Raw genomic sequence first — 69,455 nt, 5'->3', positions numbered from 1 at the left:
CTAATTTCCCAGAGCTCCCTACCATCAAGTCCTATAGTGTAGTTCCTCCTGGTTAGTATACTTGTGCTCTCAACCTTTGCTGATAACTAATTCCTTCTTCCTGCCAAAATCCAACAGTCCATTTTCCCAGAAACTTGCTAGATGGCTAGAGCCGACCTGAAAAATAAATTCAAGTTAAAGTGTCTCTGGCTGATGCATTTACCTCCTCAGGTAAATGTGTGTGTCCGTGCCAACATATATAAGTATACGCAATTTTTTAAGGGGAATTCTTTTTCTTTTTCTTTTCTTTTTTCTTTTTCTTTTTCTTTTTTTTCTTTTTTTGAGACAGAGTTTTACTCTGTCGCCGAGGCTGGAGTGCAGTGGTGCCATCTCAGCTCACTGCAACCTCCACCTCCCGAGTTCAAGCGATTCTCCTGCCTCAGTCTCCCGAGTAGCTGGGACTACAGGCGCATGCCACCGTGCTCGGCTAATTTTTTGTATTTTTAGTAGAGACGGGGTTTCACCGTGTTAGCCAGGATGGTCTTGATCTCCTGACTTCATTATCCACCTGCCTCAGCCTCCCAAAGTGCTGGGATTACAGGCTTGAGCCACTGCACCAGGCCAGAATTCTTTTTTTAGAACACAAACCAAGACAGACAACGATAATAAATATTTACATATTAAAGGTAATCTTCATAGTCAAGCTTCATGACAGGGCCAGTGGAAAAGATATTGGTGCCTTAGGAACTTTATATCACCCCATAAATCACATCACAAAAGTCTAAGGATGGCCGGGCCTGGCTCCGTCTCCTCTCTGGGGGACACACAAGGGCTTCATACTGAGGTATTTGGGGCACCTTTTCAGGAATCCCCAGAAAGCCCTAGGCAGAGTCATGAGCCACATTGTTGAAGGGGCTTAGAACTTTGCAATGCGCCCCTTGGAGATGCCAGTGGAAGGAGAGAAATTTGGAGAGCCCTCTGGGATTAGACTTGCTGGATGAAAATACAGAATGCCCACTTAAATTTGAGTCTCAGATAGAAAAGGAATACTCTTTAGCATAAATATGTCCCAGAGGGCCGCCACAGTGGCTCACGCCTGTAATCCCAGCACTTTGGGAGGCCAAGGCGGGCGGATCACCTAAGGTCAGGAGTTCAAAACCAGCCTTGCCAACATGGTGAAACCCCATCTCTACTAAAAATACAAAAAAATTACTGGGGTGTGGTGGTGCACACCTATAATCCCAGCTACTTGAGCGGCTGAGGCAGGACAATCGCTTGAACCCAGGAAGTGGAGGTTGCAGTGAGCCGAGCTTGCGGCCACTGCACTCCAGCCTGGGTGACAGATCGAGATTCTGTCTCAAAAAAAAAAAAAAAAAAAATCCCAGATATTGTACTGTATTGTACTGGACATATTTATACTAAAAAGCATTCATTGTTTGTCTGAAATTCTAACTTACCTGGGCATACTGCATTTTCATTTGCTAATCTAGGACCACCTGGGACTCCCAGGGAAAGAACAAGAGAGACTGTGACGACGGCTTGCACTCACCAATCTCTGTCCATGGTGAAGTGGCCGAGTGCACTGCCCTGACTTTCCTCCCCACCAGCTTCAAGGTGTCCATTGAGCCAGAGCCATGACTGATCGGACAGAAGAGGGGTCATCCTGTGTCATCCTATGGGGTCACACACATGCTGGGCTGTGCCTTGGACCCAGTAACTTACTTTTTTCAGAAGAAAACTGGTTTCTTGGGGACCTCCTGAGAGGACTGGGAGGGAATCCTCCAAAATGATTTCCAGTTCCCCGAATTTCATTCCTCCATTATTCTTGATGACTTTTTTCTTTTTCTTTGAGACAGTCTCACTCTGTCGTCCAGGCTGGAGTGCAGTGGTGCAATCTTGGCTCACTCACTGCAACCTCCACCTTCTGGATTCAAGCAATTCTTGTGCCTCAGCCTCCCGAGTAGCTGAGACTACAGGCTCGCACCACCATGCCCAGCTAATTTTTGTATTTTTAGTAGCAACAGGGTTTCACCATGTTGGCAAGGCTGGTCTCGAACTCCTGGCCTCAAGCAGTCTGCCCGCCTCAACCTCCCAAAGTGCTGAGATTACAGGCATGAGCCACCATACCCAGCGGATGACTTTTTCTCTAATCACAAAAGAAACATTCAGGGTGAAAACGCAAACATCACAGAAATATAAAACTTAGAAAGTCTCTCCAGAGATAACTGCTATTAACAGTCTGATGTGTTTTCTTCCAGATTTTCCTCTATGAATATGATCATGTATTATTATCTTCATAAATAGAACTGTATTACACAGGCTGTTCTGAAAGTTGCTTCCATTTATCGTGATGTCGGGGACTTCTTTCCATATCTGTGTGCATTCCTGCTTCACTGGTCTTACTCGCCTCGTTCTTTATGCCAGTGGTGCTGGGTCTTTGGAGTTCTAAGCGCCTTTGGGTGTTCCATGAATGACAAATGCACACAGGCAGATCCCACAAATATATGACTCTGAGTGTCATAGACTTCCCAAGGCTGATCTACTACTGACCCCTTCACCCTGTGCATGGTGTGAGGATAGGGGTGTGGGGGGAAGATGGGGATCACAGAAATGGGTCCAGGAGAGTGGGAAGGACAGTGTGGGTGACTTTCCTATTGATAGGGAGACCCATGCCTGGGGAGCCTCAGTCAAAGGGGTCCTGGGTCACTGCCTCCACTGTGAGACCCTCTGACTCTCCTGAGCACCCACCCCTGGGCTCCTCCTCAGGCTGGGGGTTCCTCTCCTGGCATCCTCAGCAAGATCACCTGACTCCAGCAGCTGCCAACCCCCTGGGCAACGCCAAAGCCTCCTGGCCTCAAACGGGTTGGGTGACATTCACTTCCTCGCGCTGTCCTCCCGACCTGCTCTGTCATTAGGAATTGCCTCGGCGGTGGCGGTCACACTAACAGCAACAGGAGGAGATCGTGCTGCTGCTCAGCACCTCGGGGTGGCTCAGATCTGCTGGAGGCTCCAGGAGGGAAGGTGGATGCTGCTCTCTCCGGTCCCAGCCAACGTGAGTCTAGGGGCCTGGATGGGCGTGGGGAAGGAGCTTGGCAATGTTGGAAGGTTGCCAACATTGGAAGGATGCAGGAGAATGAGGGAGAGGGAAATTGAGAGAGAGAGAGAAAGAGATACCTGTGGGTGAGCAACTAGTCACAGCTAAAGCTATAGGACCTTGCACTGGGGCTCCAGGAGGGAATCCCAGGTGCCTGGAAGTATCATTCTGTCCCACTGGCTCCTGTGCTGAGGTGGGGATGGGGGGTGTTTTCTCTGGGGTGGGGACACCTGCCCCCCTCACTCTGTTCTGGAGATGGGCTACTGCTGTGGGGGAGGCTCAGTACTGGGGCTTCCCAAGGTCAGCTCCCTTGGGCCAGCCATTGCCTTCCCCCTGCCTCCCAGGTGGCCAGAGGGGCATCCTTGTTTAGGGTCACTCTAAACCTAAAGAGGAAGGAACTTTGGGTAGTCACTTTTCTAACAGTGCTATTTCTTCTATTCCTTTGACCAAAGTCTGAAGACAAAGTCTTAAACTCTGAGCCTCAGTTCCCTTATCTGTAAAATGAAGATAATCCCTACCCCCCAGCCTTGTTGTCAGGATCAGATGAGGAAGGGATGCAAAATGCCAAGCACATAATTAGGATTCAATAAATGGTCGCTGTTGTAATTATTTATTATTAGCTCAATACTGGTCCCACTTCACCTAGGAATACTTTCCAGCCCTCCTCTCCCCTCAGTTTCCTAAGGCACCAACAGGGATGCTTTGGCACTTACTGCATTCTTCTTCAACTTGTTTGTGCTCAAACTAGAGTATGTTCCTTGCATTTCTTCTGTTGCCCTCTCCCTCACCCCAGCATCCAAACAGAATCATACCATAAGAGGAACTCAAGGATGGGGAATGGAATGGGATTCAGAAAGGGAGAGAGGCAAAGAGGGAGGGGTCAGGGAAAGACTGAGAAAGGGAGGCAAGAAGGTGGGGAAGGAGGTAGCATTGTCCAGGTGTTGACTGCGTGGCTCTCCGGAAGCACGGGACGGGGGAAGGATTGCCCAGAGAGGCCATCGTTGGAAGAGGGAAGGACTGTCCAGAGAGGCCATCATTGGAAGGGGGAAGGATTGTCCGGAGAGGCCATCGTTGTAAGAGGGAAGGATTGCCCAGAGAGGCCATCGTTGGAAGGGAGAAGGATTGCCCAGAGAGGCCATCACTGGGGCCTCAGATATCTTCTGCACTCCCTGGGTCCTTTTTACTTTTCCTCTAACTCGGATGAAAAGTAGAGGCTCTCCTTCTCCTTCCCTGCTCGTCTCAAGGAGGACGGTGCTTTCTAACTTGGCTAATACCTACTCACCCAATCTATCAGCTGATTCTAACAATGTTCTACCATCTACGGAATCTTCTCTGTCTCTGTTAACTCCCTCTCCGTCACCTTTACCGGTCACCTCAGGTGACTCACTTCCCTCTCTCTAGACATGGATCTGCTCATCTCTGAAACTAGGAGCTTCAACTAAGTGATCTCTAAAGTCCTTTTTCCCTCTAGTATTCCTTATTTACTCTTCTTGTCAGCCTTGGTCTCTACTTCTCAGTTATCCAAACAACTTAAACCATTGATCATCAATCCTCCTTTCAAAAAAATATCTTTTTCAAGAAAACTTATAAACGTCCACTAGGCTCTAAAGTTTTATAAGAACTTCCTCGGCCACTACTTATCCCCAATATGTAAGTCAGTACCTAGCACATAGCAGGTGCTCAATAAATATGTGTTGAATAATTAGACAGATGGATGGATGAAGGATGGAACTCTTGCCATCATACACTCTGGGGAGTTATGAAATGCAGGGAAACATATTAATAGTTGATTGGCTTAAGAAAATCATGCCCATCCTGATTATAATGGCTGTTTGGTATAAACATTTGCAAATGTGTTATGAAATAACTACCAAGAAAGATTGGAATAACCATTTAAATTATTATCCATCGCCCATCACTTATCTTATCCATTGTCATCTTGTTCAGTTATTCTAATTTGAGGTGAGCTGCCCTCTGTCAAGTGGGTGTGATTTTTTAATCATCCACTACTAAGGAACATTTGGGGATGAGAGGGAAGGAAAGGAAGGCAAATGCTGTGGCTGCCTCAAGAGCTGTGACAGGGGTCTCCAAGTCCCCTTTGGGAGAAGAGGGGACAGGACATGGTCTGTCTTAATAATGACAACTGCCATTTACTGAGCACTTACTCTGAGCCAGAGTCTTCACTCACATTAGCTCACTTAATTCCCCCAACAACTCTCCGAGGAAGATGGTACCATTATTATCAATTTCGTCTTATGGACAGGAAACTGAGACTCAGAGAGGTTAAACAACTTGGCTAAGCTTATACAGACAGTAATGGGTAGATCAAAGATTTGAACCGCCATCCCCCATCCTGGGGGCCACATTGACCATCTCAAAGACCAAAGCTAGAAACTCCTGAAGAGGTTTGGGGGCCTCCTCCAGGATCCCAAATTCCTTATCCCACCTCCAAATATTTTTGCTCTTTGATTATGGGACATTTTCAACTTGGCAAAATAGATTTGGAGCCAAGCCAAGAGAGGGAGGGATTCTGAAAGATTTGTGATCTTAACAGTTGTCCTTCCTACACATTGATTTTGTTCCCACTATGTCATCTCTCAGGTCTGGGGGCTGCCATGCAACTCTATTTTATCAGTGTGTCCAGGGGTCTTTTGTCTCTGTCATGGATGGAAGAAAGCAGCAATAACAAGGAATCATGGTTCTTTTTAAAGAAGCTGTTCCAGATAAGCTTAGGCTACACAGTTGTGACACTGGGAACTTTTCAGTGAGGACACTTGGACCTCACCACACACCCCAGTGGATGTTTCCCTTCAAAGCCATCGACTTGGGAAGCCATGTAGTTAATCAAACAAATCTGCTCTCAGATTCTGTTTAAAACCCATCTTGTGGCCAGCGCCTTGGCTCACATCTGTAATCCCAGCACTTTGGGAGGCCGGCCGAGGCGGGTGGATCACTGGAGGTCAGGAGTTCAAGACCAGCCTGGCCAACTTGGTGAAACTCTGTCTCTACTAAAATTACAAAAATTAGCCATGGGTGGTGGTATGCGCCTGTAATGCCAGCTATTTGGGAGGCTGAGACAGGAGAATCTCTTGAACCCAGGAGGTGGAGGTTGCAGTGAGCTGAGGTCGCGCCACTGCACTCCTGACTGGGCGACAGAGCAAAACTCCCTCTCAAAAAAAAAAAAAAAAACCATCTTGTTACTTTATAGTGACTCCATAGCTTTGATTTCAAACAATATCATGCCACTTGATCACTCATTTACTTTCCTATCAGACTTGGCTCCCAGTGACTTCTGGGCATTTCCAAAGTATCAGACATATTCTCAAAGGATGAAATTCTGTCTCCATCACAGTTAATCAGATGCTTCTCTCACTGCCTCAGGCAGCCCCATAAGAAGAATTTGGAGAATGACTGAGCTGTGGCAGGTGAGGGAATGAACCTAAAGCTCCCTGACGTGACTATGTGGAGGGCCAGCAGGCATTTGAATGTGTAAGTTCTAAGCTTTGTTTTTTTAAACAGTCATTGCTTTATAGCCACACTTAGCATGGAGGAATGCAATCCAATGGCTGGAGGAAATCCAATGGACCCGCCAACCCCAGGTGAGGGCAGAGGTTGAGACTAGCACCGGCTTTTCTGGAAAATGGCCACTCTGGGTGCAGGTCCAAATTGGAGACTGGACTGGGGCTGTGCATGCATCTTCTTAGCCACCTGCTTCCTCTGGTAACAGGGACTTCCTTTCTTCACTTCCGTCACTGAAGCAGGAAGAGGTGAGGCAGTGACCTCACCATGTGTGTACATGATGATTGAGGTGAGACATCAGGAACTCCACACACCTCCTCCTGGGGTCCAGTGTGACTGGGTTCTCTGGTTCTCTGTCTCCCGATTCTCCCTTCCAGAAGCATCTGCTCCTCTCCTCCTAAGGGTCTTGGGCTCTAGGTTTGAGTCAGGTGGGCCATAGAGGAGGAGCAGCAGAAGAGCCAAGAGTAGGAGGAAGAGAGAGGAGGCAGAAGACAGGGAGAGGGGATAAGAGGCAGTGAAGGCAGAGGTGTAGGTGGGAGTTAGGATGGGGGAGGGAAAGAGGAAATGCCCCAATATTCACAACCCTTCCCGTCCACAGCTGAGCGTGCCATCTCCCAGTGGCCATGTCAGAAGGGGAGAGCAAGGACAGCTCGGGCAGTGAGTGCCCCGTGTGCTATGAGAAGTTCCGGGACCTGGAGGGCGCCAGCCGGACGCTGAGCTGTGGCCATGTGTTCTGCCATGACTGCCTGGTCAAGTACCTGCTGTCCACCCGCGTGGATGGGCAGGTCCAGAGGACCCTGGTCTGCCCCATCTGCCGCTACGTCACATTCCTCAGCAAGAAGAGCTCCCGCTGGCCCTCCATGCTGGACAAGAGCTCCCAGACGCTGGCTGTGCCCGTGGGCCTGCCCTCCGTGCCCCCACTGGACAGCCTGGGCCACACAAACCCCCTGGCCGCCTCCTCGTCTGCCTGGAGGCCACCTCTGGGCCAGGCCAGGCCGCCAGGCAGCCCGGGCCAGAGCGCCCAGCTCCCCCTGGACCTGCTGCCCAGCCTGCCCCGGGAGCCACAGATCTTTGTCATCAGCCGCCACGGGATGCCCCTGGGGGAGCAGGACAGCGTGCTGCCCCGCCGCAGCCTGGCAGAGCTCTCGGAGGCCTCCCTGGCGCCCCGCTCCGCCCGCGCCTTCTGCTGCCGATCGCGGGCCCTGCTGCTCATCACGCTCATCGCTGTGGTGGCCGTGGTGGCCGCCATCTTGCCCTGGGTGCTGCTGGTGAGGAAGCAGGCGTGAGCCGCACCTCAGGGAGGCCGCCGGGCTAGCCGTGGCCTGGGGTGGGACAGGAGGCCCACGGCAGCCCTGGTGCCACCAAGCTCCGAGGGGCACGCAGGCAGGCAGAGGGGAGGACCTGGGCACAAAGAGGGCCTTGGGCTTCCCCGACCCCCGCAGGGGCTTCCGCTCGACAGAGAGGCTGGAGCTGACTCCATGCGCGCGGCGCGTGTTCCCCACGTGAATCCTCAGCAGATGCGTTCCCCTTCCTCTAGGCTGGGAAGATGGGTGGTCACTGCCCTCCTGCAGGCTCACCAGCCCTGAGCGGCAGACCTTACCTGCCAGGTGACCTGCCCAAAGCCAGGTGGGCCCCTCCAGGGACAAGGAAGTCCTGCCGGCAGACGTCCTGCTGGGCTGGCCGATGGCAGGATCCTCCAGGCCAGAATTCCCACCCGGGATTTGCGGCTTGCCCTCGGGAACAGACAGAAGGGGAGCCCAGAATCTCAGCACTCACCCCCGACCTCCACCACAGCACCCCATCCCCTAACCCTCCCTGTCCCCAACCTGCCAGCTTAGAAGGTCTTCCCTGAAGGAGAAGCTGATCTCAGAGGCTGCCCCAGAATTTCTGGGAGAATGAACAGAAACTGTTCTTCCTGGAGAGCTGAGGCCAGATCCAGAGACAGGGGTTGGTTGATAGAGGCCACCCCAGCACAGTGCCCCACGAACGGAGCCAGAGGTCTCCCTGAGCCCTCCAGGCCCAAGGAGGGATCCAAACTTTGAGTCCTGGGGTTCTCAAGGGTGGCAGGGAGTGGAGGGAAAGCCTGACAGGCGAGCCTTGAGTCAGCTGAGAACTATGTGGGCAAACGAACCCCTGGGGGCTCCCGCCTCCCTCCCAGCTAGTCCTCCTCCTCATGACCCAGCCACTCATTTAGAGGCCACACCAGCTGGGCCAGTTTCCTAGGTGGATTGCCAGGCTGGGCTGGGTGAGGAAGGGTGGGGAGGAAAACAGCTGTGCTTGTCAGGGACGCCACCATCTCAACCGAGAAATGCTGAGGCCCAGGTGCCCTCAGCTGCTCCTCGAGGTCTCTTTGCCTGGGGCCCCCACGTTGGACTGTGAAGAGCCTCAGGTTGGGTCTAGCCTGAGTCATTCGGGGATAGCTATTGGCTGTTTATTGAGGTCCGTAAGTCAACCAACACCTTTCAACGGAAAACAACAAAAACCTCCAGCAATTATCTCAAATAAGTGGTGGTCTGCACCCAGCTGTGCCCACAGCTGAGCCCCAACCTCCCTCAACCTATACCCCTCTGGGCAATTTGCTGTCTTGCAGGGGAGGGAAGAAATAGCAGTCTACGTTTTATCTAGTTCCTAAATGCCTGCGGTGGTGGTCATTTGGGGACCACTGGGGAATTGGGCCCCACTACAGGGGATATTTGGGACATAGAGAGGGCTGCTTTAAAAGCACTTGTGGGCTTCTCTGTGCTCATTTCAAGATTACAGAAGTGGCCAGGCACGGTGGCTCATGTCTGTAATCCCAGCACTTTGGGAGGCCGAGGTGGGTGGATCACAAGGTCAGGAGTTCGAGACCAGCCTGGCCAATATGGTGAAACCGCGTCTCTACTAAAAATACAAAAATTAGCCAGGAGTGGTGACACACGCCTGTAGTCCCAGCTACTTGGGAGAGACAGAAGATTTGCTTGAACCCGGGAGGCGGAGGTTGCAGTGAGCCGAGATCGCGCCACTGCACTCCAGCCTGGGTGACAGAGCGAGACTCCGTCTAAAAAAAAAAAAAGAAATTACAGAAGAGCACAGGTGCTATTGGAGGGGAGGGATACAGATGGATTCTGTGGGGAAAATATTTATTATAGGAATAAAAATAATGTTAAATTTGCAAAGACTCCAATGAGTCTCTTTTAACCTCAGCCAGGCTGTTTTAAACAGTGTCATGAATTTCTGGGAACCTGGTTCTAGTCTTTTCAGATTCTGTCGTATTTGCCAAAAGTTTCTTTCAAAATACTCTCAGTGTTTTCGTATGTTCAATGGTGACCTGTAGCTGCAACTCCTTTTATTGTCAGAGAATGCCAAAAGCTATTTTTAAAATAAAGGTATATATTTTCTCAAAGATTCCAGAGACTCTGCAATTTATGTGGGAAGCTCCGAGCCTGGACTTGAAGGACAATTCACTTTAGGTGAAAAAGTTTGATGCGGTGTCTTACTCCTGTAATCCCGGCACTTTGGGAGGCCGAGGCAGGTGGATCACGAGGTCAGGAGTTCGAGACCAGCCTGGCCAGTATGGTGAAACCCCATCTCTACTAAAAATACAAAAAACTAGCCGGGCATGGTGGCGCATGCCTGTAATCCCAGCTACTCGGGAGGCTGAGGCAGGAGAATCGCTTGAACCTGGGAGGTGGATGTTGCAGTGAGCCGAGATCATGCCACTGCACTCCAGCTGGGCGACACAGCAAGACTCTGTCTCAAAAAAAAAGAAAGAAAGAAAGAAAAGAAAGAAAGGAAAAGAAAAAGTTTGAAATGCAAACACAAATGGCTCTTACACATCTATTCAACCACAGTTGCAAAAGAAATTAAAATTAAAATTCGGCTGGCATGCCATTTTTCACCTGTGAGCTTGTCGAAACCTGGAAGCCTCATAACCCACTCCGCTACTGAAGCTGAGGGAGGCAGGGGAATGGTTAGTGGGAATGTGTATTATTAAAATCCCTATCAAGGGCAATGTGACATTATCTACCAAAATTTCTGCTTTGCTCCACCAATTCCTGTTCTAGAAACATCCTACAGATATACTTGCATGTATGGGCAGCAGCATACATATGATGCTATATAATTGCAGCATTGTTTATAAAAATAAAGGATTGGAAAAACCCTAAATGCTAATCAATAGGGTACTGGTTATCTATCTTAAGGTCCAGGGAATATCATGCAGCTGTAAAAGAAAAAAAAAAAAAGAACAAGAAAGGACTCAATAAACTTATATGGAATGTCTCCAAGGTACAATGGAAAATGAGGAAAAGCAAGGTGCGGAACACTGGATACTGGATACTACAGTTTGTATAGAAAGAGCAGGAAATAGGCCAGGCACAGTGTCTCACGCCTGTAATCCCAGCACTTTGGGAGGCCGAGGCAGGCGGATCACCTGAGGTCAGGAGTTCAAGACCAGCCTGGCCAACATGGTGAAACCCTGTCTCTACTAAAAATACAAAAATTAGTCGGGCGTGGTGGTACGTGCCTGTAATCCCAGCTAATAGGGAGGCTGAGGCAGGAGAATTGCTTGAACCCAGGAGGCGGAAGTTGCAGTGAGCTGAGATCGCACCATTGCACTCCAGCCTGGGCGACAGAGCAAGACTCTGTCTCAAAAAAAAAGAAAAAGAAAGAAAGGGGGAGAATAAGAATTTACATTCCTATTTGCTTACTTATGCATCAAAAAAGTGGGAATGCAGGGCACGGTGGTTCATGCCCAGCACTTTGGGAGGCCAAGGTGGGAGGATCACTTGAGGCCAGGAGTTCAAGACCAGCCTGGGCAACATAGTGAGACCCTATCTCTATTTAAAAAAAAAAAAAATTGTAATTACCTTGTGGTGGCACACCTCTGTAGCCCCAGCTACTCAGGGGTTGAGGTGGGAGGGTCCCTTGAGCCCAGGAGGCTGCAGTGAGCTATGATTGCACCAATGTACTCCAGCCTGAGCAACAGAGTAAGACCTTGATGACAGAAAGAAAAGAAAGACAAGAAGGGCAGAAGGGAGGGAAGGAGGGAGGGAGGGAGGGAGGAAGGAAGGAAGGAAGGAAGGAAGGAAGGAAGTTGGGAAGATGTACAAAACACTAATAATTCTGACTAGCCATGGAAAGGAATGAGAAAATGATGGACTGGGAAGGGGAGTTTTCACTTTACCTTTTTTTTTTTTGAGACGGAGTCTTGCTCTGTCGCCCAGGCTGGAGTGCAGTGGCGCTATCTCGGCTCACTGCGAACTCCGCCTTCAGGGTTCACGCCATTCTCCTGCCTCAGCCTCCCGAGTGGCCAGGACTACAGGCACCCGCCACCAGGCCCAGCTAATTTTTTTGTATTTTTAGTAGAGACAGGATTTCACCGTGTTAGCCAGGATGGTCTTGATCTCCTGACCTTTTGATCCACCCGCCTTGACCTCCCAAAGTGCTGGGATTACAGGCGTGAGCCACCGCGCCCGGCCTCACTTTACCTTAAATTTATCCCTTTTGATGTTTGAACCAAGTAAATGTATCATTCAAAAACTGAATTGAAAAATTATTAGAAGCTAAAGATATCTTCAGTGTACACGCCTGTTGCCAAGTAAGATTGCCCCAAGAACAGTCAAGAGCTGCCAAACCACCTGTCCTGTGGTTCGAGAGTGTCAACTACTGGCTTAGTGGGGCTGGTTTGTCTGGTTGGAGGTGTGACATCTTATGCTAACAGGCGCCCAAGGAGTAAGGTTTAAAAGTTTAATCTTCTCAGCGTTCCTGAGTTCCTGAGCATTTCTCTGGGCCCCGTCATTGAATGTGCTTATTATGATTCCCCCTTCTCTTCTTTTCCTCTTTGTTTTCAAATAAAATCTTTTGTTTTAAGCAACCATCATGCGGTGAGGGCACTACAGGACAATACCATTACACAGACAGAGATAGACAGACAGACAGACAGACAGATAGATAGATAGATAGATAGATAGATAGATAGATAGATACATAGATACATAGATAGATACATAGATAGATATATAGATAGATACATAGATAGTAGATAGATAGATAGATAGATAGATAGATAGATAGATAGATAGAGGGACGGATGCCTAGGGTTAAACTTAGTTGCTCTTCTCTTCCTCCCCTTGTCCAGAGGCACCCCAACCCCTGCAACACACACACACACACACACACACACGCACACACACAGCCACTTCCCATCATCATAATAACCTTTAACTGTAATACACACTTACACAGTCTGAGCCTACCAGTCAAGCTTAAGGATCCATAGCATTGCCAGCAGGGCCCTGACGAGGGTTGCCAGGATCCTGGGCAGGCATATTAGAGACCTCTGTGCCCCTCAGAAACAGTTCCATAACCTCTCCCCTCACTGAACCCTGTGTGACTCACAAGACCACTCAGCTGCTATCTCCTTTTGACCTCCTTGTCAGTATAAATGTCCTTTTTGGGTCCAGGTGCAGTGGCTCATGCCTGTAATCCCAGCACTTTGGGAGGCCGAGGCAAGTGGATCATGAGGTCAGGAGTTCGAGACTAGCCTGGCCAACATGGTGAAACCCTGTCTCTACTAAAAATACAAAAATTAGCCAGGCATGATGGCGTGCACCTATAATCCCAGCTACTCGGGAGACAGAGGCAGGAGGATCGCTTGAACCCGGGAGGTGGAGGTTACAATGAGCCGAGATTGTGCCACTACACTTCAACCTGGGCAACACAGCGAGACTCCATCTCAAAAAAAAAAAAAAAAAAAGTCCTTTTTCAGGGACACACAATAAACAACTTTGCCTCACCCTTACAACTCCTCCTCCTACCGGGATAAATTAACTCCACAGCTCATTCTCAGCACAAACCACTTGCAGTTCCCAATATGCAGTGGGGTGCAGGCCTGGGCCTTTGCTTATGAGCCTCACTCTGCCAGAAACACACTCCCCCAACCCCCAACCCCCACTCCACCCCATCTACCTGGAAGACTCCTACCTAGCTTTTCAGAAACAGTATAGTTCCAGGGTTACCTCTGAAGACGTGCCCACTTCCTTGCTCAAGGGAACTGCCAGCTCCTACGCTGCCCCCCCATCCCCCACAAAGCATCCATCGGTGACACTTGATTATGCTTATCTGGTCACATCTGTCTCCTCCTTAACAAAGTGCTCCTTCCGGGGAGGCTAGATCTTATAGATCTTGGTATCTCCAGTGTCTGACACAGAATTTAGTAAACAGTAAGAGCTGAAGAAATATTTGGAGAATGAGTGAATGAATGAATAAACCTGACAGCTTGGTGTTTAGAAAAAAGTTAAGTCTAATCAACTCTGGGTGTGGAATCTAGCTATAATCCCTGCTTTGCTATGTCTGAAGGCTTCAAAATGATCCTAAAGGGACCTTTTTCAAATCCAGGAAGAGGAATGTGGGCAGCGAGGGAGAGAGAGTGCAGTCAGACTAGGCTGCAGGGTGAAGGCAAGGCACCCAACAGACACATGTTAAGAGAAAGGGGGCTGGGCACCGTGGCTCACACCTGTAAAGAAATTAGCCGGGCATGGTGGCGGGAGCCTGTAGTCCCAGCTACTCGGGAGGCTGAGGCAGGAGAATGGCGTGAACCCAGGAGGCAGAGCTTGCAGTGAGCCGAGATAGCGCCACTGCACTCCAGCCTGGGTGACAGAGCCAGACTCCGTCTCAAAAAAAAAAAAAAAAAAAGAGAGAGAGAAAGGAACGGCCAGGCGTGGTAGCTCACACCTGTAATCCCGGCACTTTGGGAGGCCGAGGCAGGCAGATCACTTGAGGTCTGGAGTTCGAGACCATCCTGGCCAATGTGGTGAAACCCCATCTCTACCAAAAATAAAAAAATTAGCCAGCCGGGAGTAGTGGCTCATGCCTGTAATCTCAGCTACTCAGAAGGCTGAGGCAGGAGAATTGCTTGAACCCAGGAGGCAGAGGTTGCAGTGAGCCGATATTGCGCCACTGTACTCCAGCCTGGGTGACAGAGCGAGACTCCGCCTCAAAAAAAAAAAAAACAGATACGGATGTTCTAACTAGGCTACTGGCCATTTGCATCCGTATGGACAATTTGTACCCTGCAAATTTTCACATTGTATCAAGTGTCATGCTGTATGGATGGTGGGCTGAAGGTTTAATTTTTTTCTTTTTTTTTTTTTTTTTTTTTTTGAGACAGAGTCTCCCTCTGTCTCCCAGGCTGAAGTGCAGTGGCATGATCTCCACTCACTGCAAGCTCCGCCTCCCAGTTTCATGCGATTCCCCTGCCTCAGCCTCCCGAGTACCTGGGATTACAGGTGCACACCGCCACGCCCAGCTAATTTTTGTTTTTTTAGTAGAGAAGGGGTTTCGCCATGCTGGCCAGGCTGGTCTTAAACTTCTGGCCTTAACTTCTGACCTCAAGTCTGCCTGCCTCGGCCTCCCAAAGTGCTAGGATTACAGGCGTGAGCCACCATGCCCGGCCTGAAGGTTTCATTTTGAGACTCGGTATTGAACAGTGGGAGAAAGAAAGGAAGGCCTGGGAGGGTAAGGTGTCAGCAGAGGATGCGAGGGCTGAGGAAACAGAGTGGGCCTTGGTGGGAAGACAGGAAGACGATGGGGACACCCGAACAGGAAGGGAGTTGGGAAACTAGTAAGGACAGTAGGAAGAAAGACAAGGAGTGACAATGTGAAGGCCAGAAAGGCAAGGCAAGGAAGGAAGGCAGGCACCTTCGGCAGCTCCCTAGGACTTCCAGACCCAAATCACACTCAGCTCAGCCCTAGAGCCCCTGGGCTCCCGTCTAAATGCCTCTCTTCAGCGGCAAGGACTTGGTTCCTGGAAAACGCGAGTCACGCTGCTTCACACCTCCAAGCCTTCCTTCAAGCAATTCCTACTGCCTTGTGGAGCGAATGCTAACATTCTTCCAATTCCAGTCAATGCTGACCTCACCCCAGAAGTCTTCCCTGACCCCAGAGCTCCCTTCTGCTCCTGAATCACAGAGACAGCAAGGGCAGCTGGCTCAGCGAGCACTTTTCCTGTGGTCTCGTGGCTGTTGATTCCCTTGTCTATCTCTCCTTGCAGACAGTAAACTTCCTGCAGGCACAAACTTTGACATATTTTGCATCGCCAGTGTCTAGTTTCAGGGCTGGCCCAGGAAAGAAGCCTCATAAATATTTGTTGAAAAGAGTCGCAGCAGAGGAATTCTTGCTGAATTTTTCAGTTATGAATAAAATCTAGGGCTACTTCCTTCACAGCATATTTAAGAACACAACTATTTTTATATCATGAAAACGCATGTTCGTTGCTGACCATCCTCTGGGCAGTCCTGACTATGAGGTTCCCACAAATTGGGGCCATATACAGTTCCCAGAAGAGGCCGGGGAGCCAGCCTGCACGGGTTCTGCTGTGACTTATGGGTCCTGTATAACCTTGCACCAAGTTCCTCTCATTTCTCTGTGGCTGAGTTGCCCAATCTGTAAAATGGGGACAATAATACCAGCAACAACAGGGCCATTTTGTGGATTAAAAGAATTCATGATGTAAAGTGTAGAGAAGAGCGTCCCCACACTCAGAAGGCTCACTACGTCTTCGGTATTCTCGTGAAACGCGTGTCCTCTGTCACTGTGACACCCGTGTCATTCATTCAGCAGAAGCCGTTCAGCGCCGGTGCCTGCTGCACTGCCGCTGCCTCAGAAACCATTTGCAGAGGCCGGGCGCGGTGGCTCACGCCTGTAATCCCAGCACTTTGGGAGGCTGAGGCGGGCGGATTGCCTGAGGTCGGGAGTTCGAGACCAGCCTGGCCAACATGGTGAACCCTCGTCTCTACTAAAACTACAAAAATTAGCCGGGCGTGGTGGCGGGCGCCTGTAATCCCAGCTACTCAGGAGGCTGAGGCAGGAGAACCCGGGAGGCGGAGGTTGCAGTGAGTGGAGATCGTGCCAGTGCGCTCCAGCCTGAGCAACAAGAGCGAAACTGTCTCAAAAAGAAGAAAAAGACACACACACACACACACACACACGAGCGAAACTGTCTCAAAAAGAAGAAAAAGACACACACACACACACACACACACACACGAAGAAGAAGAAGAAAAGAAACCATTTGCAGGGAGCGCACGGCTTCCGTCTGGTCCTGAACTGGACGCAAACAGGCCGAGCATTTAGAAACCCGCGCAGCTCCCCGCACGGAGAGGCTTCCTCTCGCCTGGCTCCTTCGAAGCGTGGTCTGGACCAGCACCTCCCACAGCACTGGGGGCGCCTTGGAAACGCGGCCTTGGACCTATTTCCGCGGGGGCAGGCGGCGATCGGTGGCCCTGGTCCTCGCAAGGCCCCTCACCACCCAGAACTGAATCTCTGGCGGGCCCTGCTGTGCGGTCAGCAGACGCCCAGGTGCAGGGGCGGTGGCCGGCGTCGCGGTGGAGCTCGTTAAAGTACCGGCACGCTGGCCGCGCCCACGCCACGGGCGGGAGGGGACGGTGAGTGCAGGGACCCAGGCGACCGGCCGGCCGGCGTCCCCGCGCCTCCTGGCGGCCAGAAGCAGGGCCTGCGCTTCCCCGGCTAAGGGGTGCCGGCCCCCGCCCCGGCACCTGGGAGTGAAGGTACCAGCGGGTCTCTTGGGCGGTCTCCTGGGGCCGCTCGTTCCTTCATCACCCCCAAGGGCAGTTGGACCCTGAGCAGCCTTAGCCAATAGCCCCGGGACTACCCTTCCCAGAGGATTCAGCGGCAGCACCCGGGTCTCGGAAAGGAAACACTAGGACCTGGAGGAGGGGAGTTTTGCAATCCCTCGCAGTTCCCCTCCTAGCCAGTAGGTGACACTAGCCATAAATTTATTTCCCAGTTTACTCCTCTCGCTCAAACTCCGCGCCCCTCTCGCTCCGAGAGACATAGGTCTCGCGAGATCTTTGGTAAACTTACGGAACCGGAAGCAGCGTGTAGTTCTCTTCCCTTTTGCGGCCATCACCGAAGCGGGAGCGGGTAAGGATTTGGCGGGCAAGCGGGTGTAATCAGCAGCCATCCGTTCTTGGGCATGGTGGCTTCCGACCGCGGGGACCCCGAGAGTCTCTCGTCGGCCGAGTAGCAGCCAGGAAGGAGAGACTGGGATGGTTTTTTACCTGTTGCTTTCTTAAATCAAGGGCCGCCGGGCCGGAGATGGATGGAGGGACCGGGGATTTGGGGACTCGAAAACGAGCTGAGGGAAGGGAGCCTGTGGAAATAGACTGGAGTCTGGGTAGTGTCGTTTCCTAGAGAATGGTGTCGAAGTAACTTCTCGCTAAAGTCTTCACGGAACTTCCAGACCACACTTGCCCACTGGGACGCTTTTAGGACCCGAGACGTGTGCAGGCTTTTCCAGGTTCGGGTTGGTGGGCCTTATTCATTTTGGCGGGGCTATATGTATTCACTCTTAAGCCTGTAGAAGATGAACGTTGATTGTACCTTCTAAAACGTGAGGTTATAGTTAAGAGAATTGCGTTGTCGGTCTGCTCAGCAGAGATGTAAGTCCAGTCTTGATTTCCTTAGGCACTACTTGAGGAGTTGGGAGAGTGTAACTAAAAGGTCTTATAACTAGGACAAGTGTTTTTGATGCAAAAGTCTTTAGTCCGTAAACATATACGGAAAACACCCGAATAAAACAAAAAATAAAAAGTTTCGAGCTTCGGTTGATAGGCCCTTCCGATCAAACAGTTTTTGTTGAAGTTGCACAACATGACAGTGCCTATGATCATTCTAGACTATCAAGATAAAATCATTGCGGTTATTTGTTTGGAAGCTGGAGAGATTTTGGTCATTTAAGAGTCTTTTTTTTATTTAGCCAAAATGAAGTTTAATCCCTTTGTGACTTCCGACCGAAGCAAGAATCGCAAAAGGCATTTCAATGCACCTTCCCACATTCGAAGGAAGATTATGTCTTCCCCTCTTTCCAAAGAGCTGAGACAGAAGTACAACGTGCGGTCCATGCCCATCCGAAAGGATGATGAAGTTCAGGTGTGTATCCCTACTTGTTCTCGTTGTCTTGATGGATATTTTACGCACTTAGCTTAGAAGAGGGATTGCATTCCTGAGAAAGATGCTTCTGAGACTCTTGCTCCCAAAGAGTGGCAAGATGAGTTGAGCCAGGGACGAAAAAACAGTAAGTAAGCTGCTTTTCAGTTTTTAATTGTATTATTTGGTGAAAATCAATTTTTTTTTTTTTTGAGACGATGTCTCGCTCTTGTCCCCCAGGCTGGAGTGCAGTGGTGTGATCTCAGCTCACTGCAACCTTCGCCTCCCGGGTTCAGGCGATTCTCCTGCCTCAGCCGAGTAGCTGGGATTACAAGCGCCCGCCACCACGGCTCGGCTAATTTTTGTGTTTTTAGTAGAGGCGGGGTTTCACCATGTTGGGCAGGCTGGTCTCGAACTTCTGACGTCAGGTGATCCGCCCGCCTCAGCCTCCCAAAGTGCTGGGATTACAGGCGTGAGCCACCGCGCCTGGCTGAGATGGAGTCTCACTCTTACCCAGACTGGAGTGCAGTTGCGTGGTCATGGCTCTTCTGGGCTCAAGTGATGCTCCCATGTAGGACCTTTTTTTTGTTTCTGTAGAGAGGGGTCTCACTTTATTGCCCAGATTGGTCTCCAACTCCTGGGGATCCTGCCCGAAAATCAGTTTCCTCAAACGTCAGATGATGTGACCATAATTAGGTGACATAATCAGAACATTGCTTTGGGATTATCCTTTTATCAGTATATTGTGACTACCCAACAGGCTCATTTTGCCTGCTGTCCAGATAGAGCCGATTTATCTAGACAGGAATTGCAATAGAGAAAGAGTTTAATTCATGCAGAGCCAGAACAAGAGACCAGAGATAATTACTCAAATCATTCTCCCGGAAAATTTAGGGATGGGAGTTTTTTTTTTTTTTTTTTTTTTTTTTTTTGAGACGGAGTCTGACTCTGTCACCCAGGCTGGAGTGCAGTGGCGCAATCTCGGCTCACTGCAAGCTCCGCCTCCCGGATTCACGCCATTCTCCTGCCTCAGCCTCCCGAGTAGCTGGGACTACAGGCGCCCGCCACCACGCCCGGCTAATTTTTTGTATTTTTAGTAGAGACGGGGTTTCACCATGTTAGCCAGGATGGTCTCGATCTCCTGACCTCGTGATCCGCCCGCCTCGGCCTCCCAAAGTGCTGGGATTACAGGCGTGAGCCACCGCACCCGGCCGGGATGGGAGTTTTTTTAAGGATAATTTGGCAGGTAGGCGGCCAGGGAGTGGGGCGTGTTGATAGGTCGTATCAGAGATGAAGGCATAGGGAGTTGAAGCTGTCTTCTCGCTCTGAGTTGGTTCCTGGATGGGGGCCACAAGATCAGATGAGCCAGTTTATTGATCTGGGTGGCACCAGCGGATCCATCAGTGCAGGGTCTGAAAAAAAAAAATCACGCAAATCTTAGGCTTTACAGTGTGTTATCCCTAGGAGCAATTGGGGAAGCCTCTAGCTGCCTAAACTGTAATTTCTAGTCTTGCAGCTAATTTGTTAGCCTACAAAGGCAGTCTGGTACCCAGGCAAGAAGGGGGTTTGTTTCAGGAAAGGACTGTTAGCGTCTTTGTTTCAAAGTTAAACTGTAGACTAAGTTCCTCCGAAAGTTAGTTTGGTCTATGCCCAGGAATGAACAAGGACATCTTGGAGGTTAGAAGCAAGATGGGAGTTAAGTCAGTTCTCTTTAACTGCTGTAATTTTCTCACTGTTGCAATTTTTGCAAAGGAGGTTTCAATGTTTGGTCATTGAAGAGGCAGTTGAGGACCAGTAAACAGAATTGCTCCCAATCTAGATTCAGGAGCTGTAACTGAAGCACAGTCACGTTATCGTTTGCGCTTACAGGTAAATAATTTGTTGCATCTATTTAGGTGAAGGTTTCTATAAATGACCCTTAGGTGTAATCTGTAGTGCAGCTAGTGATTAAAGAATTCAGGCAGTCTCTAAAGCCATTTACATACACACCATCAATATTTTTTCATGCCTATTTCAAAAAGATGAAATGGGTTCCCAAATAAGCAGTGTGGGTTGAGAACAGCCGTTGGTCCCTGCTGCAGTAGTGCTAAACTTGCCAGTAGACCTTGAAAACAGTCATCTCTGTTTTCAATACATACGAATGCAAGAAAGTCACAAACTGGGAAGAAGAATCTGTTCAGAAACACTTGTCCTCACAAACTGAGGACCACTGGGATTCCTGTCCGCTAACCTTTGGGAAAGAATTGGTTTGTTCCGTTAAGCATTTGTTGCTGCCCTCTGACTAGCACTAGGTTGCACACATTAATGGGTTCAGATTTAAATACTCTTGGTCTGTTGCTGCTTTTGAGATGGAGTAACAGATTCCTTGTTGTCAACTTCTTACAGGTTGCCGAAGTGGTCTCTTTTTTTTAACCTTTTAATACAATGATAGGGTGAATGGTGTATGCATGAGTTTGTTTACTTGATTTACAAGGTTAATCTTTTATTCAAATATTTGTTACTTTTGAATTTGCTCTTAGGTGGTACGTGGACACTATAAAGGTCAGCAAATTGGCAAAGTAGTCCAGGTTTACAGGAAGAAATATGTTATCTACATTGAACGGGTGCAGCGGGAAAAGGCTAATGGCACAACTGTCCACGTAGGCATTCACCCCAGCAAGGTAGGTGTTTTTGAGAATGCTTGAGAGAAGGAAATTATGGCAATTATTGTTGACGTGATTGTTTACAGAGCAAGCCCATAGAAATAGTCCTTGATTTTACATGTGCTGGAAAAAAAACATATTTTAAAGTAAATACTACTGCACTTGTATTGAAAATTCTAATACCATTTAAAATGTTTCTGACATCAAAGTGTTAACGGTCATTATGTTTCTCTTAGTTTGTTTTTGAGACAGTCTTGCTCTGTCACCCAGGCCGGAGTGCAGTGGCACAATCTCGGCTCACTGCAGCCTCCGCCTCCCAAGTGCAAGCAATTCTCCCGCCTCAGCCTCCTGAGTGTAGTTGTGACTACATGCGTGCACCACTACACCCGGCTAATTTTTGTACTTCTTAGTACAAAGTTTCACCATGTTGGCCAGGCTGGTCTTGAACTCCTGACCTCAGGTGATTTGCCTGCCTCAGCCTCCTAAAGTACTGGGATTACAGGCATGAGCCACCATGCCCGTCCCATTATGTATATTAAATGTGCTTTTTCTTCAAAAGCTATTAGTAAGCTGATTAACAATCAATAATTCATAGATCTTAAAATTTGGGAAGTAGGTTTTTGTAAGATGAAATGGCACTTTGGCCCTGGTTTTTCTTTTTTCTTTTTTTTTTTTTTTTGAGACGGAGTCTTGCTCTGTTGCCCAGGCTGGAGTGCAGTGGTGCAATCTCGGCTCACTGCAAGCTCCGCCTCCTGGGTACATGCCACTCTCCTGCCTCAGCCTCCCCAGTAGCTGGGACTACAGGCACCCGCCACCACGCCCAGCTAATTTTTTGTGTTTGTTAGTAGAGATGGGGTTTCACCGTGTTGGCCAGGATGGTCTCAATCTCCTGACCTCGTGATCTGCCCGCCTCTGCCTCCCAAAGTGCTGGGATTACAGGCGTGAGCCACTGCACCCAGCCAATAAATGTAATTTTTAAACCTCAGAGAAGTCAAAAGGCTGGTATAGTAAAACACCTGTATATCTCTGACCTAGAATTCTCTATTAAAATTTCGTCATGTGTTCTTTTTCCATTTTCTCCACCCCCAGTGAATTTACTAAAAAAAGATCATGACACTTCACCTGTAATTACTTCAGTGTGTATCTCTTAAGAGTAAGGACTTTCCTATTCCTTAACCTACTCCAGTCATTTTTCCTACTCCAGTCATCTCATCACCAGATAAGTTGTTTCAAAAGGTCACCAGTTTGGTAGCAGATTCTTAGTCTTTTTGTACTGTAGATGTTAGTGCAGCATGTGACGGTCGATCTTTGAGTAACTCAGTAATCATCTTCATGTCTCATTCCAGTCTTAGGACTCTCCTCTTCCCCTAAACTCTATACTCAATATCCAACTGGCAATTGCGCAGTTCAACTTAGATATCTAATTAGTATCCCAAACTTGGCATGTTCAAACCATCATAGTGCATGGCAGCTCTCTATCTTCCTAATTGCTCAGGCCAAAATATCATTTAAAAATTTTTTTAATACGGGCTCTTGCAAGTGTTACCCAGGTGCTGGTCTCGAACTCCTAGCCAGAAGCTATCTTCCCACCTAGGCCTCCCAGAGTGTTGGGATTATAGTCGTAAGCTGCCTTGTCCAACCAAAAATGTCATTTTGACTGATTTATTATATACCCCGCATCAGTTTATAAGATCTGTGGACTGCTGTCTCATTATAATACCTAGAATTCTGTCTGCTCTTTGCCATCACATTGGCCTGTAAGACCTTAACTGGCCTGGCCGGGCACAGTGGCTGCGCCTGTAATCCCAACACTTCGGGAGGCCAAGGCGAGCAGATCACCTGAGGTCAGGAGTTCAAGACCAGCCTGGCCAACTGGTGAACCCCATCTCTACTAAAAATACAAAAAAAAATAGCCAGGCGTGGTGGCACGCGCCTGGAATCCCAGCTACTTGGGAGGCTGAGGCAGGAGAATCGCTTGCACCCGGGAGGCGGAGGTTGCAGTGAGCCGAGATCGCACCATTGCACTCCAGCCTAGGCAATGAGTGAAAACGCCATCTCAAAAAAAAAAGAAAAAAAATAAAGACCTTAACTGATCTTCCCTTATTTCTGACATCTTTTTACATTCTATATGTTCTAGTCTGCTCGCCTCCTAGCAACTTGGTAGAATTATAAATTCTAAGAGCCCAGGCCTACTGAGGCAAAGTTAGGGCTTATGACCCAGGTGTATGTTTTAATAAGCCCTCCAGTTGATTCTTATTCAAGTTTGAGAAACACACCTATGAAACTTGATAATCTCCTGCCTTTGAACCTTTCAACTTGCTGTTCTCTTCCAGATACCTGTGCATAGATAGATTGCTCACCACTTTAGGTCTCTGTTCAAATGTAGGGCTTTGCTTGATCACTCTAGAAAGCCCCTCGGCCTCCTCACACTTGCCTTCTTTCTCTATCAAAGTGATGTAGATTCACTTGTAAATGTTTTCGGGCTCCCTATACTAGAATATGAGTTCAGTGACTGTGGAGATTTTTGTTTGGTCTGCATGCTGTATTTCCAGCACCTCTTTTCACCCTTTCCTCGCATTCATAAGACTAAAATTTATCATAATTTGGATGTCTTTTAGGATTGGAACTGTTGGAGTAAGATCTGTATTGTCATCTTCTCACTAAAGATTTTGCAGGTGGAATTATGTGTGGATGCTACCTTTAATTTCTAGCATTAAAATTCTGAAGTTACTTTATTATTTTTCTGTTTGGGGGTGGGGGTTTTTTTGTTTGTTTTGTTTTGGACAGTTTTGCTCTTGTCGCCCAGCCTGGAAGTGCAATGGTGCGATCTCAGCTCACTGCAACCAACCTCTGCTTCCTGGGTTCAAGCGATTCTCCCACAGTAGCCTCCTGAGTAGGCATTCACCACCACACCCTGCTGTTTTGTTACTTGTTTGTTTTTTGAGATGGAGTCTCGATTGATCGCCCAGGCTGGAGTGCAATAGCACCATCTCAGCTCACTGCAGCCCCCCCCCCCCCCCCCAGGGTTCCAGAGATTCTCCTGCCTCAGCCTCCCAGGTAGCTGGGATTACAGGCATGTGCCACCATACCCAGCTAATTTTTGTATTTTTAGTAGAGAAGGGGTTTCACCGTGTTGGCCAGACTGGTCTCAAACTCCTGACCTCAGGTGATCCGCCTGCCTCTGCCTCCCAAAGTGCTGGGATTGGGGGCATGAACCACCGCACCCAGCCTGAAGTTACTTTGGAAACAAATATATTTGTATATGACAGCTTGTAAAACTGTAGTGAGAAGAGCAGAATCATATATTTCTCAGTGAAAAAGAAACAAATCTTATAATGAAGCACAGAAGAGGCTTTAAGAATTACTGATACCATCTTGCCTTTTTTCCTTTGTTGGTAGGAAATTAGTAAATAAGCCAGGTTTGATGGCTAAAGAGTGATTTCTGGAGTTTTTTAAAAGTTAAATAATCTTTTCTTATTAGGCATCCACCTACCCCAGGTTTGGGAAATGGTATTGAATGTTGGGCTTTCCCTTGTGTTTTAGTGATTATTTAAAGCTTGGGAGTGTTTTTTTCTTATTTTTCTGCAGGTGGTTATCACTAGGCTAAAACTGGACAAAGACCGCAAAAAGATCCTTGAACGGAAAGCCAAATCTCGCCAAGTAGGAAAGGAAAAGGGCAAATACAAGGAAGAAACCATTGAGAAGATGCAGGAATAAAGTAATCTTATATACAAGCTTTGATTAAAACTTGAAACAAAGAGCCTGTGTTTTGTGCGTGGTGATTTAGGACACTCCCTAGTTTTCAGTGGATCAGTCTCTTACCTCTGATTTGTTGGTCTAAAATTTTTCTGAAATCAGGACTGATGCGATTTTTTTTATAGTGGGCAGCAGCATTTGAGGATATATCAGAAGCTGGAGGGGTGTCATTGAGAAGAAGAAGGCCTATAAGAAAAGCTAGTTGGAAACACTTCCTCTTGAACCTGTCTTTTAACTTGCTTACAATGGATAGGTTGCTATATGGACAGGCTATATTTTTTACCTTACTGTGTAAAAGTTTGGATTGCCATTGGATAGGAAGTCTTGCTTTCAATAGGATAAGAAGCTTCTCTGACTTTATAGCTTCTAGATCACTTCTTCAAGCTGTTCCTCCAGATTGAGAGGTGTCGGGTTCAGGTTATCTGATAGACCCATGGGCCCCCTTTACCTTGTTTTCTGCACAAGTGCTGGATGAGTGCCATCAAACCAAAACCTAACACGTCTTTGAGTTAAAATATGAACTAAACTGCGGCTTCGTCAGGATGAAGTGAAAAGGTGTGAGGTGGCAGCAGTGTGTGTGCTCCTGCCGTTCCTCATTTTAAGGATCTAAACAGGATACCTGAAGCCCGTTTACTTTCCAGGCTGGAGACTTGGCAACAACGTGGGAATGGGGAACGGGCCCGAGTTAAGTCACTGGCTTAGCCAAGGTCACAGCTGGCATCTGGGTGAACAGCGCTGCACGGTGTCCGCAGTGCGGTCTGCTGAGCGAAGAGCGGGAGCTCCTCCTATCCGCGGTGCCTCTAGGGGGCGGGGCTTCCGGCTGGCGCTGACCGGCTTCCGGCGGAGCGGGCGGGAGGTGGGGCGGAGGCGCTGCTCGGGGGCGTCTGGGTGGAGGGGGATTCAGACGCCGCGTCTGGTGTGTCCCTTTCTCCTTCCCGACCTTCCTCAGTCTGCGGCTCTTTTCTCCACCGCGCGCCCGCCTCAGCCGTTCAGCCCTGAGCTGGCGGGTGGACGGGCATGGATCCAGGCGGTGGGAGCAGTCTGCGAAGTCAGGGTAGGAAGGCTACACAAAGGAGGCGACATCCCAGCCCGGTCCTCAGGAATAAGCGGGCGTGCCCGTGTGGTGTGGACGGTGAGGGGACACTGTATTAAGTGCCTTATCTGCATTATCATTGAATCTTCATAGCAATCGATTGTGATGGGTACTGGTCATCTCCCCGGGTTGTAGATGAGGAAACTGAGGCCTCAGTAACTTTGCTTTAGTCAGTAAATGATAAGAGTCAGCAAATGAATTCCCAAGCGTAGACTCGGCCGTACCACTGCTCTACCTTGCTAATAACGACCTACCTGTAAGCGACAATTTTGACAAAATGTCCTTTAAACATCTTTTGTGCTCAGCTCTGTATTCGTGGGCCCTCCAAAGGGGGTACAGGCAGGTAGAAGCCTCCGTCCCTACCTTATAGGTTGTATACATCTGAACTGGTCGACTAAAGATGCAAAGCCAAGTGCTCCAGTGAGTGTGGTACAGGTTGTTGAGATGAAGGAGAGATAGCAATCAGCTGAAGTTACTGAATACGTCAGGAAGGAGGCTGGTTTCAGCTGGCTGTGATTGGGAGGATCAACGCGAGGACATTCCGAGTCGGAAACAGCCAAGGCAAAGACTCACAGGTGGGTGAAGGGAGTAAACATGGCTTTGGAAATATTTCCAGTTTTCTCTGACCAACTCGTTTATCACCTAGCCGTCACATAGATCACACCAAGAAGCTGATTGATTTACGGTCACATTTCTTTCATGTTGCTTTGGAAAAGATACTGAAGCCTCGGGCAACATAATGAGACCCCGTCTCTACAAAAAAAAAAGAAAAGAAAAAATTAGCTGGGCCTGGTGACGCATGCCTGTAGTCTCAGCTACTTGGGAGGCTGCGGTAGGAGGATGCCTTGACCCTGGGAGCCGTGATCATGCCACTGTACTCCAGCCTGGGTGACAAAGTGAGACCCTACCCTCTCAAAAAAAAAAAAAATGAAAGAAAAAAGATATTGAAAGCTTAGAAATCTGCAGGAGTGGGCAAGTAAGATGAATAGGTTAGTAGGTCCTGACGTCCTGGGCTGCATGCGGCCCACAGGCCACAGGTTGGACAAGCTTGATCCAAAGATGCCGCCTCTCCATCACAGCCAGCTATTGCCAGGCAGCAATGCCGCCAGTGCAGCCAGAATGTTGCCTTTTCAAGAAAGCCAGAAATCGAGGCTGGGCGCAGTGGCTCAAGCCTGTAATCCCAGCACTTTGGGAGGCAGAGGCGGGTGGATCACGAGGTCAGGAGATCGAGACCATCCTGGCTAACACGGTGAAACCCCGTCTCTAGTAAAAATACAAAAAATTAACCAGGTGCGATGGCGGGCGCCTGTTGTCCCAGCTACTTGGGAGGCTGAGGCAGGAGAATGGCGTGAACCCGGGAGGCGGAGCTTGCAGTGAGCTGGGATCGCGCCACTGCACTCCAGCCTGGATGACAAAGCAAAACTCTGTCTCAAAAAAGAAAGAAAGAAATCAAGATTTTTATGTGAAATCTCCCAATCCGTAAATATAGGTGAAACATTGAATTTTTTTTTTTTTTTTTTTTTGTGACAGAGTCTGGCTCTGTCGCCCAGGCTGGAGTGCGGTGGCATGATCTCGGCTCACTGCAAGCTCCACCTCCCGGGTTCATGTCATGCTCCTGCCTCAGCCTCCTGGGACTACAGGCGCTCGCCACCATGCCCAGCTAATTTTTTGTATTTTTGGTAGAGACGGGATTTCACCGTGTTAGCCAGGATGGTCTCGATTTCCTGACCTTGTAATCCGCCCACCTCCGCCTCCTAAAGTGCTGGGGTTACAGGTGTGAGCCCCCCACGCCCGGCCGAATAATTCAATTTTTTTTTTTTTTTTTTTTTTTAGTATTTATTGATCATTCTTGGGTGTTTCTCAGAGAGGGGGATTTGGCAGGGTCATAGGACAATAGTGGAGGGAAGGTCAGCAGATAAACTTGTGAACAAGGGTCTCTGGTTTTCCTAGGCAGAGGACCCTGCGGCCTTCCGCAGTGTTTGTGTCCCTGGGTACTTGAGATTAGGGAGTGGTGATGACTCTTAACGAGCATGCTGCCTTCAAGCATCTGTTTAACAAAGCACATCTTGCACCGCCCTTAATCCATTTAACCCTGAGTGGACACAGCACATGTTTCAGAGAGCACGGGGTTGGGGGTAAGGTTATAGATTAATAGCATCCCAAGGCAGAAGAATTTTTCTTAGTACAGAACAAAATGGAGTCTCCTATGTGTACTTCTTTCTACACAGACACAGTAACAATCTGATTTCTCTTTCTTTTCCCCACATTTCCCCCTTTTCTATTCGACACAACCGCCATCGTTACCATGGCCCGTTCTCAATGAGCTGTTGGGTACACCTCCCAGACGGGGTGGCGGCCCGGCAGAGGGGCTCCTCACTTCCCAGACGGGGCAGCCTGCCGGCCGGTGGCTGCCCCCCACCTCCCTCCCGGATGGGGCGTCTGGCCGGGCGGGGACTGCCCCCCACCTCCCTCCCGGATGGGGCAGCTGGCCGGGCGGGGGCTGCCCCCCACCTCCTGGACGGGGCGGCTGCCGGGCGGAGGGGCTCCTCACTTCTCAGACGGGGCGGCCGGGCAGAGACACTCCTCACCTCCCAGACGGGGTGGCAGTCGGCCAGAGACACTCCTCAGTTCCCAGACGGGGTCGCGGCGGGGCAGAGGCGCTCCCCACATCTCAGACGATGGGCGGCTGGGCAGAGACGCTCCTCACTTCCCAGACGGGATGGCGGCCAGGAAGAGGCTCCTCGCTTCCCAGACTGGGCGGCCGGGCAGAGGGGCTCCTCACATCCCAGACGATGGGCGGCCAGGCAGAGACGCTCCTCACTTCCCAGACGGGGTGGCGGCCGGGCAGAGGCTGCAATCTCGGCACTTTGGGAGGCCAAGGCAGGCAGCTGGGAGGTGGAGGTTGTAGCGAGCCGAGATCACGCCACTGCACTCCAGCCTGGGCAACGTGGAGCACTGAGTGAGCGAGACTCTGTCTGCAATCCCAGCACCTCGGGAGGCCGAGGCAGGCAGATCACTCGCGGTCAGGAGCTGGAGACCAGCCCGGCCAACACGGCGAAACCCAGTCTCCACCAAAAAATACAAAAACCAGTCAGGCGTGGCGGTGCGTGCGGGCAATCCCAGGCACTCGGCAGGCTGAGGCGGGAGAATCAGGCAGGGAGGTTGCAGTGAGCCGAGATGGCGGCAGCACAGTCCAGCCTCGGCTCAGCATCAGAGGGAGACTGTGGAGAGAGAGGGAGAGGGAGACTGTGGAGAGAGAGGGAGAGGGAGACTGTGGAGACGGAGACGGAGAGAGGGAGAGGGAGACAAATTTTTTAAAATCACTAGATGGACCAACCAAAATAGGTCTATTAGACAATTGTAGACCCTGGACTCTACTGTAGAATTTCATGGTATAGTAAGGACTGTACCTCTACTGAAGACTGAGATTCTACATCTTTTGATTATAAATTGTTTCTAGCCTGTTGCCTTCATTCTTTTTTCTCTCTTTTTTTTTATTTTTAGAGACAGGGTCTCACTATGTTGAATAGGTTGGTCTTGAACTCCTGGCCTCAAGCAATCCTCTCACCTTGGCCTACCAAAATGTTAGGATTGCAGGCATGAGCCACCATGCCCAGTTGCCTTCATTATTTTATAGAATGAAGATGAGGCTTTTCCTTCCTTTGCGGTCCCCTAAAGGGACTCAAATAACAACCAACACAGCACTCAGGTTCTGAGAGATGCTGGTTTCAGAAAGGAATATGGAAGGTACTTTTTCTGGATTCCATTGAATACCTCGTGGTTTCAAGTCTGTTAGAACTAGTAGGACCGGCTGGGTGTGCTGGCTCACACCTGTAATTCCAACACTTTGGGAGGCCAAAACGAGCAGATCACTTGAGGCTAGAAGTTCGAGGACCAGCCTGGCCAGCATGGCAAAACCTCACTTTGGGAGGCTGAGGCAGGTGGATCACTAGAGCCCAGGAGTTCGAGACCGGCCTGGGTTTTTTGCAACATGGCAAAACCCCATCTCTATAAAAAAAATACAAAAAAAGAAAAAGAATGAAAATGCATCTTTTTCACATTTTAAATTTTGGATGTGTCTTATCAATACATTCATTTAATACACACTGTTTTTCCTCTCAAAAGAAAGTTGTTATTAAGTTAGTGATCTACAATCAGTGATGTCTTAGAATCAGGAATATTCATGATTAACTAGCAATGCTGAGGAAGGGAGTTTGAAGCCCTTTTAGTGAAGGACCTTCAGGACCTGGAAGCAGGCCCCACTTAACTGAGACTCTTGCTCAGAGCCTTTAAAAGTTTCCATCTTTCTCTGCTTCTCAGGATTCTGCCCTGCCCCTCCGCTCTGCATCTGACAGCTGGGATCTCGGGATCCAGTTTTCCTAAGCTTGCTGGAATTCCTGCAGTCCTCATGTGAACTCCCCTGGCCTCACCACCATCCTGTCTTACGGCTGTTCTGACGAAGGAATCCCAGTTTAGACAACTGAGTATCAAGTTCTCTCCCTAAGGAATTATCTGATCATAGTGGCAGGTAGACTCTATTTGGGGTATCTCTTTTCTGCAGGATAATCTCCTGACATATCTTTATGTACACAGACATAATATTTCCATTGGAAACAGATCCTGCCACCCCTGTTAGGAGTCATCAAGCCTGCGCCCAAGTTCACTTGGACTCTGCTTTATTCTGGAAAGATTAATACATGGGCTACAGCTCTGGCAGCGTCAAAACTGGCCAGACCAACAGACCTCCTAGGAAAGCAAAACTCCTTTCCCTCATCCATGAAGCTGTACTCATCTTGTTGGATGTGAGACCTATTTCTTATTTCTTCCATTTATTCACCTGACTCGCTTTCAGAGTCCTTTATGCTGCACGCCTTCATTCCTGGTGCCCTCTCTTGTCTCTTCCCCAGTCCTGCTGAAGCTTCTCTTTAGCCCAGGCCCCAAGACTGTATGGTCCCTGTGGCAGCAGCCAGTGTTGTTTCAGGAAGCAACAGCATTTGAAAATATGACCAAAGATTGGAATTATTTAGAAGGCTCTCAAAAGGATTGCTACAGAGACACAATGCTGGACAGTTATGAGAACACGGTCCCACAGGGTAAGGGCTCAGAATCTTCCTTTATTAATCTTGTGGACAATTGTCAAGGGGAAACCATCATTTAAAAATATCCCCACAGCTTTCTTCTAGATTCCCCAAGATAAGGACAGACTCTTCAGCCATAAGAAAAAAAAATTTTTTTTTAAACAGTCTCGCTTTGTCGCCCAGGCTGGAGTGCAGTGGTGTAATCTCGGCTCACTGCAACCTCCACCTTCCAGGTTCAGGCAGTTCTCCCTGCCTCAGTCTCCCGAGTAGCTGGGATTACAGGCTCCTGCCAGTACACCTGGCTAAATTTTGTATTCTTAGTAGAGATGGGGTTTCACCCTGTTGGCCAGGCTGGTCTTGAACTCCTGACCTCAAGTGATCCGCCCACCTCGCCCTCCCAAAGTGCTGGGATTACAGGCGTGAGCCACTGTGCTTGGCCAAGAAATTGTTTCTGTTGATCATGGGAAGGCTCAGAAGCAATCCCTGGTACAAATTTCAGTTTAAGAGTTTGCTGTTATTATGTGGTACCTTTTAGCAACGTTCTCCCATTTATATTATTTTAAAGGGTACTGAGGGTAAGATTTTAGCCTACTGCCTTAGGAGTTTCTGTTTATCCTCTCTCCTATTCAATTAATAAAAACCAGTTGATTAGGTTTCTTGCTATAAGCTAATGACTTCATTGTTTTTGCTGTTTGCCTAAAGTCTAAAACCTCTACATATTTGTGATCTTTACTGATGTCAAATTCTGTTGCTATGCTCTGGTTTTTGGATGGTGCTAGTTGGCTTTCTAGTTGCTTTTTAACTATTATTCTATTATCATTCTTCCATATAATCATCTTCAAAAATTAGATGAAAGAATTGATGAGGAACTTTAGAGGGAAAGTCTTCCAGGTGGGAGTGTCAGTGAATTTAACTTTGTTCTCTTTTCTTCCTTTCTTAGGATCCTTCCTACAGTTCTCCATGATGCCTCAGAGAGCTGGAAATGATCCACCTGGGGTTTCAAATGCAAGTGAAATGGAAATGGAGATAAGCAACATGAGAGAAAAGTTTCTTATGAGTGTAACAAAGTTAGTAGAAAGCAAAAGTTACAACAGCAAGGTATTTTCCAAAGAAAAGTACTTTCAAACAATAAAGGAAGTTAAAGAAGCTAAAGAAAAAGGGAAGAAGTCATCACGTGATTATCGCCGTGCAGCAAAATATGATGTGATCTCTGTACAGGGCACAGAGAAACTGATAGAGGCTACTCATGGAGAACGTGATCGAATACGGTATTATGTACATAAGGAAGAGTTGTTTGATATTCTTCATGATACACATCTCAGTATTGGACATGGTGGGCGGACACGCATGCTCAAGGAGCTGCAAGGAAAATATGGGAATGTCACCAAAGAAGTTATTGTCTTATATCTGACTCTGTGTAAACAGTGCCACCAGAAGAACCCAGTACCCAAGAGAGGCCTTGCACCAAAGCCCATGACTTTTAAGGACATAGACTCCACATGCCAAGTTGAAATACTTGACATGCAGTCAAGTGCCGATGGTGAGTTCAAGTTCATTTTATACTACCAGGATCACTCAACCAAGTTTATTATTTTACGGCCATTAAGAACCAAACAGGCCCATGAGGTGGTCAATGTCTTGTTAGATATTTTCACAATTCTTGGTACACCCAGTGTGTTAGACTCTGACAGTGGTGTTGAGTTCACAAACCAGGTTGTTCATGAGCTCAATGAGTTGTGGCCAGACCTAAAGATTGTATCTGGTAAGTACCACCCTGGCCAAAGCCAGGGCTCCCTGGAAGGAGCAAGCCGTGATGTAAAGAACATGATAAGTACCTGGATGCAGAGTAACCACTCATGTCACTGGGCCAAAGGCCTCCGATTCATGCAGATGGTGAGGAATCAGGCTTTCGACGTTTCCTTGCAGCAAAGTCCATTTGAGGCAATGTTTGGTTGTAAAGCCAAATTTGGGCTATATTCCTCAAACTTGCCCCGGGAAACTGTGGCTACTTTACAAACGGAAGAAGAGCTAGAAATTGCTGAAGAACAGCTAGAAAATAGCCTTTGGATCAGGCAGGAAGAAAGGGCTGAGATTGGAGCAGACAGATCTGATATGGACGATGACATGGATCCCACTCCTGAAGCTTCAGAACCCAGCACCTCACAAGGGACTTCCGGTCTCCTCTGCTGGTGAACAGATGGCTGCTGGGTGGACAGTCACAGGTGTCTCTCTGAGCATAGTCATCTGAGAACTGTTGCCAGAGGCCCCAGAGGAAAAGATTGAAGGCTGCACTCTCAGGTCAAGTTGTACATGGCAGTCCTTGCTCAAAAAGACAAAAGTTCGGGTCTGTGTATTTATTCTTAGGGCTGCCATAAAAAATTACCACAACCTGGCCGGGCGCAGGGCTCATGCCGGTAATCCCAGCACTTTGGGAGGCTGAGGTGGGCGGGTCACTTGAGATCAGGAGTTCAAGACTAGCCTGGCCAACACGATGAAACCCTGTCTCTACTGAAAATATAGAAATTAGCCAGGCTTGGAGCTGTGTGCCTGTAATCCCAGCTAACCAGGAGGCTGAGGCAGGAGAATCACTTGAACCCAGGAGGCAGAGGTTGCAGTGAGCCGAGACCATGCCACTGCACTCCAGCCTGGTGACAAAGCAAGACTCTGTCTCAAAAAAAAAAAAATTACCACCATGTAGGTGACTTAACAGAAATTGAGTCTCACAGTTCTGGAGGCCCAAAGTCTGAAATTGAAGTGTTAGTAAGGTAGGTTCTTTCTGGAGGCTCTGGGGGAGAATCCATTCCATGCCTTTCTCCTTTCTCTAGTGGCCATCGGCAATCCTTGGCATTCCTTGGCTTGTGACAGTGTAAGCCCAGTCTCTGCTTCTATCTTCATGTGGCCTTCTCCCCTGAGAAGGCCATAATTTTTTATGGCAGCCCTAAGAATAAATACACAGACCCGAACTTTTCCCTTATTAAGCAAGGACTACCATGTACAACTTGACTTGAGATACACAGGAATACCTTGTGTGTATTCTTTCCTGTCTCTTGTAAAGACATCACTAGACACCAAATCCATGTCACTGGATTTAGGGCTCACTCTAATGAGGACGATCTCATCTCGAGATCCTTACCTTAATTAGATCAGCAAATACTCTTTCCAAGTAAGGTGACATTCACAGGTACTGGGGACCTGAACTTGAACCTTTTTTTTTTTTATTTTATTTCATTTTTTTACAGACAGGGTCTCCTTATATTGCCCAGGCTGGTCTCAAACTCCTGGGCCCAAGGGATTGGCCTCCCAAAGTGCTAGGATTACAGGCACACGCCACCACACCCAACCAGGACTTTTTTTTTTTTTTTTGAGACAGGGTCTCGCTCTGTCACTGAGGCTGGAGTGCAGTGGCACAATCTGGGCTCACTGCAGCCTCCGCCTCCCCAGTTCAAGCAATTCTGCCTCAGCCTCCCCAGTAGCTGGGACTACAGGCGTGCACTGCCACACCTGGCTAATTTTTTTTTTTTGGAGACAGAGTCTCACTCTGTCGCCCAGGTTGGAGTGCAGTGGCATGATCTGGGCTCACTGCAGCCTCCGCCTCCCAGGTTCAAGCGATTCTCCTGCCTCAGCCTCCTGAGTAGCTGGGACTACAGGCACACACCCCCACAAACCCAGCTAATTTTTGTATTTTTAGTAGAGACGGGGTTTCACCGTGTTAGCCAGGATGGTCTCGATCTCCTGACCTCGTGATCCACCTGCCTCTGCCTCCCAAAGTGCTGGGATTACAGGCGTGAGCCACCACGCGCGGCCAGACTTACATTTTTAAGAGACACACTTCTCATTATAGTCAATAGAAGTATATGTCTGCAAAACAAGAACTGATGGATGAGGTCTCAAGAATGTAAAGCTGGTGGGACTGCCCTAGATATAGCTAATACATATTCCTGCCCCTCAGACACATACTCTAAAACATGGAGGCATCACAGGAAAATAAGTAGATGAAGGAAGGCTGGGCACGGTGGCTCATGCCTGTAATCCCAGCACTTTGGAGGCTTAAGCGGCCGATCACTTGAGGTCAGGGGTTCGAGACCCGCCTGGCCAACATGGTGAAACCCCGTCTCTACAAAAATGCAAAGTATTAGCCGGGCACGGTGGCATGCATCTGTAATCCTGGCTACTCAGGAGCCTGAGGTAGGAAGATCCCTTGAACCTAGGAGGCAGAGGTTGCAGTGAGCCGAGATCATGCCACTACCCTCCAGCCTGGGCGACAGAGCAAGGCTCTATCTCAGAAAAAAAAAAAAGTAGATGAAGGAAAAGTAATAGGAAGAAACAAGATTCATCTAAGATGCCCTAGAGACTGGCCACCTTACCAACTGGGCTCTGTTTCCCGCTTCAGGAGAAACTGTATGTGCCATCCCTTTTCTCAGAGCATTATGCACAGATAATTGTGTAACTGCATGAAACATATATTAAAATTAGGTCAGAAGTAAAGTATGGTTGGAATTTGGGTATGCGTCTGCCACTTGTCTGTGTCTCAAGCACTTAAAAACATATCCTATTCCTGGCACAGTTCAGTGCATTTCGGGAAGTGACCAATAGTCAGGGAAATAATCAAGGTTTCTGGAACAAAATGCAAGAGTTGGCCTGAGATCACTGCTCTACCTAGAGAGGAGTAGGGCAAGGCCAGTCTGGGCCACAATTCAGAGTAAGGATGACTGACCCAGCCACAAGGGAGGACAGTGCCCAGGACCTGTGTACTCCTATGTTCCCAATGCCTAAGAGTGCCCAGCCCATGGAAGGTGTTCAGTGAATTTAATGAATAAATGATTCTACAGAAATGGGCATGGGGAAGGAGAAAGGGCCTGCAGTCTTTTATTTTTATTTTATTATTTTTTTTTTTTGAGATGGAGTCTCGCACTGTCACCCGGGCTGGAGTGCAGTGGCACAATCTTGGCTCACTGCAACCTCCACCTTCCAGGTTAAAGCGATTCTCCTGCCTCAGCCTCCCAAGTAGCTGGGATTACAGGCGCCCGCCAACCACGCCCGGCTAATTTTTTGTATTTTTAGTAGAGACGGGGTTTCACTATGTTGTCCAGGCTGGTCTCGAATGCCTGACCTCATGATCCGCCTGTCTTGGCCTCCCAAAAGTGCTGGGATTACAGGCATGAGCCACTGCGCCCGGCCAGTCTTTTAGTCTTTATACAAGTGTCCTTCCTGCACATCCCAGAGCCATCTAAGACCCATTCTGATCATCTCTAATGCCAGTTCCCTCTTCTGTAAGGGGCAGTAACACCCCTGGTGCTGCCTACCTCACAGGATTGTCCTGAGAGACCAGCGAGATTCTGCATGTGAAGGGGCTTTCTCTGAATAGTGAAGTTCTACAATGTGACTCATCTTTGCGGACCCTGTCCTCCACGTGAGGGTGGGAGACCCCTGCTCATTGCCATTTCTTTTCAGATTCTGCAGTGTTAAGTTGGAAGGTTTCCACGGAAGCCGCATTATTATTACATAGGAAGTGACATCACTTTCCAGCTTGTTTTGGGGGGCCAAAATCTTGCTATGTTCTTGGCCAGCACCTCAGTTTCCATCCTCCTTCCAACCCATTGTCTTTCTTTGTAACTCTGCCTAACAGGTCTGGGAGGTCCAACTTTGACTGAGGACATTACCTTCCCCTCCCCAGTGCTGACCTCCTCCCTCCTAGTTACTTGGCATACCGGGAACCACATCATCAACTCCTGTGGGTAAAAGGTGACACATGAGCCATAACACCGCTTGCTTTCCCAGAGATGCCTGGGTTTCCAGGAGCTGCCACATCACTCTTCCTCTTTTGCATCTTAATGTTGGCAGTGGGAAAGAGTTAGAGGTGGATTCCTGGACCCAGTCTGGCCTGCATTATTTCAGCATGTGGAATAGAGGTCACTAACCGGTGTGCCACAGGCTAGTCTCAGCTTGCAAATGTATTTTGTCCACATAATGTTTTTAATTTTTTTTTTTCTAAACAGAGTTTCGTTCTTGTTGCCTAGGCTGAAGTGCAATGGCGTGATCTCGGCCCACTACAACCTCCACGTCCCGGGTTCAGGTGATTCTTCTGCCTCAGCCTCCTGAGTAGCTGGGATTACAGGTGCCCACCACCACGCCTGGCTCATTTTTGTATTTTTAGTAGAGACGGGGTTTTGTCATTTTGGCCAGGTTGGTTTCAAACTCCTGACCTCAGGTGATCCACCCACCGTGGCCTCCCAAAGTGCTGAGATTACAGACGTGAGCCATGGTGCCCGGCATTTTAAATTTTTTTTTTTTTAATTAATTGCCAACACTTTAAACACTGGAGAGTTCATATAAAAATCTGGATGTCTAGCACCTCTTGAGAACTCGGCATATGTGGCCACAGTGGGTCCACAATTTCTGCACAGCAGCAAATGAGGAGACGCAGTGCATGTGGCACTCTCCAGGTGGCCACCCTCAGCCACTCACATGTATATTCGTTTCTGTGGCCCACTGCTGAAGAAAGGCCACTGCGGGGCGTGGTGCCATGTACCTGTAATCCCAGCTACTTGGGAGGCTGAAGTGGGAGGATCACTTGAACCTGGGAGGCCAAAGTTAAAGTGAGCCATGATCGTATCACCGCACTGCAGCCCGGGTGACAGAGACCCTGTTTCCAAAAAAAAAAAAAAAGAAAAAGAAAAATGGCCAGCAACAGACCTGTGTATCTCTAGGAACTTATGATAGAAGTGGCATTTCAATCAGTGGGAAGGGTTGTATTATTCAGTTAATGGGGCTGGATCAATTGGCTGTCCATTTGACAAAAATGAAGTCTGACCCCTAAACATTAAACATTTAAAAATAATGATAAAAATATTGGGGGGCTGGGTGCGGTGGCTCACGCCTGTAATCCAAGCACTTTGGGAGGCCAAGGTGGGTGGATCACCTGAGGTCAGGAGTTCGAGACCAGCCTGGCCAACCTGGCAAAACCCCGTCTCTACTAAAAATACAAAAATTAGCTGGGTGTAGTGGCAGGCGCCTGTAATCCCAGCTACTCAGGAGGCTGAGGCAGGAGAATCACTTGAACTCGGGAGGCAGAGGTTGCAGTGAACCAAGATCGCACCACTGCACTCCAGCCTGGGCAACAGAGCAAGAATCTGTCTAAAAAAATAAATAAATATATGTATATATATATGTATGAAAAAAGACGTTTGTGATCTTGGAGAAAAATATTAATACATCTGGCTACATAAAAATAAATACTGATATGGAAAAATAATGCCATTTAAAAAGCAGAAAGTAGGCTAGGTGCAGTGGCTCATGCCTGTAATCCCAGCACTTTGGAAGCCAAGATGGACGGATCACCTGAAGTCAGGAGTTTGAGACCAACCTGGCCAAAATGGCGAAACCGCATCTCTACTAAAAATACAAAAATTAGGCATGGTGGCAGGTGCCTGTAATCCTAGCTACTCAAGAGGCTGAGGCACAAGAATTGCTTGAATCTAGGAGGTGGAGGTTGCAGTGAGCTGAGATCGTGCCACTGCACTCTAGCCTCGGTAACAGAGTGAGACTCCCTCTCAAAAAAAAATTGTTTTCTAAAAATCTGTTATGATTTTCTTTCTCATCCTTGGCCATTTCTTCTAGTCTTAGTTTTAGCTGTGACTTTTCTGTGTAAGACTCACTTATGCCTCTTCCAGGCTCCTGCCTTCTGACTACTATGGGCTTCTCAGAGTCAATAATCTCCCCTAACATATTCTTCCTTCTGTATTCCACTAGTTCTATTAATGGCACCATGGGTCACCCAACCCAGAGTCATCAGTGTATCATTCTCCCTCACTGCCCCTAGCCAATTTGCTAAATCATGTCATCCCTACCAGTGGCAGATTATATTTTCCAAATGTCAATGCCACAGTATATCTGTAACACATGTTCTTCAAGAACTTTGCACTTTCCTATCAAGAGATGGAGTTTTTATCACCCCTCCTTGAACTTAGGCAGAAATTTGTTCTTGCCTTGACCAGTCTAGTACAAAACAGTAATAATATGTGGCTTCTGAGGCTGTTATAAAAATGCCACCTCACTCTCTTGGAATGGTTACTCTTGAAACACAGTCACCATGTTGTGAAGAAGCCCAGGCAGCCTGTGGAGAGGCCCACATTGAGAGGAGCCAAAGCCCTGGGCCCTCGGCCCTGGCTGAGCTCTTAGCCAACAGACAGAACCAACCTGCCAACCATGTGAGTCAGCCATCTTAAAAGGAGGCTCCCCAGCCCCCAGTTCATCGTCCATTCAATACTGTATAGAACAGAGACAAGCCCTGGCCAAATTGCAGAGTCATGTGCAAAATAAATGAATGTTGTTCTTTCAAGCCACCGAGTTTAGAGGTGGTTTGTTATGCAACAGTACATAACTGATAGGCTAACTCTGAAATGTCTTAAATCTGTTACCATCTCTCCATTCCCCCAGGACAGGCCCTTGTTACCTTTGTTGATTGGAGACAACCCACCTAGTGAATCTTCCAGAAGTAAAGCTCTGCTTGGAATAATAGTTAACACTACTGAATACTAATTTACCTACAGTATTAGTATTGAGCTTTAAATTCATTTTCTTTTTTTTTTTTTTTTTGAGACGGAATCTTGCTCTGTTGCCCAGGCTGGAGTGCAGTGGCACAATCTTGGCTCACTACAAGCTCCACCTCCCGGGTTCACACCATTCTCCCGCCTCAGCCTCCCAAGTAGCTGGAACTACAGGCACCCGCCAACACGCCCGGCTATTTTGTATTTTTAGTAGAGACGGGGTTTCACCATGTTAGCCAGGACGGTCGGTCTTGATCTCCTGACCTCGTGATCCACCACCCACCTTGGCCTCCCAAAGTGCTGGGATTACAGGCGTGAGCCACCGCGCCTGGCCTTAAATTCATTTTCTTATGTAATCCTTACGGTCCTACAAAGTCAGTTGAAGCTGAAGAAATGAGTTTAAATAGGTGTATTAAGGACTTAATTTTCCTCTCATAAAGAAAGAAATAAAGCTCAGAAAGTAATAACTAGCCCAGGGTTCAAACCTAAGTGTCAAGTCCAAGGTCAATGCTTATAACCATCTTCCCTGCTCAAGAATCTCCACTGGGCCAGGTGCAGTGGCTCGTGCCTGTAATCCAAGCACTTTGGGAGGCTGAGGCAGGAGGATTGCTTGAGCCACAGGGTTCGACACCAGCCTGGGCAACATAGTGAGGCATGGTATTAGTCAGGTTTGGTGGCTCACACTGTAGGCCCAGCTACTTGGGTGGCTGAGGTGGAAGGATCTCTTGAGCCCAGGAGGTCAAGGCTGCAGTGAGCTACGATTGCACCACAGCCCTTCAGGGTAAAAAAAAAAAAATCTGCAGTGGTTCCTCACTCACAGGATAACAACTTAAACCTGGCTTCCAAGTTGGACTATCATATGGTCCCAACTACCTTTGCAGCTTTGGAATTAAGGCATCAGGTCTAGGCACATGAATTTCCTGGTTGCACTTGTTTTGTGTGGGGTGGCAGGAAGAAACTCAGGCCATCGGCTACTCTAGGCACTGCCAGAGTCACTTATTCTTTCCAGAACTTGGCTTCCTCATCTAAGGTGACAGACAATTGAACCAACTCGTTTTAAAGTTCTCTTTCAGTTCTGCCCTGTGTAGTGTGAAGACTGTCCTCTTGTACTTTTGTACTTCCTACCTCTTCTAGAACCCCAGCCTGAGCTTCCTGCCAGGGCACATGTCCCCACTTCTGAGATGGAGAGAAGATGGGAGACAGAGATGAATGCTTTTGTGAATGTTCTCTATTTACCCACTTTTTCAGAACTAGCTTTGGCCTTATATTGTGGAATAGAATCTGCTTGTCTGCAGCTCTAGGGGTAGAAGGAACGTTTTCTTCTGATATTTCTGAGATCCCTATTACCAGTGGTTTTTTTGAGAGTAAGCGTTGGAATGTCATTAGCACTGAGAAGGAAGGGCAGCGGGGGAGGCAACCGAAAAGCTCAGACTTACATTCTTGCTTCCAAATTATTTTGCATGCTTTCTGGACATTAGTACAACAGACCATTGAAGTATGGTTTGCCAAGGTTAGGTTCAATCACTGCATGAGCCCGTTACCTCTGCAATTACTTTACCCTTCTTCAACTTGGTGACTTTGGGTTGTTGAATTGTAAGGGGGAAAGGTTTTTTGTTTTGCTTGTTTTTTTTAGTTTGTGATTTACAGTTCTTCTTTCCATTTGTTTTGTGGAAGCTTTATAGAAATTGATTTGAAACCTGAGATACTTTGAAATATAAAAGAGCAAGAGTTATCCCAGGACTCTCATTCAAAAAATTTAATGATGGCAAAACAAGCTTCCCTGGAATCTTCAGAATTTTCTTCAGAATTCTATCCCTTTGAACTTACTGAATTTGGTTTCTTTTTTAGTTCCTGGTTCTTCCTTATTTTTATCATGGTGCTAATCTTTGTTTACCCAGGTTCTGACATTTTTACCCTAGAATTAATTACCCCAGATGGGCGACTCTACTGTGTTTTCCAAGCAAACAAAGAAGGCAGGAAATGTGAGCTTCCTGAGCAAATTGCCTTTCCGTTTTAATATGAGATTTGCCTTTTAGAATCATATTTTTCTTATGTTTACTTTTCTTCATTGTTATTATCATTATTATTATCATTTTGGTTTGGATCTAGTTAGAGTTTCCCTTTTCCATTTAAAATTTGGTCCTGATATTTTGCTTTTTGCTTCCCCATGTCTCAATTTGTTAAATCTTATTGTTCTATGTAATCTGAATTGCTACATCCTTTCTGTTGACTAGCTCCTTGCTCAGAATAACTTTTCCACACCTGGAACTTTGGCGTAGGAGTTCTTTTCACTTTTATGCATTTCCCACGACATTACAGGGTGAGTACGTAGCAGATGAGTGCTTGTGAGCCTTTCCTCTGGGATTCACACAGATGGCTCACTCCTAACTTTGGTGAGTCATTCAGTGGCCAGATGTTTGCCTCTTTCCTCCTCCCCACTCTACCCCCACAATTCAGTGTACTGTTCTTTGAATGACATCCCCTCTGTTTTTGCCTCTCTTTCTCCTGATGCAATGGCCAAAATGCCGGAAATGGCTGCCTTAAATGTAGGGACCATTAGGATCTTGCTCAACACAGAACCCAGGTCACCTGTAATAACACAGCTGGCTCCCAGTCCTGAAACCCTGCCTTTCTGCCCTGAATGGGGTGCAGAGAACCAGTCCAGACACCTGAAACTGCCACCCTTCTTCATCTGTAGGTGCAGGGGCCCTCTGTATCAGGAAGAGAGCCTCTCTGAAATCCACTGTCATTCTGGGCTTTTCCTGGACCAGCTCTCCTTACCTACCCCCTTCTCTAGCCTGTCAGTTTCACTCATTCATTGGACATTTATAAGCACTAAGTATGTACCAGGCATCATGCTGGCCTTTGGTGGTACCAACAAATAAAGAGACTGCTAAATGCAGAAAAATAGGCACAGAGTAAAGACTTGTAAGTCTGTAAAGGAGTGCTCAGTGAGAAGTCACACAAGCTAAGTTTCCAAGGACCATTTGCAGATCACTGCTGAACATTCTCCATCCTGCCTACTTTGTATTAGAGGACTTCTTGCAGGGAGAAATATAATCAGCAGGATCCTCACTCAGAGACCTGGCAGACACCACCTTAACCCAGTGATCAAAGTTAACCTCCCCAGTACATGTACAACTACTGCTGCCCTGATAGGATGCACTGAGAACATTTCTGTGTCATTTCTACCACAGATGCGCTACTTGAATCTAATTATGAAGAGACAAGAGACAAACCCAGATTGAGGGGCATTCAGCAAAATAATTGCCCTGTACTCTTTAAAAAACGGCAATGTTGAGAAAGACAAAGAAAGACTGAGGAGCTATTCCAGTTAAAGTAGGCTAGAGATGTGGGAACCAAATGTGATGCATGATCCAGGATATTCTTTTATTACAATGAGCATCATTGGGACAGTTGGTAAAATGTGAATATTGTCTGAAGAGTATAATATTGTATCAAAGTTAATTTCCTGATCTTGAGGATTGTACTGTGGTTATGTAAGAGAATGTCCTTGTTTTTAGGAAATAGATGTTGAAATATCTTGAGATAAAGAGCATTATGTCGGCGACTTATTATCAAATAGTACAGGAAAATGAGTGTGTGTGGGTGGGTGTGTGTGTGTGTGTGTGTGTGTGGAGAGAGAGAGAGAAGGGAGGGACAGAGGGACAGAGAGATATAAAACAAATGCACCTGGGTGCGGTGGCTCACGCCTGTAATCCCAGCACTTTGGGAGGCCAGGGTGGGCAGATCATGAGGTCAGAAGTTCGAGACCAGCCTAACCAACATGGTGAAACCCCGTCTCTACAAAAATACAAAAACCAGCCAGGCGTGGTGGCGCGCGCCTGTAATCCCAGCTACTCAGGAGGCTGAGGCAGGAGAATTGCTTGAACCCAGGAGGCGGAGGTTGCAGTGAGCCAAGATCACACCACTGCACTCCAGCCTGGTGACAGAGCAAGACTCCGTCTCAAAAAAAAAAAAAAATGCAGTAAAATGTTAACATTTGGGGAATCTGGGTGAAGAGTGGGAATTCTTTGTACCATTCCTGCAACTTTTCTGTAAGTCTACAATTACGTCCAAAAAGAGAATTGACAAGGTCCCACCAAAGAGGAGAGACAGCTTTGAACATGGAAATACAGGGCAGTAACTTGGCAGTTTGCTCTTTGGCCTGCAAAGGCAGTATTCATGTGAGTGAGAGTCACTTGTCTTCAAGTCCTGGCATTTTATGTAGCAGATCCCAAAAGCTGCCTGAAAGCCCCAGGCCTTGTGTCGTTTCCCCTTCTGTTCACAGGTATCTTCCAGGCACTCACTAGAATATGGTGTCTGACAAGTTTCTCAGTTAACCAAGCATGGAACCAGAATTCTCAGAAATACCAAGGACAGTTTCTATGGCACTGACCAGGCTTCACCCTAGAGAGTGGTCCCCTACTGAGAACAATTCTTCCTTTCCCCTGGCTACAAAATAGGGATTCCTGGCCTATTTCTGCCAAATGCTTTGTGGAAGCAAAAAATCATAAGCCTTGTGTTTTCTCCATTATAGAAAATTAGGCCAGGTGTGGTGGCTCATGCCTGTAATCCCAGCACTTTGGGAGGCCGAGGCGAGTGGATCACTTGAGGTCAGGAGTTCAAGACCAGCCTGGCCAACATGCTGAAACCCTGTCTCTACTAAAAATACAAAAATTAGCCAGGCGAGGTGGCGGGCATCTATAACCCCGGCTACTCAGTAGGCTGAGGCACGAGAATCGCTTCAACCTGGGAGGCAGAGGTTGCAGAGATTGCGCCACTGTACTCCAGCCTGGGCAACAGAGCGAGACTCTGTCTCCATAAAAAAAAAAAAGAAAAGAAAAATAATATTCCCTCTTTCTTGGCCCTTGGTTTTTGGGGTGCTTTTTTGTTGTTTAATAATGGACTTTATTTTTATTTTATTTTTATTTTTGAGATGGAGTTTCGCTCTTGTTGACCAGGCTGGAGTGGAATGGTGTGATCTCGGCTCACTGCAACCTCCAACCTCCCGGGTTCAAGCGATTCTCCTGCCTCTGCAAATCTGTAGTTTACATTAGGGTTCACTCTTTGTGCTATGCATTCTATTGTGTTTGTTTGTTTGTTTGTTTGTTTGTTTGTTTAGAGACAGGGTCTCACTCTATTGCCCAGGCTGGAGTGCAGTGGCGCAGTCATGGTCTACTTCAGCCTCAAGCTCCTGAGCCTAAGTGATCCTTCCACCTCAGCCTGCCAAGTAGCTGAGACTACAGCATGTGCCACCATGCCTGGCTCATTCTATGGGTTTTGACAAATGTAAAATTACATGTAGCTACCATTAAAGTATCATACAGAATAGTTGCACTACCCTAAAATTCCCCTGTACTCTAGCTAGCTATTCATCCCTCCCTTCCTACGCCCCAAACTCCTGGAAACCACTGATCTTTTTACTCTCTATAGTTCTGCCTTTTCCAAAATGTTATATAGTTGGAATGATATAGTATGTTCCTTTTTCAGACTGCCTTCTTATACTTCACAATGTGTATTTAAGTTTCCCCCACGTCTTTTGTGGCTTGAATAGTTCGTTTCTTTTTTGCACTGAGTAATATTCCATTGTATGGATATACCACAGTTTATGCATTCACCTACTGAAGGGTATCTTGCTTGCTCCTAATTTTCGGCAATTATGAATAAAGCTGCTATAAAGATTTGTGTGTGGTTTTTGTGTGGGCATCAGATTTTGGTTCATTTGAGTAAATAGGAGCACAACAATCACGAGATCGTATTTTAAGAGTATGTTTAGTTTTGGCCGGGCGCGGTGGCTCACGCCTGTAATCCCAGCACTTTGGGAGGCTGAGGTGGGCAGATCACGAGGTCAGGAGATCGAGACCATCCTGGCTAACACAGTGAAACCCTGTCTCTACTAAATACACAAAAAAATTAGCCGGGTGTGGTGGCGGGCGCCTGTAGTCCCAGCTACTGTGGAGGCTGAGACAGGAGAATGGCGTGAACCCGGGAGGTGGAGCTTACAGTGAGCCTAGATCGTGCCACTGCAGTCCAGCCTGGGCAACAAAGCGAGACTCCATCTCAAAAAATAAAAAAGTATGTTTAGTTTTTTAAGAAATTGCCAAACCAGGCCGGGCACGGTGGCTTGTGCCTGTTATCCCAACACTTTGGGAGGCCGAGGTCAGAAGTTCAAGACCAGCCAGGCCAACGTGGTGAAACCCCATCACTACTAAACATGCAAAAAAAAATTAGCCGGGCATGGTGGCACGCCCTTGTAATCCCAGCTACTTGGAGGCCGAGGTGGGAGAATTGCTTGAACGTGGGAGACGGAGACTGCAGTGAGCTAAGATTGCGCCACTGCACTCCAGCCTGGGCAACAGAGGGAGACACTGTCCCAAAAAAAAAAAAAGAAAAGAAATTGCCAAACTGTCTTCCAATGTTGCTGGCCATTTCGCCTTCCCACCAACAATGAATGAGAGTTCCTGTTATTCCACATCATCACTTGCTTTTGGTGTTGTCAGTATTTGGGATTTTAACTATTCAAATAAATGCAGCAGGTATCTCATTGTTTTAATCTGCAATTCCCTTGAGAACATATGACGTTGAACACCTTTTCATATGGTTATTTGCCATATGTATATCATCTCTGGCGAGATGTCTGTAGATCTTTTGCATATTTTTAAATATTTTGCACATTTTTTAATTGGTTAGTTGAGTTTTAAGAATTCTTTGCCTGCTGTGGAAAACAGTCTTTTATCAGATATGTCTTTTGCAAATATTTTGTCCCAGTGAGTGCTTTGTCTTTTCATACTCTTGAGACACTTGAGTGTCTCACTATGTTGTCCAGGCTGATCTTGAACTACTGGCCACGAGCAATCCTCCTGCCTCAGCCTGCCCCATGGCTGGGCTCGGCCCAACACTTGGTTTTTATTTACCCTATTTCTATGTCTCTGTTTCAGAGCTGGCTGGCTAATCTTGGCTACAGCCAGAGACTACAAACTATTGAACTAACAACAATAGAGATTTTTAAAAGAAAAAAAAAAGCTGTTTTCAAGATAAAAGTTTACTTACTCCAGTGCTGTGAAAATCAAAATCAATATGCTTAGCACTCAGTCACTTTAGGAAACTAATAAAACCTAAGAATGTTGTTTGTTTTTGTTTTTTTGTGAGACAGAGTCTCGCTCTGTCGCCAGGCTGGAGTGCAGTGGTGCGATCTCGGCTCACTGCAACCTCCGCCTCCCCAGTTCAAGCAATTCTCCTGCCTCAGCCTCCCAAGTAGCTGGGACTACAGGCATGCGCCACCACACCCAGCTAATTTTTGTATTTTTAGTAGAAACGGGGTTTCACCATGTTGGCCAGGCTGATCTTGAACTCCAGACCTCAAGTGATCCACCCACCTGGGCCTCCCAAAGTGCTGGGATTATAGGCGTGAGCCACTGTGCCTGGCCATGCTTAATAATTTTGGACCCCAGTTGACCACGGGTAATTGACACCATGGAAAGCGAAGCAAAACCACCAGATACCTTGATCTTGGATTTCTTGATAATGAGAGAACTACTGATAATAAGGAAATACCAGATAGTGAAGGAACTACTGTAAATTCTAATCTATATTGAGGAACGAAGACATGATCATCAAAAGCATAATTGTGCTATATCTTAAAATCTTTACATTCTTTTTCTTTTTTTCTTTTTTTTTTTTTTGTTTGTTTGTTTTCAGACAGGGTCTTACTCTGGCACCCAGGCTGGAGTGCAGTGGTGCGATCTCGGCTCACTGAAGCTTTGACCTCCTGGGCTCAGGCACTCCTCTCACCTCAGTCTCCCTTGTAGCTGGGACTACAGGCCTGTGCAACCATGCCCGGCTAATTTTTGTATTTTTTGTAGAGTCGGGGTTTCACCATGTTTCCCAGGCTGATCTCGAATTCCTCAGCTCAACCAATCTGCCTGCCTTGGATTCCCAAAGTGCTGGGCTTCCAGGCGTGAGCCACCACCCTGCCTCCCTTCTTCTTCTGTCAGGTTTGTTTGTAAATGTTTCCTTCATTATTCAGACTTCATACATTTATTGATATTCTCTCTGATGGAATATTACCAGCCTCTTCAAGCCTTGCTGTCTGATTGTAATTCAAATTGAGGTCTGCAGATCGGGAGTTGTCTTTGTAGAGCAGAACAATTTTAGTTTCAGTCTATTTTTATCCTCCCTTTAGCCAAAGAAGTTGTGTCCATCAGCACAGTCTCAGTTATGCTAAGGCAATAAACAACCCTAAAATCCTAGATGCTTACAACAACCAGGTTAAATTCTCACCCACACCTTGTGTCTTGGTCTGCTCAGGCTGCCATTGCAAAAGTCCATAGACTGGGCGCCTTAAATAACAGAATTATTTTTCTCACAATTCTGGAGGCAAGAAATTAAAGATCCAGGTTCTGGCTGATTCCGTTTTTGGGGAGGGCTTCCTTCCTAGCTCAAAGACAGCTGCCATCTAGCTATGTCCTCACACGGCCTTTCTTCAGTGCATGTTTGCAGAGAGAAAGAAACAGTTCTGGTGTCTCTTATAAAGAACCACTAATCCTATCGGATAGGGCTCCCACCCTAATTACCTCCTAAAAAGCCCTATCTCCAAATACAGCCACATTGGGAGTAAAGGCTTCAACATATAAATTTCAGGGAGAAACGGTTTAGTCCGTAGCACTACCTATCCATCAAGTATCTGCTGTGGGCTCCTCTCCATGTCTCCTCATTCCAGCACCCAGGGTGACAGATCAGTCACCACCTTGAATGTCGTTACTGCGGCACAGGGAATTAACACTAGTAATTAAATGCTCCACATCCACTTCCAAATCTCCTACCAAATATCTCTGTGGCTCAAGCTAACCTGAAACACTGCAGGAAGAGACTTCTGGAAAATAGTTGCAGTTTAGCTAAGCTGACACAACACACCAAATAGGTAAGGAAGAAAGAATACCCAATCCTAGGCTGGGCGCGGTGGCTCCTGCCTGTAATCCCAGCACTTTGGGAGGCCAACGTGGGCGGATCACCTGAGGTCGGGAGTTCAAGACCAGCCTGACCAACATGGAGAAACCCTGTCTCTACTAAAAATACAAAATTAGCCGGGCGTGGTGGCACATGCCTATGCACATGCCTATAATCCCAGCTACTCAGGAGGCTGAGGCAGGAGAATCACTTGAACCAGGAGGCGGTGTCAGGCCTCTGAGCCCAAGCCAAGCCATCGCATCCCCTGTGACTTGCACGTATACGTCCAGATGGCCTGAAGTAACTGAAGATCCACAAAAGAAGTAAAAATAGCCTTAACTGATGACATTCCACCATTGTGATTTGTTCCTGCCCCACCCTAACTGATCAATGTACTTTGTAATCTCCCCCACCCTTAAGAAGGTACTTTGTAATCTCCCCCACCCTTAAGAAGGTACTTTGTAATCTCCCCCACCCTTAAGAAGGTTCTTTGTAATTTTCCCCACCCTTGAGAATGTACTTTGTGAGATCCACCCCTGCCCGCAAAACATTGCTTTTAACTTCTTAACCGCCTATCCCAAAACCTATAAGAACTAATGATAATCCACCACCCTTTGCTGACTCTCTTTTCGGACTCAGCCCACCTGCACCCAGGTGAAATAAACAGCTTTATTGCTCACACAAAGCCTGTTTGGTGGTCTCTTCACACGGACGCGCATGAAAGCGGAGTTTGTGGTGAGTCAAGATCGTGCCATTGCACTCCAGCCTGGGTTGGAGTAGAGACGGGGTTTCACCATGTTGGCCAGGCTGGTCTCGAACTCCTGACGTCAGGTGATCTGCCTGCCCCGGCCTCCCAAAGTGCTGGGATTACAAGCATGAGCCACCACACCTGGCCCTAATTTTTTAAAATAAGGCTTCAGAGACTTGCTTGGCCCTTCCCTCTCTTCCGCCATGTGAAAACACAACAAGAAGGCACCATCTTGGAAATAGAGAGCAAGCCCTCACTAGACACTGAGTCTGCTGGTGCCTTGACTTTAAAGTTCCCGGATTCTAGAACTGTGAAAAATAAATTTCTGTTTTTTATAAATTATCCAATCTCAGGTACTTTGTTATAGAGCACAAATGGACCAAGACATTCCATTAAAATAAATTTTAGGCTGGGTACAGTGGTTCATGCCTGTAATCCCAGTGCTTGGGGAGGCTGAGGCAGGAGGATCTCTTGATGCTGGGAGTTCGAGACCAGCCTGGGCAACATGATGAGATCCCCCCTACCATCTCCAAAAACACTTTTTTTTTTTTTTTTTGAGACAGATTCTTGCTCTGTTGCCCAGGCTGGAGTGCAGTGGTACAATATCGGTTCACTGCAACCTCCACCTCCTGGGTTCAAGTGATTCTTGTGCCTCAGCCTCCCGAGTAGCTGAAATTACAGGCACCCGCCACCATGCCCAGCTAATTTTTGTTTTGTTTTGTTTTGTTTTGTTTTGAGACGGAGTTTCACTCTTGTTGCCCAGGCTGGAGTGCAATGGCGCGATCTCGGCTCACCGCAAACTCCACCTCCCAGGTTCAAGCGATTCTCCTGCCTCAGCCTCCCTAGTAGCTGGGATTACAGGCATGTGCCACCGCGCCTGGCTAATTTTGTATTTTTAATAGAGATGGGATTTCTCCATGTTGGTCAGGCTGGTCTTGAACTCCTGACCTCAGGTGACCCGCCCACCTTGGCCTCCCAAAGTGCTGGGATTACAGGCATGAGCCACCACGCCCAGCCTCATGACCAGCTAATTTTTGTATTTTTATTAGAGACAGGGTATTGCCATGTTGGGCAGGCTGGTCTCGAACTCCTGACCTCAAGTGATCCACCCGCCTCGGCCTCCCAAAATGCTGGGATTACAGCCATGAGCCACCGCACCTGGCCCAAAAAACGTTTTGTAAATAAAAATTAGCCGGGCATGGTGGCACATCCCTGTAGTCCTAGCTACTCAGGAGGCTGAGGCAGGAGGATTGCTTAAGCCAAGGAGTTTGAGGCTGCAATGAGCCATGATTGTGCCACTGCACTCCAGCCTGGGTGACAGGGCAAGAGTCTCTCTCCAAAAAAAAAATTATAGTAATAAAATTTAAAGATCAGAATTTATAAAAACATCTGGATTGGGGGCATCTTTTTTTTTTTTTTTTTTGAGACGGAGTCTCGCTCTGTCGCCCAGGTTCTGGAGTGCAGTGGCGCAAACTCGGCTCACTGCATGCTCCGCCTCCTGGGTTCATGCCATTCTCCTGCCTCAGCCTCCCAAGTAGCTAGGACTACAGGTGCACGCCACCACGTCCGGCTAGTTTTTTTGTATTTTTAGTAGAGACAAGGTTTCACTGTGTTAGCCAGGATAGTCTCGATCTCCTGACCTCGTGATCCACCTGCCTCGGCCTCCCAAAGTGCTGGGATTACAGGCGTGAGCCACCACGCCCGGCTGGGGGCATCTTTTGAAAAAATCAGAAGCTCTAGCAAATATTCTATTTAAGGTTTTCGGTTGTATACGACAGAAATCAACCCTGGTTAACTTAAGCAGAAAAGGAAGGATATGAAATAACTTACAGAAAGCTGAAGAACAGGCTTAGAGGAGTAAGAACCAAGGGAGGCTAAGCAGCCAGAGCTACAACCCTAGTCATGCCACATGAGTTTTCTGGGAGAAAAACCCTGTGCTGTCCCCCCTAGACAATGGCCCTGTCACCTCTGCTGCAGGATGCAGGATCCTGCATGGACTAGAGTGATTCCAATATTCCCTTAATTCTTTGCACTTAATGAAAAGGATACAAAGTCGCAGGTGAACAATCTTTTTTTTTTTTTTTTTTTTTTGAGATGGAGTTTTGCTCTTGTTGCCCAGGCTGGAGTGCAACGGCACAATCTCGGCTCACTGCAACCTCCCCCTCCCAGATTCAAGCGATTCTCCTGCCTCAGCCTCCCGAGTAGCTGGGATTACAGGCATGCATGACCACGCCCGGCTAATTTTGTATTTTTAGTAGAGACAGGGTTTCTCCATGTTGGTCAGGCTGGTCTCGAACTTCCAACCTCAAGTGATCCGCCCACCTCAGCCTCCCAAAGTGTTGGGATTACAGGCATGAGCCACCATGCCCTGCCGCAGGTGAACAATCTTAGTCATATGTTGGCACTCTGGCTGCCTGAGAGCGGTCCCAGGTGTGTCTTCCCTTCCTGCACCTTCTATAATTGGAAGCGACTCCACTTCCCACTTATGTTGACATTCTCCCCAAATAGGAAAACCATATGAATGCTGAGCAGCTCCAAATGACAAATGTTCCTCACAGCAATAACCCATGGAGCTGAGCTGCACCTTCCCCTGTTACATAAAGCAGTTTTCCGGGATGTCCCAATCCCACTTGTCTCCCAAAATTAAAATGAAATTCCAGTTGCCATTTCTAATTATGCCCTCCTATTGTTAAGATATTTTTTATACCAAAATGTAATGGTAATAAAATATGTCCACAGGCCAGGCGTGGTGGCTCATGCTTGTAATCTCAGCACTTTGGGAGGCCAAGGCGGGTGGATCACTTGAGGTCGGGAGTTCAAGACCAACCTGGCCAACATTGTGAAACCCCGTCTCTACTAAAAATACAAAAATTAGCCAGGCATGGCAGTGGGTGCTTGCAGTCCCAGCTACTTGGGAGGCTGAAGCAGAAAAATTGCTGGAACCCATGAGGTCGAGGTTGCAGTGAGCCAAGATCACACCATCGCACTCCAGCCTGGGTGACAAGAGAGAAACTCCGTCTCAACAGAAAAAAAAAAAAAAGAAGAAGGAAATCCTGTCATTTACAACAAGATGGATGAACCTGGATGGCATTATGTTAAGTGAAATAAGCCAGGCACAGAAAGACAAATACTGCATGATCTCACTTACATGTAGAATCTAAATTAGTCAAACACATAGAAGCAAAGAGTATTATGGTGTTTGCGAGGGGCTGGGGGAGGATGTGACTGAGGAGATATTGGTCAAAGACTATAAGATTGCCGGGTGTGGTGGCTCACGCCTGTAATCCCAACACTTTGGGAGGCTGAGATGGGTGGATCACCTGAGGTCAGGAGTTCAAGACCAGCCTGACCAAGATGGTGAAACCCCGTCTCTACTAAAAATACAAAAAATCAGCCGGGCATGGTGGCACACACCTGTAATCCCAGCTACTCGGGAGGCTGAGGCAGGAGAGTCGCTTGAACCCGGGAGGCAGAGATTGCAGTGACCTAAGATCTCACCATTGCACTCCAGCCTGGGCAATGAGAGTGAAACTCGGTCTCAAAAAAAAAAAAAAAAAAAAAAAAGCCGGACGCGGTGGCTCATGCCCGTAATCCCAGCACTTTGGGAGGCCAAGGCAGGTGGATCACGAGGTCAGGAAATCGAGACTATCCTGGCGAACACGGTGAAACCCCGTCTCTACTAAAAACACAAAAAAATTAGCCAGGCGTGGTGGTGGGCGCCTGTAGTGCCAGCTACTCGGGAGGCTGAGGCAGGAGAATGGCGTGAACCTGGGGGGCGGAGGTTGCAGTGAGCCGAGATCGCGCCACTGCACTCCAGCCTGGGAGACAGCAAGACTCCATCTCAAAAAAAAAAAACAAAAAAAACACTATAAGATTTTAATTAGGAGGAATGAGTTCAAGAGACCTATTGTACAACATGGTGACTACAGTCAATAACAATGTATTGCATTTTGAAAAACGTTGAGATAGTAGGTTTTAAGTGTTCTCACCACAAAAAATAGTATGTGAGGGAATGCATACATTAATTAGTTCAACTCAGCCATTCCACAATGTAAACCTATTTCAAAACATCATGTTGTATATGATAAAATAATTTTTAAAAGTTTTTTAAAATTTTTAAAATAATTTTGACAAATTATTCAGCTAAGCTGCTTTCACATTCCTGGCCTTCAGATATGATGTGAGATAATAAATATTTATTATTTTAAGCCACTAAATGTGGGGTAATTTGTTATCCAGCAATAAATAGCTAATACATCAGATCTTTATCAAAAGGGAAAAATTATATACAGACTGTGAGAGTGGCCCCCTTTATTTATGTTACCCACCTAGCCCCTGTATGCATTTGAGTTTGTGACCCCTACAAAATCACTAAGTCAGTTTCTCTAATTACATTATACATACGTGTGTTTGTACCTAAGGCAGAGACCATGACATTCCTTTATTTGGTGTCCCTTCCTCCAGGATGACTAGTTCAGTAAGTCCCCCAGTAAATCCTTGTTAGCTACTGCGGAGAGGATTAAAGTGGGATACAGAGTAGAGATTTGTGGAATGTCTGTTGTGCCTAATTTTCAAGCCCTTGTATTATGTTCTTTGCTCAGAATCTTTGCTTTGTTAGGAATCTTTCCTGGGTTAGGAATGCTACAATTGCTGATCAGGTGTGGTAAGAACAAGAATCTCAAAAGGGGGCTCATATTAAATAGAAGTCAGCTGGGCGTGGTGGCTCACACCTGTAATCCCAGCACTTTGGAGGCTGAGGCGGTCCGATCACCTGAGGCGGGCAGATCAGGATTCAAGACTAGCCAGACCAACATGGAGAAACCCCATCTCTGCTAAAAATACAAAATTAGCCGGCATGGTGGTGCATGCCTGTAATCCCAGCTACTAGGGAGGCTGAGGCAGGAGAATCGCTTGAACCTGGGAGGCAGAGGTTGTGGTGAGCCAAGATGGTACCATTGCACTCTAGCCTGGGCAACAAGAGCATAACTCCGTCTCAATAAATAAATAAATAAATAAAGTTGATCATATACATTAGGTTGAACCATATAAAATTGCCACATTTAACTACTAACACAACATATATGGTTCAACCTAATACATATATACATGTATTAGGTTATTATAACCAAATATTATATAATTATGTTATATATTATTATATATATGCTTTTTTTTTTTTTTTTTTTGAGACAGAGTCTCGCTCTGTCACCCAGGCTGGAGTGCAATGAAACAATCTTGGCTCACTGCAACCTCTGCCTCCTGGGTTCAAATTATTCTCCTGTCTCAGCCTCCCGAATAGCTAGGATTACAAGTACATGCCACCATGCCCAGCTAATTTTTTGTATTTTAGTAGAGATGGGGTTTTACCGTGTTGCCCAGGCTGGTCTCGAACTCCTAAACTCAGGCAATCCACCCGCCTCAGCCTCCCAAAGTGCTAGGTGCTAGGATTACAGGCGTGAGCCACTGCACCTGGCGCTTTTTTTTTTTTTTTTTTTTTTTTTTTTTTTGAGAAAGAGTCTCACTCTGTCACCCAGGCTGGAGTGCAGTGGCGCGATCACGGCTCACTGCAACCTCCATCTTCCAGGTTCAAGCGATTCTCATGCCTCAGCCACCCAGGTAGCTGAGACTACAGGCATGCACCACCACACCCGGCTAATTTTTGTATCTTTAGTAGAGACGGAGTTTCACCATGTTGGCCAGGCTGGTCTCGAACTCCTGACCTCAAGTGATCCGCCCACCTCGTTTTCCCAAAGTGCTGGGATTACAGGCATGAGCCACCTCACGCGGCCCAACCTAATACATATATTTTTAACATACCTGATCCACTCACAATTTGTCCCTGTGAGAGGTGACAGCGTGCTGGCAGTCCTCACAGCCCTTGCTCGCTCTCGGCGCCTCCTCTGCCTGGGCTCCCACTTTGGCGGCACTTGAGGAGCCCTTCAGCCCACCGCTGCACTGTGGGAGCCCCTTTCCGGGCTGGCCAAGGCCGGAGGCCGCTCCCTCAGCTTGCAGGGAGGTGTGGAGGGAGAGGTGCGAGCGGGAACCCGGGCTGCGCGCGGCGCTTGCGGGCCAGCTGGAGTTCCGGGTGGGCGTGGGCTTGGCGGGCCCTGCACGCGGAGCAGCCGGCCGGCCCTGCCGGCCCCGGGCAATGAGGGGCTTAGCACCCGGGCCAGCGGCTGCGGAGGGTGTACTGAGTCCCCTAGCAGTGCCAGCCCACCGGCGCTGAGCTCCATTTCTCGCCGGGCCTTAGCTGCCTTCCCGCGGGGCAGTGCTCGGGACCTGCAGCCCGCCATGCCTGAGCCTCCCACCCGCTCCGTGGGCTCCTGTGCGACCCAAGCCTCCCTGACGAGCGCCAACCCCCTGCTCCACAGCGCCCAGTCCCATCAACCACCCAAGGGCTGAGGAGTGCGGGCGCACGGCGCGGGACTGGCAGGCAGCTCCACTTGCAGCCCGGGTGTGGGTTCCACTGGGTGAAGCCAGCTGGGCTCCTGAGTCTGGTGGGGACTTGGAGAACCTCTTTGTCTAGCTAAGGGATTGTAAATACACCAATTGGCACTCTGTATCTAGCTCAAGGTTTGTAAACACACCGATCAGCACCCTGTGTCTAGCTCAGGGTTTGTGAATGCACCAATCGACACTCTGTATCTAACTACTCTGGTGGGGACGTGGAGAACCTTTGTGTCTAGCTCAGGGATTGTAAACGCACCAATCAGCGCCCTATCAAAACAGACCACTGGGCTCTACCAATCACAGGATGTATTGTAGTTTCATCTGGAGGGATAGACATGACCAAGATCAGCTATGGATGCTCTCCTAGGAGGCTGGCCTCTCTGGGCAACATGTCCAAAGCCTGATGGGCATTGCCAGCATTCCCCAAGCTGGCTTTAAAATCCAAATATGCAACTTACCTTTTGGTCTTAGGACCTAACCCTAATGCTTTCCTTTGTTGCCATGTTTTATTCCTGCTGTTACATGGTGGAGGGTGTGGGAGGCTTGGGTGGAAAGCTATAGCAGCCAGGGGGGATGGTGGTAGTGGTGGTTTCCAGGGCACAGGCTCTATGTGCTCTGTCATCGGAGCTGGACACAGGGGGTGGGACTGCTGCCCAGGACACACACCTGGGCTGACCACTTGTGCTGTGGTGCTCCTTGTTTAACCTGCCTCTTATCTTTGAGCCATTTGGTTTTTGAATCCTTCACTATGCTTAAGCCAACAAGTTGGCAAGTGATATCTGTCTCCTAATCAGCTCTACCTCCTCCACCCACTAACTAGCAAATGTTGGGTCAGGGGTAACAAAGTAAAAAGAGGTTTAGCTCTCCAGAGGCGTTTGCCCATGTACAAGTATGTTCTGGTAGAGGTTGGGCAGGTTTAGGCACTAACGGGTGCCAAAAGGCTCCTGGGCAGGAAGAACTGGAAAACAAACTTGTTCTTTCTCCCTTCCTCTCCCTCCTCCTCTAGCTTGCCTCAACAACAGCCAGATATGAGAAAGAAGAGACGGACAATTTATTCCACATCACTCAAGCTCAATCAAGGCAGGGAGAAAGCAGAGGAGTGCAAAATCCTCCCTTTCTCATTCCTTGCAATGATGAGGACCAACCTATTCAGGGGCTGGGGGGAGGATGAGGAGATGGGGTCAGATGAATGGACAGAACTTGGTGCCAGGAGTTCAGAAAAGATTACACGTGTCTATCCTTCTGCTCAGGATCCAGGACTCCCTCCTGGGTGATGGGGCTGTCTGTGATCGTCTGTGCCCTTGGAGATTCTTCTACTGAGCCGAAACTGCTGCTGCAGGACACGGCACCACTGGGGTGGCTCAGAATGAGACTCCAGAAACTTTTATGGTTGAAGTAGCAAAGGATCGCTGGGAAAGGACAGGGACAGGGGAGAGGAAAGTTGTGACTGGGAGGTTAAGTGACAAGTAGGGTGAGACCAAAGGGAAGATAAGACCCTAAAAATCTAGCCCTGGGGATTGCCAGCGTCTTCCCTCCACACTTTCCCTGCCCTAACCTACCCATGTCGCTTCCTTCCCCCAGGGCCCTCTGACCACTCACCGCAGGTGAAGTATAGGATAAGCACCAGCCAACCAATGAAATAGCTCCAGCCGATGGGGATGGATACATTCCTTTCCAACTCGAAGATCCAGATGTTAATGGGGAGTAGCATGAGGGTGGAGAAGATGAAGGTGACTAGGAGACAGGAGGCAGAGGGTCTCATTGTCATACAAGAGTCCCACAGGAGGTTCTTCCTCATCTGCTAGGCTACAGCCACAAACCACATCACCACTCACAGAGTGACTGGCCCTGAGGTTCCAGGAGTCAACCCCTGCATTTCCACCTCTCCTGTGACCAAGAAATGATGTAACTCGATTCTCAGTTCTGTTCTCCCACCACCCACAAAACCCCCATACCACCCCCAAAGAAGAGGGAGAAGTGCCCAGGAAGATGGGGGTTAGGAAAACAAAGGACCTTTCCAGAGCTAGGAGGCACCTTCACAGAAGCTCAAGATGGTCCTGACCAAGCCCACAAAGGGCAATTTCTGAACAGCCGGAAGGTAGGGCAGGTGCAACCAGATGGTGAGGACGAGGCCCAGCCCCAGGGTCAGGTTGAAGCTTAAGTTAGCCACCTTAAACATGGGCTGATTTGTCCACAGCTTAAAACTGCCTGGGGAAAATGACAAACAAACAAGATCAACTAAGGATTTGCAAAAGATGAAACATAATCAAATGAGCAAATACAAGAAAATGTACCGCCAGGCGCGGTGACTCACGCCTGTAATCCTAGCACGTTGGGAGGCCGAGGCAGGTGGATCACAAGGTCAGGTGTTCAAGACCAGCCTGGCCAACATAGCGAAACCCCGTCTCTACTAAAAATACAAAAATTAGCTGGGCATGGTGGTGCGTGCCTGTAGTCCCAGCTACTCCGGAGGCTGAGGCAGGAGAATCGCTTGAACCTGGGAGGCGGAGGTTGTGGTGAGCCACTGCACTCCAGCCTGGGCAACAGAGCGAGACGCCGCCTGCAAAAAACAAAAAAGACAGAAAGAAAATGTACAGACCCATTAATAATCAGAGAAATGCACATTTGAAATAAAAATGAAATATTGCTTTCACTTCTTAAACAATCCGAGATCCTTGATATGGATATTGTTTGATAACCTCAACCACATGCAAATGAATACCTCAACAGAAAAAATGGACAGAGGACTTAAACTGCAATTCTCCAAAGAAGGAGTACAAATGTCTGATAAACATATAAAGCTCAACACAAAGAATTGCTAATTAAATGTGATTTGTGAAAAACCATCGAGGCCGAGCACGGTGGCTCGCACCCCACCACTTTGGGAAGCTGAGGTGGGAGGATCTCTTGAGCCTAAGGGTTTGAGAGCAGCCTGGACAACATAGGGAGGCCCTGTCTCTTTAAAAATATACAATTGGGGTCGGGTGCGGTGGCTCACCCCTGTAATCCTAGCACTTTGGGAGGCCGAGGTGGGCAGGTCACTTGAGATCAGGAGTTCGAGACCAGCCTGGGCAACATGGTGAAACCCCATCATTACTAAAAATAACAAAATTAGCTGGGCATGGTGGCATGCGCCTGTAATCCCAGCTGCTGGGAAGCTGAGACAAGAGAATCGCTTGATCCCAGGAGGCCGAGGTTGCAGTGAGCTGAGATCACACCACTGCATCCCAGCCTGGGGGACAGAGTGAGACTCCGTCCCAAAAAAAAAAAAAAAAAAAAAAATATATATATATATATATATATATATATAGACACACACACACACACACTTGGCTGGGCGCGGTGGCTCACACCTGTAATCCCAGCACTTTGGGAGGCCGAGGTGGGCAGATCACGAGGTCAGGAGATCGAGACCATCCTGACCAACATGGTGAAACCCCATCTCTACATACATATATATAAACTGTCAAATTAGCAAAGATCAAAATAAGATGGATAACACCTAGTATAGGAAAGTATGTAGAGAAAAGAGGTCCTCTCATACGCTCCTGGTGGGCAGCATTTGTGGTGAATGATCTGGTACAAAAGATCCAGAAAATCTACATTCTTTGACCCTACAATGCTTCTTCTTGGAATTTATGTTAAAGAATAATCAGAGATCTGCAGCAAAATCTCAGTACAGGAATCTTCTTTGCAGAGATATTAATATGTCGGCTGGGTGTGCTGGCTCACGCCTGTAATCCCAGTACTTTGAGAGGCTGAGGTGGGAGGATCACTTGAGGTCAGGAGTTTGAAACCAGCCTGGCCAACATGGTAAAAACCCCGTCTCTACTAAAAATACAAAAATTAGCCAGGTGTAGTGGCACCTGTCTGTAGTCTCAGCTACTGGGGAGGCTGAGGTGGAAGGATCACTTGAGCCCAGGAAGCAGGGGTTGCAGTGAGCCGAGATCATGCCACTGCACACCAACCTGGGCAACAGAGCGAGACTCCGTCTCAAAAAAAAAAAAAATGTCCAATAAGCTCCTTGATTTACAAGAGATTTGTAAAATAAATTATACTATCTCCATACATTGTGTTATTGTGTGTTCATTTAAAATGGTGATAGGTGATAGACTGGGCACAGTGGCTCACACCAGTAATCCCAACACTTTGGGAGGTGGAGGCAGGAGAATCACTTGAGCCCAGGAGTTGGAGACCAGCCTGGGCAACAGAGGGAGACCCTGGTCTCTACAAATTAAAAAAAAAAAAAGTAGCCAGGCATGGTGGCATCTGTGGTGCCAGCTACTCGGGAGCTTCAAGGTGGGAGGATCACTTGGGCCCAGGAGTTTGAGGCTGCAGTGCAATAAACTACAATCACACCACTGCAGTCCGTCCTGGGTGACGGAGGGAGACACTGTCTCAAAATAAAAATAAAAATAGATGCTTGTCTCTGAATAGAGTGTCTCTGGAAAGAAACAGGAGAAACTAGGGAGGGAGACTGGATACTAAGAGATAACAGACTCACTTCACTATACAATCTTTTGTATTATTTGAATTTTCACTGTTTATACACACCTAATCCTAATTAAATAAATTTTAAAAATCAGTGATGTTTGGCCGGATGCGGTGGCTCACGCCTGTAATCCCAGCACTTTGGGAGGCCGAGGCAGGCGGATCATCTGAGGTCAGGAGTTCAAAACCAGCCTGGCCAACATGGTGAAACTCCGTCTCTACTAAAAATACAAAAATTAGCTGGGCATGGTGGTGGGCGCCTGTAATCCCAGCTACTTGGGAGGCTGAGGCAGGAGAATCGCTTGAACCCGGGAGGCAGAGGTTGCAGTGACCTGAGACCACAAGTGCATTCCAGCCTGGGCAACAGAGCAAGACTCTGTCTCAAATAAATAAATAAATAAATAAATAAATAAATAAATAAATAAATAAAAATAAAAAGCCTGGCTGTCTTTGAGTAACTCCATAGAACAAGGCGCCTATGTGAGTTTTAGAGCCAGGCACACCTGAGTTGCAATTCCAAACCTGCCATTATTAGGTTGATCCATGTGAAATGCTCCTTTTGTAGGTGAAAAGCAGTCAAATATTAGCATGTCATTTGGTTCAATCTAATAGCTTTATGACCCTGAGCAAGGTACTTAATCTCTCTGAGTCCCAATTTTCTCATCTCTAAAATAGGGATAATTATCCCTATCCCTTAGGCTTGACTAAGGACTAAATTGAACAAATGGAGTAAGTGTACAATAAAGGACAGCTTTTGTTTCCCCAAATTTATTATAATAAGGACATAATATTTTCATAATACTTTCATAATTCATTATATGAATACTTTCATATTCATATAATAAGGACATAATACTTTCAGAAAATAATAGCTGTGTGATTTTTTTTCATGCTAAGGAGAGTGAAAAAATGGAAATAAGGGTCAAAAGCTCTGGTTTTCCCCAGGAGCAGAGAAAGAACTCCAAATTCCTGAGGGGTGAGGGAACAGCATAACCAGAGACTAACAACAATAAGAGCCAGGTGTGGTGGCCACGGCCTGTAGTCTGAGCTTCTCCGGAAGTTAAAGCAGGAGGATCCCTTGAGCCTGGAAGTTCGAGGCTGCAGTGAGCTATGATTGCACCACTGTACTCCAGCCTGGGTGACAGAGTGAGACCTTGTCTCTAAAAAAATCAGCGAAACAAACAGAAAAAAACAAGGATAAGGAATGAAGCAGCTGCAAGAATTCAGGGAAGGAAGGAACACAGAAGCCAGATGTGGAAAAAGGAAAATGATCCAGAAAAGCAAGGCCTGAGGCAGAAGGAAAGGAGAATGTGTGGGATCAGGGCCTGAGAGGGGACATTGCAAGGAGTCCTCTCAAAGCTCTGGGTACACAAGACTAAGGAAACCCCCATCTCACTGGGGCTCTTGTCCCTGGTAAATTAGGCGATTAATGAATGATTCTCTTGTGCTGAGTCCATGCCCATCGTAACTTTTTTTTTTTTTTTGAGACAGAGTTTTACTCTTGTTGCCCAGGCTGGAGTGCAATGGTGCGGTCTCGGCTCACCGCAACCTCCACCTCCCAGGTTCAAGCAATTATCCTGCCTCAGTTTCCAGAGTAGCTGGGATTACAGGCATGTGCCACCATGCCTGGCTAATTTTTTGTATTTTTAGTAGAGACGGGGTTTCATTATGTTAGCCAGGATGGTCTCAATCTCCCGACCTCAGGTGATCTGCCTGCTTTGGCCTCCCAAAGTGCTGGGATTACAGGCGTGAGACGCAGCGCCCAGCCTGATTTTTTTTTTTTTTTTTTTTGAGACAGGAGTCTCACTAAATTGCCCAGGCTGGACACAAATTCTTGGGCCCAAGCAATCCTCCCACCTCAGCCTCCTGGATAGCTGAGACTACAGGTGTGCAGCACCATGCCCAACTCTCTCACAGCATTCTTAGAAGCACAGATTTGGCTCTGGGTTTTATCAAAAGCAGTGACATTTTCCATTGCACCAATCAAATCTATTTAGCCAGGCTACAGGATGAGAAATGATCATCGGAGGTCTCAGTGCCAGTGGAACCATCTTGCAGGCCAAAAAGTAAAGATGACCAGAGAGAGGGAACAAGAATACATCCAGGGTGCAGATACAGAGGCCAAGACAGGCTGGCGGCCTGAGCTGGGATGGGGGGTGGAGGGGCTCACCTTTCCCATTCTCTAAGTCAGAACAGCTCCTGGATTTGCAGAAGTGCAGGAGCCCCATGGACATAACGTGGGCTGATGTGTGGATTCTGTTGCTGACATCCACGGGCCAGCGCTGGTAGAAGCGGCTCCTAGAGAGGTCCAGCCATTTCTTGGAGAAGGCCATGACCAATAGTAGGATAAAGGCAACCAGGCTGAGCTCAGAAGCCAACACCTGGGCCATCCAGCGGAAGCTGTGTGTGATTCTCCATTGAAAGGGCAGCGGAGAGTTCCGGCGCTGGCCCAAGGACCTGTTACTACTGAGGGAGAGGGTGGAGGACAGCAGTCTCCCATCTTGTCCCAGCTCACCTGTGCCCCATCCTGCCTCCCCACTCTTCCTTTCCTTTCCAGGTCTCTGATGTTGGTCTCTTTCTCCTTCTGACCTGGGGAACTCATTCCCAGAGTACTCTGCATCCATCTTGAGCACCACTTCACCCCCTGTCTCCCCCTTCCCTCACCAGGCTCAATCGTCTCTTCTCATCTTTTGGATATTTTCATCAGCTGCCACCATGCAGCCTGAGGTCTGAGAAAGAATGAGGAAGTCTAATAAGAGACCTCGATCAAAGAAGAGACTCTTGATCCAAGAGAAGGCCCCAGCCCATTCAGCAGGCCAGGTCCCCTAACTGCCACGGAATTTTCCTGGGGCACAGTGAGATGGGGGAGGGGAGCCAAGTCTTCAGCAATTTTTTTTTTTTTTAGAGAGACAGGGTCTCCCTCTATTGCCCAGGCTGGGATGCAGTGGCACAACCTTGGCTCATTGCAACCTTGAACTCCTGGGTTCAAGTGATCCTCCCACCTCAGCCTCCTGAGTAGCTGGGATTACAGGATTGTGCCAGCATGCCTGGCTAATTTTTCAATTGTTTGTAGAGATGGGGTCTTGATATGTTACCCAGCCTGGTCTCAAACTCCTGGCCTCTGCCAGGCACGGTGGCTCACGCCTGTAATCCCCACACTTTGGGAGGCCCAGGTGGGTGGATCACCTGAGGTCGGGAGTTCGAGACCATCCTGACCAACGTGGAGAAACCCCATCTCTACTAAAAATACAAAATTAGCTGGGCGTGGTAGCACATGCCTGTAGTCCCAGCTACTCGGGAGGCTGAGGCAGGAGAATGGCTTGAACCCGGGAGGCAGAGGTTGCGGTGAGCCGAGATTGCGCCATTGCACTCCAGCCTGGGCAACAAGAGTGAAACTCAGCCTCAAAAAAAAAAAAAACTCCTGGCCTCATGAGATCCTCCCCACTTGGCCTCCCAAAGCGTTGGGATTACAGGTGTGAGCCACCTTGCCTGGCCTGTGGCTCCAGCTCTAACTCTTTCTGGAAATCCTGTTTTTCAGGCCACAGCTCAGAACTGTGGATCTGACACCTCCCTCCAGCTTCTGCCTCCCTTTACATATGAGCAATGGTATGTGGGAGGCCCTCCTGTGGTCTGCATATGGTTAATTTGTCTTCACCAAACCTCATGCTGAAATTTGCTCCCCAGTGTGGTGGTGATGGGAGGTGAGAGGGTGGTGAAATTTGCTCCCCTAGTGGGTGGTGTTTGGGTCATGGGGGCAGATGCCTTGTGATTGGATTAACGCCTTCCCTGAGACCTCACTCCATTAGCTCCCCACAATAGCTGGTTGTTAAAAAGAACCTGGCACTGTTACCAAGCAAAAGTGCTCACTGCCAGATGTGCATAGAAGCCAATACTCCAATACTAGGGCACTAGGTTTTGAGAAAAGGAAAGCTTTATTGTGAGCTGACCCACGAGAATATGGGAATCCAGCTCAAATCTGTCTCCCTTTGCTGGCCTTAAGGCAGTACTTTTATTAGAAAAGGTTTAGGGGGAGGATTCTGGGATTAGCGGGTGATTGGTGGAAAGAAAGGAGAAGTCTAGAAAGTCCTTAATCATGTCCAGTTATCTCCAAGGTTCTTCATGGGTTGCATGTGCAAATTTGGTGGCGTTAGTATGAAACATCAGGTGGAAATTCAGGCTGTGACATCAGCAAGCTCGTTCTGTGCAGATTGCAGTCAGCCATACGGGTTCCCACTGATTTCAGCCAGTCCTGTTATAAGCAAAGGGATTTTTCAGCATTTCAGCAAGCTGTTTCTTAGCTGCCATCCTGTAAACTCGAAAATGTCTGTTAATCACTGGTTTATTTCACTGTTTGGGGCACAGTTTCAGCTCCTCCCTTACCTTGTGATCTCTGCACAAGCCAGCTCCCCCTTGCCTCCACCATAAGTGAAAGCAGCCTGACGTCCTCAACAGATGCCCAATCTTGAGCTTTCTGGCCATCAGAATTGTGAGCCAAATAGCCCTTTTTTCTTTATAAATTATTCACCCTCAGGTATTCTGTTATAGCAACACAAAATGGACTAGGACAGTCCCCTTTTCTCTTCCTAGTTCCTCTGCCCTAACCCCAACCCCAAATGCTCACTGATGGAGCAGGGGGAGGGAGCAGGAGCTTATCCCCAGGAAAAGATCCTCCCTCCATTGTTCTTTGGACATGTCTTGCAAAGATGTCATCGAGCTTCCCATTGCTTTCCCCAACCCTTCACCTCCCTCCCAGCTCTACTCACTGCTAGTCAATCACCACCAGTTCCTTCCCTCTTCTTTTGACTTTTCTTTTTCCTTTCTTTTTTTTCTCAGCACCAGAAAGAGGAGGATGTAGGATGAGAATGGGTCCTAGAGGTGTCATGCCTTCTGAGATTATTGTAATTTTATTTATTTATGTATTTATTTATTGAGACAGTCTTCCTTCACCACTCAGGCCAGAAGGAGTCTCTGTCTAAAAAAAAAGAACATAGGCTTTGGGGTCCAACAGGCAAAGGTATGAAAAATGGGTCTTCCCCGCCTTTTTTTTTTTTTTTTTTTTTTGAGATGGGATTTCGCTCTTGTTGCCCAGGCTAGAGTGCAATGGCGCCATCTTGGTCAGCTAACTGCAACTTCCGCCTCCTGGGTTCAAGCAATTCTCCTGCCTCAGCCTCCCAAGTAGCTGGGATTACAGGCATGCGCCACCACGCCCAGCTAATGTTTTGTATTTGGTAGAGACAGGATTTCACCATGTCAGTCAGGCCGGTCTCAAACTCCTGACCTCAGGTGATCCACCTGTCTCAGCCTCCCAAAGTCTTGGGATTACAGGTGTGTGCCACCACATGCGGCCGGGTCTTCCTCTTAATAGCCCTGTGAACCTGGATGTCATATAGCTTCCTTATGCCTCAGTTTACTCATCTGTAACACAGGAACAATATTTTTCTCATAGACTTGGTAAGAGTGCTGAATGAGATAATGATCAAAAAGCACTCACTAGTTCATAGTAAATTCCCAGCAACTGGTAATTATATTGTTAAATTATCATTTTAATTGTTTTTACAGTCTTTCACTAGCAAACAAGGAAAGAGCAAAAATGCAGAAGATAATTCCTGGCAAGCATCCTTGCCAGTCAGTAGTGTCTGCAAATCATGGAACAGATTAACTCTCCAAATTAACTCTCCTTGTAAGCAAAAGGAGAGTGAACTATGACTCCTGATGTCACCTGTTCAGTGGGACCTCAGGAATGGCTGAAAGTTGAAATTCAAAGCCTGTGAGGGCGCTTCCTCTGGCTGTGGTCTGTGCCCCTCCCTGGGCGTCTTCCTCTGTCTCTGCAGACCAGCCTCTTCCTCTGCTCTGGTCCACATGGTGGGAAATGTGGCCCTCACACTCCAAGCTGTGTATCAGACACCTCCAGCTGCTGGAGGGGAGACCTCTCAGTCCCAAGTCCAAGCATTCTCTGGCCCTGCCAGGGACGAATGTCATCCTTAGAACAATCAGCTACAGTTGGGGCACTGGGTCAGAAGACAGAATCTTTTTTTTTTTTTTTTTTTGAGACAGGGTCTCACTCTGTCATCCAGGCTGGAGTGCAGTGGTGCAAGCTCCGCCTCCCGGGTTCATGCCATTCTCCTGCCTCAGCCTCCCGAGTAGCTGGGACTACAGGTGCCCGCCACCACGCCTGGCTAATTTTTTGTATTTTTAGTAGAGATGGGGTTTCACCGTGTTAGCTAGGATGGTCTCGATCTCCTGACCTCGTGATCTGCCCGCCTCAGTCTCCCAAAGTGCTGGGATTACAGGCATGAGCCACCACACCCAGCCAGAAGACAGAATCTTGAAGATGGGAGAAGGAGGGGAGAACACTGGGAGAGGGGGTGGTGGGCCTGCTGGGAATGTCATTTACACAGAGCCAGTGTCGTCAGGATTGGGCTTCCTCCCTCGAATCCTCTTTAGGTTTTAAGTTTTTCCTGGAGTTTCTTTTTTTTTTTTTTTGAGACGGAGTCTCACTCTGTCCCCCAGGCTGGAGTGCAGTGGTGTGATCTCGGCTCACTGCAACCTGTGCCCCCACCGGTTCAAGCAATTGTCCTGCCTCAGCCTCCCAAGTAGCTGGGATTACAGGTGCCCGCCACCACGCCCAGCTAATTTTTTGTATTTTTAGTAGAGACGGGCTTTCACCACATTGGCCAGGTGGGTCTCAAACTCCTGACCTCATGATTCACCCGCCTCGGCCTCCCAAAGTGCTGGGATTACAGGCATGAGCCACTGCACCCAGCTTTTTCCTGGAGTTTCTAAGGGTTTTTAATAATAAGCATTTCTCACAGCAACACACAACACAGAAGAATCTTGGAAATAGAATGTTTCCTGAAAAATGTAACCCCCAGAAGACTACACAGTACATATGATGCCATTTTTATAGAGCCTATAACCAAGCTCAACAACCAATGCATTGTTTAAGCTTATGTAAGCTTATGATTGCATGGTAGTTTTTAAAAAGCAGTGGCACAGTAAACATGAAATATCATATGATGGTTACTTCTCAAGAAGGCAGAGGAGTGAGATGAGGAATGTTACACAAGCACACATGCATTATTAATAAGAGTCTACTTCCTGGGTTGGGTGATAGGTGCAGGCATATTCTTTTTTTTTTTTTTTTTTTTTTTTTTTTTTGAGACAAATCTCGCTCTGTCACCTAGGCTGGAGTGCAGTGACACCATCATAGCTGAACTCCTGAGCTCAAGCAATCCTCCCACTTCAGCCTCCCAAGTAGCTGGGACTACAGGTGTGGTGGTGCACCTGGGCTCAAGCGATCTTCCTGCCTTAGCCTGGGATTACAGCTCGTGCTGGAATTACAGGCACGAGCCACTGTGCCTGGCCAGGTATTTATTATATTATAATCATTTACAGCTAACATAGATTTCATAACATCTTGTGAATGTATCAAACATTGTTTTTCAGAAGGTAATTGCAAATAGTTCAAGAAAGGAAATGTAATCTAAGTGATTACTAGCTCTGCAACAAAAGATATTTATATAGTCACAATGTATAAGGTAAACACTGTTCATTGCCTTTCAACTCTTAGAATCAACAGATGGACAAAGCAAGGAAGACTTAATTATAGCCACAAAAGTAAATGTAACTGTCATCGGCCTTGATGTTGCACAAGCAAAAGCCTAGAAGACGGAGACTGAAAGGTGGAAGGAGGAGAAGAGAGCTGAAGGGAAGCCATCCACTAGTAACACGGGGAGAATTGACAGAGAAATTTCCTAGCTTCCTTGCTCCTAGGTTGGGATATCTCTAACACATGTCCTACATCAGGAGCTGACAAACTTTTTCTGTAAAAAAAATCCAGATAATAGGCCGGGCACAGTGGCTCACGCCTGTAATCAGCACTTTGGGAGGCCGAGGTGGGTAGATCACGAAGTCAGGAGTTCAAGACCAGCCTGGACAACATGGTGAAACCCTGTCTCTACTAAAAATACAAAAAAAAAAAAAAAAAAAAAAAAAACAGCCAGGCGTGGTGACTCATGCCTGTAATCCCAGCTACTCAGGAGACTGAGGCAGGAGAATTGTTTGAACCCGGGAGGCGGAGGTTGCAATGAGCAGAGATCGCGTCACTGCACTCCAGCCTGGGAGTCAGAGTAAGACTCTCTCAAAAACAAAAAAAAGTTAAAAATAAATAAGTAAATACTTTAGGCTTTGCAAGCCATACAGTCTCTATCACAACTATTCCACTTGGCTATTATACTGTGAAATCAGCCACAGACCATATATAATTGAATAGGAGCAGCTGTTCTGATAAAACTATTTTATGGCCCAGGCCACAGTTTGTTCAACCCTGCTCTATGCTGTCACCCAGAGTTCCCCAGTGGGATCAATCTCTAGTTGCTCATAGTAGTAACTGGTTTTGTACCCCACCTTACTGACTTTCTTCCCTTCCCTATCTCAGTTTCTTACACCTTTACTGTTGTATCATGGGGTTACCTCCCTGTTAACTACCTATTCTCAAATCTTTGTCTCAGGGTCTGCTTCTGGGAGAACCCAAATGAACACAGGTAAGAACTGTTATTATCAGTGTTTTGTTTTGTTTTGTTTTGTTTTGTTTTGTTTTGTTTTGTTTGAGACGGAATCTCACTCTGTTGCCCAGGCTGGAGTGCAGTGGTGCAATCTTGGCTCACTGCAAGCTCCGCCTCCTGGGTTCACGCCATTCTCCTGCCTCAGCCTCCCGAGTAGCTGGGACTACACGTGCCCGCCACCATGCCCGGCTAATTTTTTGTATTTTTAGTAGAGATAGGGTTTCACCGTGTTAGCCAGGATGGTCTCGATCTCCTGACCTCGTGATCCGCCCACCTCGGCCTCCCAAAGCGCTGGGATTACAGGCGTGAGCCACTGTGCCCGGCCTATTACAGTGTTTTTCAGCAGAAAAAGCTGAGGCACAAAGGCTAAGTCATTTGCTCTAAGTCACAGAGCCAGCATTTGAACTGTCCAGTCTCATGCCGGATATATTCAAAGCATCCTGGAAAATCTGCAGAGTAGGGTAGGCGGACAGTGGTCAGAGGAGTGGGGGATCGCCCCCAGCATGAGAAGAATGCTCCAGAGTAGTGGAGACGACAGAGACAGACATGCACTTGCTCCTTGCGGCACCATCAGGGAAGCCGCCAACACCAGGGAATGATGATTACAGAGCATCTAGA

General features: G+C 47.7%; 4 protein-coding genes across 9 annotated transcripts; 3 read left to right on the top strand and 1 right to left on the bottom strand.

Annotated features, from left to right (window-relative positions):
- Window positions 1–7,215: 7,215 nt before the first annotated feature.
- On the top strand, window positions 7,216–8,233 carry RNF222 (ring finger protein 222). The gene has a single exon (XM_055367460.2). It carries the CDS (start codon window positions 7,216–7,218, stop codon window positions 7,876–7,878), a length of 663 nt encoding a protein of 220 aa, XP_055223435.1. The 3' UTR covers window positions 7,879–8,233.
- A 9,141-nt stretch (window positions 8,234–17,374) lies between these two features.
- RPL26 (ribosomal protein L26) lies at window positions 17,375–24,922 on the top strand. Of its 2 annotated transcripts, none has more exons than XM_019013343.3 (4): window positions 17,375–17,515; window positions 18,351–18,523; window positions 21,040–21,180; window positions 24,751–24,922. In XM_019013343.3, exons 2-4 carry the CDS (start codon window positions 18,356–18,358, stop codon window positions 24,877–24,879), a joined length of 438 nt encoding a protein of 145 aa, XP_018868888.1. In that variant the 5' UTR covers window positions 17,375–17,515; window positions 18,351–18,355; the 3' UTR covers window positions 24,880–24,922. The 2 variants fall into 2 exon arrangements, with proteins under 2 accessions (XP_018868888.1, XP_018868889.1); XM_019013344.4 differs by having other exon boundaries at window positions 17,478–17,891.
- Window positions 24,923–25,740: 818 nt separating this feature from the next.
- On the top strand, window positions 25,741–45,319 carry KRBA2 (KRAB-A domain containing 2). Of its 5 annotated transcripts, XM_055367457.2 has the most exons (5): window positions 25,795–26,050; window positions 26,382–26,586; window positions 30,332–30,539; window positions 30,629–31,104; window positions 32,030–45,319. In XM_055367457.2, exons 4-5 carry the CDS (start codon window positions 31,014–31,016, stop codon window positions 33,280–33,282), a joined length of 1,344 nt encoding a protein of 447 aa, XP_055223432.1. In that variant the 5' UTR covers window positions 25,795–26,050; window positions 26,382–26,586; window positions 30,332–30,539; window positions 30,629–31,013; the 3' UTR covers window positions 33,283–45,319. The 5 variants fall into 5 exon arrangements, with proteins under 5 accessions (XP_055223431.1, XP_055223433.1, XP_055223432.1 ...); XM_055367456.2 differs by having other exon boundaries at window positions 25,741–26,586; window positions 30,332–30,813; window positions 30,919–31,104; XM_055367458.2 differs by having other exon boundaries at window positions 25,744–26,586; window positions 30,332–31,104.
- An 11,492-nt stretch (window positions 45,320–56,811) lies between these two features.
- ODF4 (outer dense fiber of sperm tails 4) lies at window positions 56,812–63,109 on the bottom strand. The gene is made up of 4 exons (XM_019013037.4): window positions 62,444–63,109; window positions 57,817–57,990; window positions 57,382–57,516; window positions 56,812–57,191 (listed from the first exon to the last, which is right to left on the bottom strand). Exons 1-4 carry the CDS (start codon window positions 62,895–62,897, stop codon window positions 57,007–57,009), a joined length of 948 nt encoding a protein of 315 aa, XP_018868582.4. The 5' UTR covers window positions 62,898–63,109; the 3' UTR covers window positions 56,812–57,006.
- Window positions 63,110–69,455: the final 6,346 nt, after the last annotated feature.

The sequence above is a fragment of the Gorilla gorilla genome, chromosome 19 (assembly GCF_029281585.2).
Source record: "Gorilla gorilla gorilla isolate KB3781 chromosome 19, NHGRI_mGorGor1-v2.1_pri, whole genome shotgun sequence".
Taxonomy (NCBI): Eukaryota; Metazoa; Chordata; class Mammalia; order Primates; family Hominidae; genus Gorilla; species Gorilla gorilla.
Note: the sequence above shows the minus strand (reverse complement) of the source record. Positions and strands in the feature narration are given on the sequence as shown.

What these genes read in the sequence shown, in the direction of transcription:
- RNF222 (XM_055367460.2), top strand. Translation starts at nt 7,216, where the DNA reads ATGTCAGAAGGGGAGAGCAAGGACAGCTCGGGCAGTGAGTGCCCCGTG.
- RPL26 (XM_019013343.3), top strand. Translation starts at nt 18,356, where the DNA reads ATGAAGTTTAATCCCTTTGTGACTTCCGACCGAAGCAAGAATCGCAAA. An exon ending in GAAAGGATGATGAAGTTCAG is followed by an intron (nt 18,524 to 21,039) that starts GTGTGTATCCCT and finishes ATTTGCTCTTAG; the next exon opens with GTGGTACGTGGACACTATAA. An exon ending in TAGGCATTCACCCCAGCAAG is followed by an intron (nt 21,181 to 24,750) that starts GTAGGTGTTTTT and finishes ATTTTTCTGCAG; the next exon opens with GTGGTTATCACTAGGCTAAA.
- KRBA2 (XM_055367456.2), top strand. Translation starts at nt 31,014, where the DNA reads ATGACCAAAGATTGGAATTATTTAGAAGGCTCTCAAAAGGATTGCTAC. An exon ending in TGAGAACACGGTCCCACAGG is followed by an intron (nt 31,105 to 32,029) that starts GTAAGGGCTCAG and finishes TTCCTTTCTTAG; the next exon opens with GATCCTTCCTACAGTTCTCC.
- ODF4 (XM_019013037.4), bottom strand. Translation starts at nt 62,897, where the DNA reads ATGGATGCAGAGTACTCTGGGAATGAGTTCCCCAGGTCAGAAGGAGAA. An exon ending in TGACTTAGAGAATGGGAAAG is followed by an intron (nt 57,991 to 62,443) that starts GTGAGCCCCTCC and finishes CATTTTCCCCAG; the next exon opens with GCAGTTTTAAGCTGTGGACA. An exon ending in CATCTTGAGCTTCTGTGAAG is followed by an intron (nt 57,517 to 57,816) that starts GTGCCTCCTAGC and finishes CCTGTCTCCTAG; the next exon opens with TCACCTTCATCTTCTCCACC.